Source organism: Caretta caretta, chromosome 24 (genome assembly GCF_965140235.1).
Source record: "Caretta caretta isolate rCarCar2 chromosome 24, rCarCar1.hap1, whole genome shotgun sequence".
In the NCBI taxonomy this organism is placed as follows: Eukaryota; Metazoa; Chordata; order Testudines; family Cheloniidae; genus Caretta; species Caretta caretta.
The window spans coordinates 16136145-16197092 of record NC_134229.1 but is presented as its reverse complement, the minus strand read 5'-3'; the positions used below and the strand labels follow the sequence as shown (position 1 = coordinate 16197092).

The window sequence follows — 60948 nt, the reverse complement described above, 5'->3', positions numbered from 1 at the left end:
GTGGCCAATACCAGATGCTTGAGAGGGAATGAACAGAACAGGGCAATTATCATTTGATCCATCCCTTGTCATCCTGTCCCAGCTTCTGGCACACAGAGGATTAGGGACACCCACCACATGGGGTTACATCCCTGACCATCTTGGCTAATAACCATTGATGGACCTAACCTCCAGGAACTTTAGTTTTTTTGAATCTCGTTACACTTTTGGCCTTCACAACATCCCCTGGCAATTTTGTACCTGAAAACTTTGCCACTTTGCTGTTCACCCCCTTTTTGAGATCATTTATGACTATGTTCAACAGCACAGAGCCAGGGGGTCCCTGCTATTTACCTCTCTCCACTGTGAAAACTCACCATTTATTCCTAATCTTTGCTTCCTGTCTTCTGACCAGTTAATGACCCACAAAAGGACCTTCCCCATCACCCCACGGCTTCTCGGTTTCCTTACCAATTGCTTGCAGCTCCCACAGCCACCACCAGGCAGAGCCAGTAAGTCACAAACTCCTGCCACTGCTGCCTTTCAGCCTCTGCTTTTCTATTTTTGCTGCCCAATTTTTCCCCTTTAATACTTTTTAAACAGGCACAGTCCTGCCCTCATTTGCCCCGCCGCAGAGCACTTGTTTTTCCAACAAGGAAAACAAGGTTGGGCCCAGGTGACCAGTCTCTGCTGCTCAGCCCACTTCAGAGCAGCTCCTGGATCTCTCTATTCCCAACCGGATCAGGGGCCTGAGAGGATGGGAAGAGGAGGGGAGCACTCCCTGTGGCACCTGCCCAGTGTCCTCCAGGATGTAAAAATTAACCCCTAGAGCCTTCAGGCATCCAGCTGAGGGCACAAATAGAGCCCAGCCACTGCCCCCAGGGCCATAGTGTGGAGGGCTCAATCCAGGGACGAATGGCCAGGACTTCACAGCAAGAGGCTCAGGCTCTTGCAGGCAGTGTTGCTGCATTGGTCACACTTGGGGCAGCTCCCCCTTCTCCCAGCGATGGGCTCAGGGTCGCTGCAGACTCAAGCAGCATCGCTCACATTGAGGGCAGCTCCCCCCTCTCAGGGCAATTGGCCCAGGCTTTGTAGACTCAGGCAGTGTCCTGCACCAGTTGCACCCAGGGAAGCTCCCCCCTCAGCGTGCAGTTCTGATTCCATCCCGTAGAGGGAAGAATTGCACATGCCCCCTTCAATCCACCCAGTCGCCTCAGCCTCACCCTGGAGCAACCGAGGTGGGGTAGGCTGGGCTCGGTGTCTGGAGCCAATCCAACTCTCTGCCCCTGAGCTGTGGGTGCCAATAGCTGATGCGATTTGTTCCCGCCCACTGGATCATGGTAGCTACAGTCACAATGTTGGGGTCTGTAGCCCCTCACTGTGGCTGGCTCTGTTGCCCCCTAGAGGGGAAAGGCCCCGTGTCCCATTCCCCTAATCTCCTCCCACACACATTTTTAGCTGAATTTTTTATTTTCTACAACAATCAGAAAAATCTCAAAAGCCTACCGATAAAAAAAACGGTCCAGCTTTTTGCAAAAGTATGTACAGCACCTGGGATTCCACAACTCTGCTAAAAAACATATGTAATTTTAAGACAGCTTTGAAAAAAGTTAGTCTTAAAAAAGCTTCAAAATATTTAAAAACATCCAGGGAAAAAATTTACAGTTCTGTGGACCAGCTGGGAATTGGAGCCAAAATAATAGGCCAGGTCTCCAGCTGGTGTCAAGCAGACGTCGCTCAACTGAGATCAATTTATACCAGTTGAGGAGCTGGCCCAAATATTTCAACCAAATGCTATGTTAAAATTAAGGCTAAAATTTAGAGACACCCTCTTCCCCGACAAGGGCTCCAGATTTCCCCAGTAATGCCCTGCTTTTCCGTGGCAATCAGGAGCCCCTGTCCCTTGCCTGACTTGAGAAATCTCAGGCTGCACGTTGATCCAATTCATAATAAAAGCACCAGGTAGACAAGGCCCCAACTGCTTTGCTGAGCCTCGTGGCAATGGGCCAGCCAGTGTCCTGTGTGCCCTCCGAGGAAAGACGTGACCTTCTCAGATCCATGGCCTCCATCTCCTGCACTGGTGGTGCTCTAGGAAAGCGATCGGGAAGGAAAGTGGATTGCGTTTAAACCACCAAGCTCTCTCTGCTGAGGTCGGGGTTCTGGAAGGAAACAGATGTGGCAGGATCAGCAAAAAGAGGGCCCATCTCCTGGCCACAGGCCCCCCCAGAGTTGAAATGCCTTCCAGTGAGACTCAGAGCACACCACCTGTTGAGCTGATCATAAAGATCAAGAGGTGGTTTCCTCGGGGGTTGGGGAGGGGGGGTGGTCTAAAGGCCCGTAAGTGGGAGAAAATCCAAGGCATTAGCATTACAGCTGTGAGAGTCCCAGGATATTAGCGAGACAAGGGGAGTGACGGAATACATTGGAAGCCTGCCTCCTTCATCAACACGTGCACAGACAACATGGGCCAGGAACTCAAAAAACCCCAGGGGATTGGCTTTAAAAAAAACAAAAACAAACAAAAAACCCCACATCATCTTGGGTGCTTATTTTGCAGTCTAGTTCCAGTCTCAAAAGAGGGGGGGGGGAAAGGAGGGAAGAGAGAGAGAAAAAAATCAGCACATGCCCCAAGATGTGAGGGGAAATGCCTCCCCAGCCCTCTTTCCCGAGCTATGAGTACAAGAAAACTGCTTTAAAAAAAAAAAAATCCCCGCACCAAACAATAGGAGACTTGTGATGAAACCCTAACAGGCAGCCACAACACCTGTTCAGTAGCCAATTCAGCAACCAGCCAGCCACCAGGGCTTTCTGGGGAAGGCAGAGTCCAAGAGGGACAGGACAGCAGAGCCCTGAGCCGCCCGTTGGCTTGGAGGAGTTTTGGAGTCTAGTGCTCTCAGTTATGTGGGCCCGTGTACATCCGCCTGCCCCTCTTCTATCCCCTGAAGAGAGATTTATCCTCCGGCAGTTAAAGGCTTCCTGCCCCACACATCCTGTCAAAGACCCTTACGTGGAGGAACAATGAACCTAGATCACAGCTAGATCTGTGAGCCACAGCTGCCGTTCCTGACATGGATTTGCAACTTGGCACCCCCTAGAGGAGAAACGCCACGTCCCATTTGCTGCCATGCCCCACTCCTCCTCCCGAGCCAGCGCCACACTGTGGAGTGGGATGGCAGCTGGTGCCCCCTAGAGGGGCAGGGCCCTGCATCCCATCCGCTTACCCGTCGGAGCTTGCGGTCATTCTTGCCCCGGGAGGAGACCGACTCTGTTTCTGTGTAGGGTGGTGGCGGTGGGGGGAAGCCATCTTCATCCCGGTCCCTCCTGTTCCCTGATCGCGCGCTGGACCCGCTGCCCCCATCCAGGTCCTCGCGGCTGCCGGCCCTCCCCTTCTTGCGCAGCACCTCCTGCAGGAGCCGCCCGTCGTAGTGGCCCCTATCAAGCTCCCGTAGGTCGTCCCTGCTGCGGCTGCGCCGCTGGCCGTAGTACTCCTCCTCCCGCCAGTCGGGGGAGCTGTCCCGACGCTGCCTGCCCCGCCCCCTGCCCCGTCCCTCCGGCTGTGGGGACCAGTCACGGTCCAGGTCATCCACAGAGTGGGAGCGGGGCCGCCGGGCGTAATGCTCCTCCTCATAGCGCTCGCCCCGCCGGGGAGGGGGGAGGAGGTGGTGCCGGGCCTCACTACCCCGCCCGCTCTCCCCCTCCCCCACGTCACTGATGGGTGACATGGGCCGGGTCCGCAGCCGCCCCAGCCCCTGGCGCAGCTCCTGGCGCCGGTCGTCTTCGTGGAGGGAGCTGATCTCACTCATCACTGAGACTGGGAGGGGAAAGAAAGGGTTAAATAGGCCTCCGTGCTCTCCCCAGCAGCCAGGGCTGGCCCCGATGCCCCAGGGCAGCATTAGGGGGCACTGTGCTGCAGGGAGCAGCATGGGGGCACTCTCCCCTAACAGGGCTGGTCCCGATGCCCAAGCATGGCTCTAGGGGGTGTTGTGCTGCAGGGAGCTCTTAGCATCCCCTGGGTTTCTTGCTGGGTGGAAGGAGAAGAGGAATCTACAGCCAGGAGGCTACTCACCTTTCTCCAGCTTGCCATTGGCCTGGCCCGGCCGTGTAGGGTCGAAATTGGCCAGCTCCTTCTCCATGTAATAAAGGACCCGCATGGAGTCGTCCTGCTGGTTAGCCTGGATCCGGTATCCGCTCCGCACTGCTGGGGAGAGGGGAGTGAGTTAGAGACTCCCTTAGTGCCAATCCTGTCTGGAAGGGGCAGGCACTACCAGTGAGATGCAGCTACCTCTGAGGCAAGGCAGCTAGGTACAGCTTAATAGCAATGCCTGAGATGCAGCCACCTCTGGGAAGGGGCAGCTGGGAAACAGCTGCACATAACACCGCACAACAGCAAAAGAAGGAGAATCTCAGATCCAAGTGAATGGGGGTGGATTGGAATTGCCCAGTGTGGGATTTGGCCATTGGGTGTATGGGGCACTTACAGACCTTTAAGAATCAACATGCTAAGCAGTCTTTATGTTGATTGGTGAGCACCTCTCTCCGCACAGCGCCCCCTACCACCAGGCTGGGGCACTGGGGCCAGCACTGACTGCAAGGGGAGAGCACTCCTCCCCCCAGCAGAGCACTCCCCAGCGCTGCCTCCGACTCCAAAAGACAAGGGTGCCCTTCTAACAACTCCCTATACCATAGGTCTCCCATCCTAGCACTGTCCAGGCCTGACTCTGCTTAGCAGCATGGCTCAGGCTGCCTGAGCTGAAGGGGACACGATGAGACACAGAGGAGCAGTGCCGACTCCATCCAACAGGGGGCAGCAGTATCACATCACCAACTCCTGCTGCTGTACTGTCATCTGCCAGGTCTCTGCTTCACAGCCTGGCTTCTCCTTACCTGAGTTCCCACCACTATCGGTATCCCGGAGCAGGGGCACCTGGGAGCTGTTCCCACCAACTACAAGGAAATCAAGAGAGATTAAGGACATCAATAGTTTCAGCCTTGCGGCTCGGTGCCATGATTTCCCCTCTATGCGCCCTAGTCCTGCAAGTCCCAGCGCTGCAGGTTTGCAGGATCAGGGCCCATAGTTCTACCATGTGACCAGGAAACCTATTATTTATTTATAATCTGGTAGAACCCATTGTGCCAGGTGCTGCCCAGACGCAGTGAGACACAGTCCCTGCCCCACAAAAGGAGTCAGCTGAGCACCGTAACTATGTAACTAGGACTGGGCATGCTGCTATCCAGCTTACATCCTACCCTCAGGATAGCCACAGGTGATGTAAATCAGCATCGACTCCAGTGGAGCTGCAGCCAGTTGGCAGACCCCCAGCTGGGGTCACTGACTCCAGCACAGTCCCTATGGTGGGAACACATAATTGACACAGAATGCAAAGTTACCGGAGCTGGCTCTGTCGTACTCTGCCCCATAACCGTTGTACATGGGGCCCATGGGGATCATGGGGGCAGGAGGACCTAGCTTCCCGGGGTTTGGGTGGGAGTAGATACTGGGGGCACCGACACTCTGAGCGTAAACACTGGGGACGCCGGCAGTGGCAGCTTTTCCAGCTGTGTAGACTGAAAAGAGAAAGCAGGGGAAGTCTGAGGGATCGGAACATGCAGATCAGCAGAAATAGCCCCATTGCAGGACCTCCCCAAACTGCCCTCCCAGCATCAGGGAGAGAACCCAGGAGTTTGGCTCCCAGCCCTCCCCCCCCCCCCCCCCCCCAGACACCACTCCCCCCGCAGAGCTGCAGACAGAACCCAGGAGTGCCCCCCGCCCACTCCTTTTGTCAGTTTGTCGTGCAGCAGGAGACAGAGGAGAGAACTCACGAGCTTCTGGGCAGCAGCACCTCTCAGGGCAGCAGGGGCACCGGACATAGCAGCAGCAGGTGTGGGGACAGCACTGGCACCAGCAGATGCCGAAGAGGAGGAAGAGGAGGAGGAATCCCAGCACCACCAGGACCACGAAGAGCCAGTCTGCGAAGAGGGAGAGGTTTCTCATTATGGACTCAGTCGCCAACTGAACCCACCCAGCGGATTGGCATCAGGGCCTCCCTGCCCTGGGGACACCGAGGCATACACCAAGGCCAAAGTTTGACCTGGGGCTTTGGGTTCGAGACACCCTAAGAGGGGCTGATTTACAGGAGGCCCCATGGGAAACAAACCAGACCAACTGGGAGACAGCAGGGCCTGGTGGAAAATACCCAGTTCTATTCCTAGCTCTGCCAGTGGCCTGCTGGGTGACTTGGACACATCAAGGCTCTGTGCCTCAGTTTCCCCTTCTCTAAAGTGGGGATTATGATCTTGATCACCTTTGTAAAGATGTGCGAACGGAGCGTGCTCTGAAGGAGCTAGGCATTACTATTATTAGGCATCTGGAGTTAGATACACAAAAATCACCATGGGAACTTGCATAGATTTCAAGGCCCAGACAGGACCATTCGGCCCTGCTGCATAGTCCAGGCTGAGAACCTCCGCCAGCAATTTCTGCCTGCAGCCCAGATCTGGGGTTGAGCAAGAGCACCCTTAACTTCACCCTTTTTGTAGATTTCAAGCCCTGATCTGGTAGCTGAGCTAGGGAGGAGCTTAGAGAGATGCCTGATTTCAGTGGAAAGACTCCGAGGGCTGGAGAATCTGCCCCGTCCTGGGCGCAGTTGTCCCCAGGGTTAATTCTGCCCCCTGGGGAAAAATCTGCCCTTATTTCCACTCTGGATTTGTCTTACTTCATCCCCCAGCCATCAGATCTTGGTCGCCTTTGTATGCTAGGTTAAAGAAGTGGTGTATACAAAACAGAGCCAGTCAGTGGGTGATTAGCCTGCGGAACTCATTGCCACAAGATACTGTTGAGGCTAAGAATTTAGTAAGATCCAAAGAGGGAGTGGATGTTTGGACAACCTTGGCAAAGCCCTTGATGGCATTTGTTTAACACAGAAAAGTGTGAACGCTGCATGCAATCCACTCCAAAACTCCAGGGAATGTTTTTGGGTGAAACCCTATTGATTTTGGGGAGAAATCAGAAGTCCAGAAGGGGGAAAATGGAGGCCACAGGGGCCCCAGCATCTGATTAGCAAAGATACAGTTTCAAGCAACTCTGCAATGGTCTATAAATGAAGGAACAAGTTTCTGGTGCCATTAACACCTTCAGGCATAACTCTCCTGCCCACAGCTCAGTGTCCAGATGCAGTTTAACATATAGATGCCCTGCACGACTAGTTTCCCAGACAGCATGGTTGGAAACACACTAGCTCCTGGCATTGCGGGGGTGGGGAGGGGGGGAAGAGAAATCATGGCGGGCCCAGAGTCCTTGGCATGGCGAGGTGGAGGGAATCCCTGAAATAGCATGCGGATAAATACATTGAAGAGTGTGAGATGCTTAGATAGGACAGTGATGGAGGCCAGGCAAGCAGATCACCACCATGGTCTGTCTGACCCCCTCCATCAGGCCTATATCTTGTAGTCTGAAAGGAAGGTGGGGTCAAGTGGGTTAGAGTAGAGGGGGGTGGGAAGGGGCTAGGAGCCAGGACTCCTGGGTTCTATCCCTGGCTCTGGAAGGGGAGTAGGGTCTGGGCTGGGAGGCAGGGTACATACTCAACTCTGCTCTGTGCCCTACCACAAGTAGGGCGTAATCTAAACAAACACCAGGAGATGTAGAGTTCAGGCTCTGGAGCAGGGGTGGGCAAACTTTTTGGGCTGACGGCCACATCTGGTAGGGAAATTGTATGCAGGGTTGGGGTGTGGGAGGGAGTGCGGGGTGTGTGGGGGGGTGCGGTGTGCAAGAATGGGCTCAGGGCAAGGGGTTGGGTGCAGGAGGGATGTGAGGTGCGACGGGGGTTCAGGGCAGGGGGCTGGGGTGCAGGAGGGGTGTGAGGTGCAGGCAGGGAGTTGGGGGACAGGGTGCAGGAGGGGGTCGGGCTCTGGGGTGGCAGTGGCGCGGACCGGGGCCAGAGTAGGCTCCCTGCATGTGTGCCCTGGCCAGCGGCCGGAACCACGTCCCTGCGCGGCCTCGGGGGAGGGGAGGTGTGTGTCTGCACGCACTGCCCTTGCCACACCTCCAGGTACCTCCCCTGAAGCTCTCATTGGCCACGGTTCCCCATTCATGGCCAATGGGAGCTGCGGGGGGCAGTGTCTGGAGGCCAGGGCAACGCACAGAGCCCTCTGCCCTCCTGGGCCCAAGGGACGTGGTGGCAGCCACTTCTGAGAGCGGCGTGGGGCCTGCGGCACCACAGGAGGCGGTCCCGCGGGCCAGATCCAAAGCCCTGACGGGCTGTAGTTTGCCCACCCTTGCTCCGGGGGGACTGTCACCTTGAGTCTGGCCCCTTTGAGGCTTGCACTAAGGAGTAAAGCCAGGTCAAAAATATTCCATCAGGACAGTTTTCTGTCAGAAAATGCCACGTTGATGAAATCAAAGCGTTTTGCAGGAAGATACCAATTTCGTGTAAAGTACTGCTGTTCAGACTTGTAGTGTGTTATATAAGCCTCTGGCCCCCAACCAAATGAAATATAAACACTGAAACAAAGTGCTTTGATACGGTATTTTTGGCATTCCGCCCCCAACTTGGGGAGACCGGAGCCTGTCAAGATCCCGCCCCGAATTTGGAATATCGCCATTTCCGTTCTGCAGGAAATGCGTTTCCACCAGCACTATCAAAGAATTCCATGGGGCACCCACAGCACTGTCACCCGCTGCGGCACAAAACCAGAACTGGATGATATTACCTAGAAATGGATAATTATTATGAGGTAATTACTTAAGTATTACAATAGCGCCCAGCACCCCATGCTGAGCACTGTACATTTTTATCGCTATTAGGTTTATTATGGTAGTAGTTAGGAGCCCCGCTCTCGGACCAGGACCCCATTGTGCCAGGCGCTGTACAGACATGGAACAAAAACTCTCCGAAAGAGCGAATTAAAGCCCCTTTAGCTACTTCTCTCCTCCCACTGGCTCACATCCTCCTAGCTCTGCCTCAGTCATGATCCAAGAGTAATGTTCACTGCATAAAAGTTAAGTGGTGGCATAATTTCCCCACCCTGCCAGCCCCAAATCTAGCAAGGCAAGTACCTTCCATGTGCCCTATCTGAAAGCCTGGTAAAAGCTCCGAGACTTCAGATGATTTGCCTATGGGACAGAGAGACAGACAGTTACTAGAGATATAGGTGAACGCCGTAATGGCAAGCGATTTGAAGCCAACTGTGCTATAAAGGGTGGAGGTGGGGATAGCAAGCAGCGCACTGGCCCAGGTGGGCATTCAAACTGGCACCCGAGTGGTTGGTGCTTTAGAGAGCTCACTCACAAAGGGAAGAAGTTAAAAAAAAAAAAAAAAGATTTCGACTGTAGCTACAGCCGGGTAACCCTGCCAGTCAGGTAGATCATCAATGATTGGGCCCTGCCATGTGGGCATTTGGTGCCCGGAATGGAGGAGAGACTGAACTCCTCTTTTTCCACTTATCTAGCAACAAATCCTCAAGCCAGGCTTTCAAACTTCACGGCTGCAGTGTCTGACTCTTGCCGCAGCAAGATTTGACGCGGCCATCCGGGCAGTCTCTCGTATCCTACAGGGGTGAAGTGGAGCCAGATGCTACATACTCCAGCAGAGAACCAAAGCCAGGGTGGGTTTGGCCACAGATCCACATGGTCCTGTTCTCCAGAACCCGCAAGCTGAATCTAAGATGGATTTGGCTGTAGATCCACTATGTTCTCCAGGGCCTCCATAACAGGATCCATAACAGTTTGGACCAACGGCACATTATCCAGAGCACCAGAGACAACTCCATCCTCCTCCTCCAAATGCCTCTCTCTGACCTCAGCCTCCGGGCTCCCATCAGCGCCAATCCCTTTGCCCAACTAGTCTTGCTCCCCTCTCCCTGTGGCCCCTAGGGTCTCTGTCTCCAATCTAGCCAGCACCCCCTCTCCCTTCCAAGCAGTCCACCCCCTCCTGTTGTGCCATGGTGGCTCTGGGTGGGGTGCTGGGCGAAGGCCTCGCCTTCTGGGTGGGATGATGGTACCTGTGCCTGAACAGCCATCCAGCCAAGACACCTCTTATCCCCACAATGGCCGAACCTATGAGCACAAGAGTGCTAGGGGCAGGTGGGCTCTAGGATAAGGACGTTTGGGGCAGTCAGGCCACTGCAGAGGGATATCTAAGTGGGGTGATGGGAGGTTACAGAAGACAACTCCTTTCAGATCAGGGCTCCCCAGGCACAGCTGTCCTGAGGGAGACCCCCAGGATGGAGGCTACTCAGTAAGGGTGCCGGAAAAGCATCTCCAGACCCGGCAATATTTTGCCCACCACTGAGCTCCTTTGCATCACTGCATTTCCATTCTACAGAGAGAGGGGGATGGATGTGCCTGCTGAGATACAAGCCGGGAGTCCTGACTCCCAGCCCTCGCCCGGCAGATCTCCACGGATGAGCTGTTCAGCACTGCTACACCCACACAACTGAGTGCCAGCCTCCTTTGCTGTCCCCTATGGCAGGGAACCGTGGCACTGCTCACGGGAGTGACACACTGGGATCAGTGACATAACCCTGGAAAAACGCAACAGGATCAGAGTAATTCCAGGGCTAATTACTATTAGGTCGTGGAGTTCCAGTGCCCAGAGGGCTGCTCTCTGAATGTTGAAACAGGCAGGACATTTGGGGAGAAGAGCACGATCAGCACAAAAAGCTCCTGATTCCCAACAAACTAGAACAGCCAGGCATAGAACCCAGGAGTCCTGTTTCCCAGGCACCCCCTTTAACCCATTAGACCCCAATCCCCTCACAAAGCAGGGATAGAACCCAGGAGTCCTGGCTCTCAATTCCACACACCCTCCTACCCCCCCCTTCCCCCCAAAAAATCCATTAGACCTGGGTTCTATGCCTGGTTTGGGGAGGGAAATGAGGAGTCCTGGCTCCCAATCCCCTGCTCTAACCCACTAGGTCCCACTCCCCCAGGGATGGAACCCTGGAGTCCTGGCTCCCAGCCCCCTGCTTTAATGCACTAGAGTCCGTATCCCTTTCAGAACCCGGGATAAAACCCACTGCAGAATACAGAATCCCTTTTAGCTCCAGCAGGTAAGCTAGCTTCTAACTCCCATACCTCCTGTTAGCAACCAGGTCAGGAGAAAGACAGTAAATTTATGAGACGGGCGGCAGGGAAGAAGAGATGCTTCAGGAGATTTGGTGGGAGGGGCGTGTGGAAAGTCACATCTTACACCAGCTGCGAGTGCTACTAGGTAGTGCTGCATGATGGTTGGCATTGTGACTGGGAGTCAGGACAACTAGGTACTATTCCCACCTCTGCCAATGACCTACTGCGTGAAATGGGCAAGTCACTTGGCCTGCAAGCATCAGCTCCCCCTTCCACTCTTTGTCTCGTTGCAAATTCTTTGGGGCAGGGACTGTCTCTCGCTGTGTGGGTAGCGCCTGGCACAACGGGGCCCCAATCTCAGCTGGGGCAGGGACTATTTCTAGATGTGTGTCCGTGCAGTGCCCATCGCAATGGGGCCCCAATCTCAGCTGGCACTATTGTAATGTTAATAATGAAGTGATTGCTCTTTAGGAAGCTAGGCCAGCTGTGCTGGACAGACACGCCAGCTCACAGATGACACTGAATGGGAAGGAGTTAATTGAAAATAGCAGAGAAGACAGAAGTTAATACAAAGGGACTGTTGGAAAAACCTTCTTAGTTTCTGCTCCCTAAGTCTCTTTGTATTAACTCCTGTCCTCTCTGCTATTTACCTGACTGGGAGGTTGAAATTCCTGTTTGCGGAGCAGTGCAAGCAGCACAGAGAGGAAAGGGTCCATGAGGAAGATGCCGTGGGGCAGAATCGGAAAGGCCCCGGGGATGAGGAAGGGAGGCAGGAGCTGTGTGAGAGCAGGACAGCACTGCCCTGGGTGGGCTGCAGGAGTCACCGCTTCCCCTTTCTGGTTACCCTCTTCCTAGCCCAAAATGCTACTAATGCCTCTGATTGGTGCTGCTGTTACTCTGCTCCAAAAGCCACAGTCGGGGAAGTTGGGCACTGGGCAGAGAATGGCACACACCAATTTACCAGCAACGTGTGGAAAGGGAAGTAGCTGCCTAATCTGGCCCAATATCTGCCCCTGCCCAGCCCCATGCGCCAATCTCCGATCCCTGCTGCCTTGGAGCAGAGCGGTGAGCCCATCTAGCCTGGTATCCCACCTCCTCCCCAGATCAGACCCATGGACCCATCTAGCCTGGCATCGCATCTCCGACAGCACCCCCCAAACCCCAATAGAACATCCCGCTCCCCACCTGTTTGTGTCCCAGTCCTGGCCACTTACCCAGCACGACGAGCTCGGCGTAGGCCTCGTTGTTGCCCTGCAGGTCTTGTGAAGAGGTAACGGTGCAGTAGTACACGCCGCTGTCGCCCCAGGCTGTCTGGTCAATGCTGAGGTCGGCATCTGCAGGGCAGACAGATGAAGGCAAAGCTGGAGACACCAGAACCAGGGCAGGAGAATCGGAGTCACAGGCTAACATGCAGGAGGGGTCTCCAAGCAGGAGAGCCAGAGCACCAACAAGGCCTTTCAGCATAGTCTATGCAAAGGTAGTAGTGTCCAGGGTTTACAGCACAGAGCCAGGACTCCTGGGTTCTATCCTCAGCTCTGGGAGAGGAGTGGGGTCTACTGGGTTAGAACTGGGGAGGCTGGGAGTCAGGGCTTCACATTATTGATAAGATACCAGCCAACTGGACAGTATTTAGAGAAACAGCCACAAAAATGGAGGGGGTCCCTGGGGGAGGCTCTCTGGCCTGCGCTGTGCAGGAAGGCAGACTGGATGGGCATGATAGTCCCTGCTGGCCTCTGATGTGGGGGGCGGGAGGGGAAATCTATGAATTATCCAGGGCTCATGGGACCAAGTTATGCAGAGAAATTAAAAGCGGAATACTCCCTGCAGGGCTAAACGGCTGCAGCTCCCACCTGCTGATCTCGAACAATGGCACTTCCACCAATTGAGGGCTTTGAAAACCGAAATGAACACTAAACCCTCAAGTATGCACGCAAGCCACCATGCCCTGCTGTCAGGAACAGGCTGGAGTAGCAGGAAGCCAGAGAACAAGCCCTTTTGATCTCAGCAACCCAGTGGCAGAGCTGAGACTGGAATCCAGGTATCCAGAGTCCCGGCCTGGGCAGCTTTGGGACAAGATTTTTCAGAAGTGGGTAATGATTCTGGGCCTGGATTTTCAGAACGTGCCGACTTCCCAAAAAAGAAAAGAAGAAGTCAGGTCTCTGTAAGGAGTCCCACGCAAATCACTAGTTACGTCTGAAAAATTTCAGCCCAATGTACAATGTTCCCTCTAATTTTTTACATGCGGAATGAATTTTATGTGCACCAGTATGGAGGTGACGTGCGGCGTGGGTGGGACTGAGGGGTTCGGAGTGTGGGAGGGGGCTCAGGGCTGGGGCAGAGGGCTGGCATACAAGGGTGTGAGGGTTCCAGCTGGGGGTGCAGGCTCTGGGGTGTGGCCAGGGATGAGGGGTTTGGGGTCCTGGCTGCCCCAGGGCTGCAGCGAAGAGAGAGAGAGGAGTTCTCGCAGCCCTCTCTCACCACGCTGGGGCAGAGGCACCTCTTGTCTGCCGCAGGAGTCCCGGGGCCGGGGGAGAGGCACCTCTTGCCCCTGCGCAGTCTTTGATAGCCTGCTGTGTGGCCACATGGCTTAGAGGAAACTTAGCCTGGCTGTGTGGTGTAGTGGATAGTGCGCCAGACCGGGGGTCAGGACACCGGGGTTCTATCCCCAGCTCTTGCCTTGACCTCAGACATGCCACTTCACCTATGCCCAAGATCTTGTATATTGTTGGTTTTAGGACCTGAACCATGAGTCAGTTTTGACAAACTTGGTCTAGGATTTTGCTGCATGCCCATTAGATCATCTTGTATTTTGGCCGGACGTCTCCTCTCATCTGGCCTCCTGTATAACACAGGCCAGGGACTTTCACCCTGTTACCCACAGATTGTGTTGGACAAAACCATCTTCCAGAAAAGCCTCCAGGCTGGATTGAATGACCCCAAGAGATGGACAATCCACCACTTCCCTGGGGAAGTCATAAGGGTTAATCACCCTGGCTGTTAAATTTGCCCTTCCTTTCTACTTGAAGCGTGTCTGGCTTTAACTTCCATATGTTGGTTCTTGTTCTACCATTCTCCACTAGACTGAAGAGCTCATTAGTACCTGGGATTTTCTCCCCATGAAAAAAATCAAATCACCCACTGATCTTCTTTTGGACAAACTGAAGAGATCAAACTTTTTCATTCTCTCACTCTCAGGCCTTTACTCCAGCCCTTGGATTATTTTTGCAGCTCTTCTATACACCCTCTGCAGTTTTTCCAACATCCTTCATAAAAAGCGCACCCCAGAGCTGGACGCAGCCTTCCAGTATCACTCTCCCTGATGCCAGCAAGCTTTTTACACTTTATAAACAAGCAGTGTCCCCAGCTGCTCCAATTCACTGAGTGATGCTGAAATCTGGGATCTGTGACATCAAACGATCATCATAAAATCCAGCCACGACACCTAGCAGCCTAACTAGGACATAACTAGAGTCCTGAGCTAATTGGTTCAATTCTGCTGACCTGCATCTTCAGCCATAGTTTCAATTAGATTGACACTTCCTGTCCCAAATGGTAATTAAACCTTTGCAAAGCACTGCAAGGATGGAAAGTGTTATGTAAGGGAATCATTAGAATTGTGATCAGCTGTAATTAGGGTTATGACTTAACTGTTGGGTACTGCTGTTAGCCAGTTGCAGTGTTCCACCCCTGAGCTGGCTGTACTCTGGTAGGGGGAAGTGATCCAGAGTTTATAAGCACAAGACTCTAGATGAGTGTTAGAAACTGAAGATTTTTGCTGCATGAATCACGCACCAGTTTAGCCAGGTTACAACAAAGCTGCTGTTATCACAGAAACGCCTCCGGGTAAGACAACACAAAAAGAAAAGGCATGATAATTTAACAGAGTTTGGCTGGAGACAGTTGAAGCACAGCTCCAGTTGGTTTTAGACACATGATCACAGGGAAAAGAGTTTTGCTGTGGACTTTTGACCCACCATAATACAATGCGGTTGATTTACATTGTGAAACTACAGCAAAAGCAGTAGAACCTGAAAATATTTGTATTGGAGTAGAGCCAACCGATATCCAGGGCCCATCATGCCTGGCACTGCTGAGATGCAGTCCCTGCCCCAGCTGAGATCCAGGCCCCATCATGACAGGCGCTGCCCAGACACACAGCAAGAGACCGTCCCTGTCCCAAAAAGCTTCCAATAAAACTACACAATGGCAGGTTTTTTATCCTCAGATGGGGAAACTGAGGCAGAGGGAAAGGACTTTTTTTCCCAAGGTCACAAGGAGTCCATGGCAGAGATGGGAATTGAACCCAGGAGGCCTGAGTCCTAGTCTGTGCCTTAATCACAGGACAGCATCCCTCTCCCCTTCCTGATGGAGCTCAGAGCATCTGACACCAGAGCACTCAGCTTAACCTTAACCAGATACTGCTGTTCTGATACCCAGGTGTGGGTCACTGCAGGGCTATGAGTGGTTAGAGCTGGAACAGGACCCAGGAGTTCTAGTCACAGATGGGGGACTCAGCACCCTCACCCTAACCCAATGCCCCAGCAATGCTATGCTGCAAAGAGCTGGGTGGGGGTGCTCTCCCAGCAGAGTCAGCGCTGGCCTGAATGCCCCAGCATGGTGAAATGTGTAACAGAGACTGTGACAGTTTGCACAATGGTTAAAGATCCCCCACTACTGTTGGAGTTTGGCCACAATGCTCCTGCTATTATAGGGAGCTCAATTCTGCCCCTCTCAACTTCTCCACCTGCTTCCGGTCATACGCAGCATTCTTTGCTACCTGCCCTAAACTCTCTCCTGTTACTGTCCACTGTTAAATATTTGTTTTGCCAAATCCCAGAGGTGGCTGCATTTCAGCACTGGGTGAGTGACACAAAAGGGCTATTAAGGAGTTGTTGCATTCCACCCCAGAGGTGGCTGCATTTCTGTGGTGGTGAACTCTCTTCCAATAGCTTAATGGCAGCACTTTCTTTTCAGAGCTCCCACTTCAGTTTCAAAGCCACTGCTGTATTAGCTCCCTCCTTCTGGAAACCAACACGCCACCGGCATAAACAGGAATTATCCGGGCCTGGAGTTAAGACACTCAACTGGGACTCAGGAGATCTGGGTTCAGTTCGTGCCCTGCCACAGGCACCCTGAGTGAGCTTGGGCATATTACATCGCTCTGTGCCTTAGTTTTCCCAAATATAAAATGGGGATAATAATCCCCGCTCTGTATCTTTAGATGAGCTCTGTGGGGCAGGGACTGTCTCTCACTGTGTGTGTCTGTGCAGCACCTGGCACTATAGCCCCAATCTCAGCTGGGGCGGGGACTGCCCCCATTTCTCTGGCTGCTACCATAAAACACCTAATAAGCAAGCAGTACAAACGCTCTGCCCCCCGCCTCCTGCTATCCCCATCTCAGTTGGGGGATCCCTAGGCCCCACCAGAATGCACCTAATAAGCAAACACACAGCAGTCCCTCTGCCCCATATATACTGAGGGTGATGGTGATGGGACACCACTCATAAAAGTCCCGAGCGCTACCGTAATACACCTAATAAGTGAGTTGGGGGTTACCATGGAATACCTAATAAGTGACCAGCACAAGCCCTCCACCTGGCACAGTTACTCCTGAGGGCCTTTTGCACCAAAAAATTCTGCTAATTTTTTGGTCAAATAAATGTGGAGGCTCCAGCATGGCATTGGGGAGCAGAGGCCACTGGCTGCACAGAGGTGGGAGAGATCACTGTGCAGCTCCCACTCTGGGACACAGACTCAACGATGAGGCTGCACCCAACCCTGACACAGCACAAGGACTCTGTCTGCCCTAGAATCATAGAATATCAGGGTTGGAAGGGACCTCAGGAGGTCATCTAGTCCAACCCCCTGCTCAGAGCAGGACCAATCCCCAATTAAATCATCCCAGCCAGGGCTTTGTCAAGCCTGACCTTAAAAACTTCTAAGGAAGGAGATTCTACCACCTCCCTAGGTAACGCATTCCAGTGTTTCACCACCCTCTTTGTGAAAAAGTTTTTCCTAATATCCAACCTAAACCTCCCCCACTGCAACTTGAGACCATTACTCCTCGTTCTGTCCTCTTCCACCACTGAGAATAGTCTAGAACCATCCTCTCTGGAAATACCTCTCAGGTAGTTGAAAGTAGCTATCAAATCCCCCCTCATTCTTCTCTTCTGCAGGCTAAACAATCCCAGTTCCCTCAGCCTCTCCTCATAACTCATGTGTTCCAGACCCCTAATCATTTTTGTTGCCCTTCGCTGGACTCTCTCCAATTTATCCACATCCTTCTTGTAGTGTGGGGCCCAAAACTGGACACAGTACTCCAGATGAGGCCTCACCAATGTCGAATAGAGGGGAACGATCACATCCCTCGATCTGCTCGCTATGCCCCTACTTATACATCCCAAAATGCCATTGGCCTTCTTGGCAACAAGGGCACACTGCTGACTCATATCCAGCTTCTCGTCCACTGTCACCCCTAGGTCCTTTTCCGTAGAAGTGCTGCCTAGCCATTCGGTCCCTAGTCTGTAGCTGTGCATTGGGTTCTTCCGTCCTAAGTGCAGGACCCTGCACTTATCCTTATTGAACCTCATCAGATTTCTTTTGGCCCAATCCTCCAATTTGTCTAGGTCCCTCTGTATCCTATCCCTGCCCTCCAGCGTATCTACCACTCCTCCTAGTTTAGTATCATCCGCAAATTTGCTGAGAGTGCAATCCACACCATCCTCCAGATCATTTATGAAGATATTGAACAAAACCGGCCCCAGGACCAACCCCTGGGGCACTCCACTTGACACCGGCTGCCAACTAGACATGGAGCCATTGATCACTACCCATTGAGCCCGACAATCTAGCCAACTTTCTACCCACCTTATAGTGCATTCATCCAGCCCATACTTCTTTAACTTGCTGACAAGAATACTGTGGGAGACCGTGTCAAAAGCTTTGCTAAAGTCAAGATACAATACATCCACTGCTTTCCCTTCATCCACAGAGCCAGTTATCTCATCATAGAAGGCAATTAGATTAGTCAGGCATGACCTTCCCTTGGTGAATCCATGCTGACTGTTCCTGATCACTTTCCTCTCGTGTAAGTGCTTCAGGATTGATTCTTTGAGGACCTGCTCCATGATTTTTCCGGGGACTGAGGTGAGGCTGACTGGCCTGTAGTTCCCAGGATCCTCCTCCTTCCCTTTTTTAAAGATTGGCACTACATTAGCCTTTTTCCAGTCATCTGGGACTTCCCCTGTTCGCCACGAGTTTTCAAAGATAATGGCCAATGGCTCTGCAATCACAGCCGCCAATTCCTTTAGCGCTCTCGGATGCAACTCGTCCGGCCCCATGGACTTGTGCACGTCCAGCTTTTCTAAATAGTCCCTAACCACCTCTTTCTCCACAGAGGGCTGGCCATCTATTCCCCATGTTGTGATGCCCAGCGCAGCAGTCTGGGAGCTGACCTTGTTCGTGAAGACAGAGGCAAACAAAGCATTGAGTACATTAGCTTTTTCCACATCCTCTGTCACTAGGTTGCCTCCCTCATTCAGTAAGGGGCCCACACTTTCCTTGGCTTTCTTCTTGTTGCCAACATACCTGAAGAAACCCTTCTTGTTACTCTTGACATCTCTGGCTAGCTGCAGCTCCAGGTGCGATTTGGCCCTCCTGATTTCATTCCTACATGCCTGAGCAATATTTTTATACTCTTCCCCGGTCATATGTCCAACCTTCCACTTCTTGTAAGCTTCTTTTTTATGTTTAAGATCCGCTAGGATTTCACCATTAAGCCAAGCTGGTCGTCTGCCATATTTACTATTCTTTCGACCCCAGGGCCCTGCCCCTGCATGCCAGATGCACCAGGGGTGGGCAGGCAGGCTCAGCAAGGCAGGATCCATGTGTGGAGGGACTTAATGAGGGGGGATCCAGGTGTGGGTTGAGAGGATACTGCGTTGGGCAATCTGGGTGTGGGCAGCTCAGTGGGGTATCTGGGTGCAGGGGGATCTGGATACAGAGGTGCTTGTTGGGGGGGGGGGGGGGGTCTGGGTGCAATGGTAATGGAACTCCGCAGGGGAGGTCCAGGTGAAAGAGGTTGGGGCTTAGCAGGGAGGGTCTGGGTGTGTGTGGCGGGGGGGGGGGGGGGGGGGGACGACAAGCCGAACAGAGCTCAGCAGGGGGTCCAGGTGTCAGAGTGATACAGCGCAGGAGGGTCTGGATGTGGGGAGCTCAGTGGTGGGGACGTCCAGATGCTGGGGGAGTGGGATGGGGATCCAGATGCAGCTGGTTCGGACTCAGTAGGGTGGGGATCCAGGTGTAGGTGGCTCTCTGGGGTGGTTCAGGTTAAGGGGGAGTGAGGCTTGTCAGGGGTGAGGGAGGCTCAGCGGGAGGGTCTGGAGATGAGATAGTCTGGATGCACAGGGGTTGGGCAGATGGTGGAGCAGCTCCCTGTAAAGCGATCGCTCCCCAGCTGCAGGGGGAGGGATGCGTGCCAGAAGCACGGGGGGGGGGGGGGGGGGGGGGGGGGGGCAGGGGGGGAAGAGAGAGAGAAGGGAGGCTGTTTGCAGAGCTTCCTACAGCCAGAGGAGAAATCTGGGGGTGGGTTGACAGCCCCAGATGCTGTGCAAGGAAAGAGGAAGTCCTGTCCTCCACAGGACTAGCAGCTGAGTCCAGCGCAGGGTAGGAGCCACCAGCCGAGTCTTCCCCAGTCCCGCCCCCTGCACCACAGTGATTTACCTCTCTGCCAGCTGCCCTGGGCACCCAAAACATACTGCTGGGGAGGGTCATATGACCGCTCTTGTGGCTTCCCTTTCCTTCACCATCAGAAGGCCATTTTTCTGCGGGGAAGCAAAGAAATCTGAAGGGGACACAAATTGTGTGCATGCACAGTGGCGCAGAATTCCTCCAGGAGTACACAGTGTTGTAATTCCCTGCACCCAGTGTATTACCATAATATACCTAATAAGCCCTCCACCTAGTACAATGCCCATCACACACCTAATAAGCGAGTTGCGGGGGCTACCACAACAAGCCCTCCACCTGGCACAACGCCCCCCTGGAATGCTACTTTAATCTATCTAATAAGTGATCAGTAAAAAAAAACCCCTCCACCTTCCCTGGAACCTACTGTTGGTGATGGTGATCCGACGCCCCTGATAGAAGTCCCCCAGTGTCACGGCGTTGCCCTGCTTTGTAGCCACCACACGCACTGTGCGAGTGTTGTCCTGGCACTCCACATAGGGGTTGTATCCGGGGTTGTTCTGCTGCAGCTGGTTGTTGATCTGGTTCTCCTGACTGCTGGGGTTGAAGGCATCGGCCAGGCGGCTCCGGCAGTAGGACTTATACTTCCAGGTGACTATGGGCAGCTGGGTGGCTGAGGTCTGATAGTTGCACTGCAGGGTAACAGGCTGGAAGAGGATCACCACGTTGAAAGGGTTCGGCACCGTGACTTGCATCCCGTGGGCAGGGCCTGGAACAGGGAAAGGGCAGGGTCAGCTGGGAGATCAGGTCAGCTGGGCCAAGGAGGGTCAGATGGGGAAGGGGGTACGCCCCAGGCAAGTGAATGACAGAGCCAGAAAAGAACCCAGGAGTCCTGCCTTCCAGCCATTCTAACCACTAGACACGACTCCCCTCCCAGAACTGGGAACAGAACCCAGGAATCCTGACTCCCAGCCCCCCTGCTCTAACTACTAAGCCACATTCCTTTCACTCTAGAAGTCAGATTTCCATTACAGTGGTTGACTCAGACATGACCAGACTAACTTCTCTGTCCGCCCCCTTTTGAGGGTAAACAGCCATTGAAGAGTCAAGCGTAAGAGGTCTCAAGTGAATTGCCAAGCTTTTGGACCACACTGCAGCCCCTAAAGAGTTAACATCTGATTGTTTCCTTATTACAGAGCAAATCAGGAACTCGTCATCACTTGGATCACCATCACTTCCACTGGCCCATGAGCCATTCTGTGACACACCCAGCCCCTTTCTAGCCCAACAATCCCTGACCTCACTGCATTCAAAACAGGAAAGCCTGGTGCTTTTCAAAGTCATCAGTTACTAACCCACACAGCTTCAAGTCTAAAAACAGCTTAGATATCATAAAGGTGAGTGGCAGAACCGGGAATAGAACTCGGGAGTCCTGGCCCCCAACTCCTCCTCCTCCTCCAACCCACCAGACCCCCACACCCCTCCCTTCCCCGAGCTAGGAAAAAACACCAGGAGTCCTGACTCCCAGCTCTAACCACTACACCCCACTCCCCACCCAAACCCAGGGCTAACACACAGGAGACAGAGAGTTGGGACTCTTCAGATTTATCAGGTCTCAAGCCCTCAGTGAGGAAATACAGCCTCCTCTACTGTGACCCCACAGCAGCCATTTTAAAACACCCACAACACCACTGACCCCAACGCTTTCCAGGTCACGACGCCAACAACGTTCTCTGTGCACAGTATGGCATGCATTCCACTTAAAGGGCAGGAGGAAAGCCAGGGCACCAATTACACCGGAAACATGGTCATGACACCGGGGTCCACACCCCAGGGGAAGGGGGGAAATCCTGACCAGAGATATCAGCTATATCTATCTTTTGCTGAGGGATCAGGGTGCTTTTCCAGTACCCTGCATTCACACCACCCCGCAGGGCCATGGGTAACAGAAAGCCCCTCCCTCGAGGCACATTACCCAGCAGGGAGTTTCGACAGATGTGAGCTCACCAAGACAGGGCGGCTGCCCTTCCGGGAAGGAGGCCACACCTGTGTCTTTGGATTGGGGTGCACCCAGCGCCAGGGAGAGCTGTATGTATGTGACACAGGACACCCCGCAGTTACCTCACTTGGCGTGGGAAGCAGAACAGGTCAGCGGGCATGAAACCCAGGGTTGTGGGAAAGGTGAGGGCTGAGGAGGGAGCTATATTTGGCAGCTTCTTCTGCTACCTGTTTACCTTGGAGGGAAAAGTTAAACACACACATACAGCGCAGAGAGAGACAGGCTGGTTAGACAGAACTGGGGGAGGTGAAAGGACATATGAAGTCTCTGATCCCACTCCCCCACCCCGCTACCTGGGACCCCCGAGCTGCCCCCACCCCGCTACCTGGGACCCCCGAGCTGCCCCCACCCTGCTACCTGGGACCCCCGAGCTGGGCCCTGAACCGCCCCAGTAGCTCAAGGGGACCCCTATGCCAACCCCCCATGCCCACTAGTGGGGGCCCCAGGCAAGGGGCAGCCCAGGGACCCACACTAACCCTGCCCACATCCACTAGGGGGGTCGCCTAGAGTCTCCCCCACTCCAACTAGTAGGGCTAAGAGCACACCCAGACTGGGGGGAGGGGGGGGGGGACGACCAGCTCAAGGACCCACACCAACCCCCTCCCCCACGGGGGCACAGCAACCCCCACCCTGAGGGAGCCACAGCTGGGCGGCGCTAATCCCCCTCACACCTCTCCCCTCCAATCAGCCGTCGAGTTTCTCCCTTCCCGCCCCCTGTAGCTCGGGGCAGGAGACCCCGCAGAGCACAACTCCCCCTCAGAGGAGGGCGGCGGGGCGAGGAGTATGGCGGTGCCGTCGCTCGCTCTCCGGGCAGGGACGTTACCTGAGACCCATGCGCCGACCAGGAGCCACAGCAGAGTCCGCAGAGCCAGCTGGGGTCCCCGGGTCTCCATTCCCGCCTCCCACAAGCAACACAGGCCGGGTTGATTCGCCCGCATCAGGCTCCCCCTTCCCGCCAGAGGGGGAGGGGCGCTGCCCGCTTGATTCGGCCGCGTCCTACTCCCGCTGGATTCGCCCGTCCGCTCCGCGCGTCTGTCTCCAGCGCAGGTGCTGCAGCCTCGCCCAAGAGGCGGGACGTACCACTTCCTCGCGGGAGTTGGGGGGGGGGAGAAGAGAAATACCTCCCTCCTGCGCAGCAGCCCCTCAGGCGTGGGCTGTCAACTCTGATGCCATCGTGTCTTTGAATCAGGGGCTGCCCCCCCTTCCCCTTTAAAGCTGGGTTTTAAAATACACAAACCCCTCACCTGTCTCCCTGTCCCCCCTCCCGGGTTTGAAAATGGTCCGGCCCAGGTACCCATAGGAGGGTACTTGGGGCAAACCAATTTGTAGTTTGGAAATTGGGAGTGAACTTCGGTTGGTTTACCCTCCCCCCTATGCCAATGAATTGGCCCAGGGACACAGCCTAGACCAAGTTGTGGGAGAAACCAAAGTAACCTTAAAAAGAGGGAAAGGTGAATGTAACGTTCCCCCCTTTATGAAAATGGACTGGCCCAGGGGCACACCCTTGAGAAAGGGGTGGGAAAAACCAAAGTAACTTTTTAAAGGAGTTGGAAGGAGCGAAATAAATATAGCACCCCTCACATAATTGGGAAATGGGCTGTCCCAGGTGCAGCCAGGCAAAGTGTGTGTGTGGCTCTGTGTGTGTTGATGTTTCTCTTTCTTACAGGGCCAGTAGCATTGGGATCAAAGTGGAGTTTTTCCACTGGCCTCAGGCCCAAAGCCCTCTTGATCTAACAGACTCTGTCCAAAAAGTTTTAAAGACTTTAGAAAGAAGGAAACAACATTGGGTGTGAAAAGTTTTAGAAACCTGTTTTTGGAGGGGGAAGGGGAAACTTTCAAAACTTTTTCCCCTTCCAAAAAAGTTTCTGAAACTTTTTCCACTGCCAACAAATGGTTTGGAAACTTTTTTGCAAACAGTGTTTAAAACTTTTCTCCATGTTCAACAAATGTTTTGAAAACTTTTTCCATCTCCAAAAGAAAGCTTCAAATGGTTTTTGCCTCCAAAAAGAGTTTCAAAAACTTTTCCTATTAAAAAAAAGTTTCTGAAACTTTACTACGAGTTTTGAAATCCCTTTATCCTTCCAAGAAGAGTCTCCAAAACTTTTTCTTCTTCCACAAAAATTTCAAAAACGTTTCCCTCTGCAAAAAATCAGTTTCAAATTTTTTCCCCATCTCCCCAAAAGAGTTTAAACTCCTTTTCCTGTGGAAAAAAAAGTTTTTAAAACTTTACTCTCGGCACAATAAAAGTTTCCAAAACGTTTTCCCCTTCCAATTTTTTTAAAAAGGTTTATTATTAATTATTTTTTATTTTATTTAGATTGGTGTAACATCTAGGTGCCCTAGTCACGGACCAAGATCCCAATGTGCTAGGTACCATACAAACACAGGACTGAAAGACAGTCCCTGTTGCCAAAGAGCTTTCAATGTAAGTGTAAGAGAAGAGACCATATGGATTCAGACAGACCGAAGGGGGACTGTGAGGAAACAGTGAGAAAATATCCAGCTCCCACCAAATATTTATCTCCCCCAGAACTTTTTTACCTGAGAGGCAGAAAAGTTATAGAAACTTTTTTTGAGGGGTGGGAACTTTCAGAAACTCCTTTTTAATGGAGGAAAAGTCTTCAAAAGTTCTTTGTTTGAGGAAGGAAAACGTTTTGAAAGGAGACATGGTTCAGTTATGAAAATCTGGGGCAAAAAGGTATTCAAACTTTGTGGAGGAGATGTTTTCCAAAACTTTTGTTGAGGGCTGAAAAAGTATTCGAATCTTTTCTAAGAGAGGGGAAAGATTTTGAATGTAAGGACGAAAACGTTCAGGAAAGTTATTTTTGGGGGGCAGAAAAAGGTTTTGAGAATCCTTGGGAAACTTTTTGGGAACCCATTGTATTGAAGGGAGTAAAGTTTTCAAAACCTTTTCATAGAGAAAACTAAGGTCCCAATCCTACAAACACGTATGCATGTGATTGCAGCGGAATTACTTCACTCCCACTGGGAACTCACTTGGCTATGTCTGCACTGCCCTTTTGTCAGTAAAACTTTTGTCAGTCAGGGGTGTGAAAAAAACATCCCCCTGGTGGACAAAAGTTGTACTGATGTAAAGTGCGGGTGTATACAGCACTTTGTCGGCGGGAGACGCTCTCCCGCCAACAAAGCTACCGCCCCTCGTTGGGGGTGGTTTTATTTTGTTGGGAGGTGCGCAGTGTTGACATAGCCTTAAAGTTAGGCATATGCTTAATAGGAGCAGGACTGAAACCCCGAGCCCTGGCAGGTGCACCCTGCGGGGCTAAAACCCCAAGACCCTCCTCCCTGCTGGGCAGAAGCCCTTGTCCCCCCACCCTGCTGCAAGGGATGGCCGGGCGAGGGCTGCCCCAGCGGGGGCTGGAGCTGCAGGTGGAGAGCTGTGAGGTGCCATGTGACAGGACCCCCGCTGCAGTCACCAGTTGGGGGTTGACTCAGGATTGACCCTGAGGAAACTGAGATCAGAACCCAGCCCTGCCCCCGCTGCAGTCAGGGGTGACTCTGGATCGATCAGAACCCAGCCCTGCCCCTGCTGCTGTTGTGGGGTGACCCTGGATCGACCCGGAAAGCTGAGATCAGAACCCAGCCCTGCCCCCATTGCAGTCAGGGGTGACTCCAGATCGACCCCAGGGAGCTGAGAATCCAGCGTGCTCTCCCTGGGGCTCCCCAGCTGGCCCCTTCTGAGCTAGGGCAATTATGACCTCACTCTCTGACAGATGACATCACAATGAGGTCAGAAAGCCGTTGCCTCCTGCTCCAACCACTGGGCACACCCCAGCCAGCCATGTGCCCCCGAGCAGTGGCCCTCAGCTTCCTCTTTGTCTTGATCTCTGCCGTGGCCAATGGCGACCCATCCCAAGGCGTCTCCCTGCCAGAGCCCTGCCTCCCGGGCCGCCCATGCACCCTGGCCTTGATCTCAGACAACCCTGTGACCCTGAGGTGCCCAGGCCCCCCCCACCAGGGCCCAGTCTCTTGGCAGTATGCGGATCCCTCCCGGCCCGGGGAGCGGCCGGCCACCTTCATCCGCACTGGGCACCCCTTGGCGCTCATCCCCACTCGCGCCAAGCTGTGGCGGCTGCGCTTGAAAACCCGGCTGCTCCAGGGCGACCTGCGGATTCTGGATCCTGGCGTGGGGGACTCGGGCATCTACAGCTGTCACCGCGGTGATGCCATGCTGGCCTACTACGATTTGGATTTCCAGGACGCTGGGCGCCTCCACATCAGCCACGCCAGCCTGGGAGAGGCCACCCTGGCTAACACCACCGTGGATCTGGCTGGCGGGGCCCGGGGCCAGCTGTTCACCGCCTGGGCACGCTGGCAGCCCTGCGACCGCTGCGGAGGCCCCGGCGAGAGGAAGCGGGTGGGGTTCTGCTACGCCCGGTTGGCATCACGCCCCGAGGGGCCCCTGCCATGCGGGGTGGCCGGGCGAGGGCTGCCCCAGAGGGGGCCGGAGCTGCGGGTGGAGAGCTGTGAGGTGCCATGTGACAGGGCCTACGGCCCCAGCCGGGATGAACTGGGCAGGGCCCCTCTCCTTGTCGTCACCCGCTACCGAGCCCTACCTCACGCCCGCGCCAGGCTGAGGTGCCCAACAGCCTCTATATACAGGTACAGGGAGCCGTTCCATGCTGGGGAGACCCAGGGGCCCATGCAGCCAGGTATCCCAACCCTCCACCCCTGGATCAGACCCATGGGCCCATCTACCCTGGTATCAGGCCCCCTCCCTGCTAGCCCAGATCATAGCTATGGGCCCACCTAAGCTGGTATCCCCACCCCAGATCAGATGCATGGGCAGCCCATCTAAAGCAATATTCCCCCCATCTCTAAAAATCTATCCCCTAGCCAGGAGCTCAGGTCTGTGGCAGAATCCAGCCGGAATGTATGGGGATAAATCTGGGCTCCTTGGTGGGGTGAAGCTGGAGGATCCCCCCGGGAGCATTCGGGGGTAGGTTGGAAAGAGTCAGAAGGAACTTGAGCCCAGCCTGTTTGCACTGAGCTGGTTCCTGTGTGGGTGTTGGGAAGGGGAGCCAGGTTAATAAATTACCACCGCACTGAACTTTCACCGTGGTCGAAACTGAGCTGTGGGATCAGGAGACAGTGCCTGGAACAAAGGGGTCCCAGCCCAGCATTAGAGGGCAATGTGCCACAGGGGGCAGGGGAGGGGCACTCTCCCCTGGCAGTCAGGGCTGGCCCCAATGCCCCAGCATAGCCCTAGGGGGCGCTGTGCTGCAGGGAGTGGGGTGGGGCGCTCTCCCCTCTTAATCAATGCTGGTGTCAATGCCATCCTTAGCAAAGTGTAACACCAAGTCCCTGCCCGGGTATGGTCTTTTAAAACCCCATCACACTTTAATACAAGAGATGCTGGCTATGAACCCAGGCGGCCTGGCTCCAAATGAGTCTAGCTCCTGCTCAGGGGATACAAATTCCACCTCTGGGGGCTTCTGACCCGTAGCTTTCACCATCCCCTAACTTCATCTCAGATCCCGACAGAAAATCACATCTTCTCGTTAATTCCTTCCCCGGGCGCTATTTTCTGGTAGCATCCAGTGGTGCCAGCTCTCGTGAGTTTATTGTGACTCACGATTTTCCTAAAGCCCTCAACCGCTGGAATCATGTTAGTTCTCGAGCCTCTCAGCTTTCACGGAAGAAGCATGACTAGTCCTCATGGCTCCACAGAAACCCTTGGAAATGTGACTCCTCCCACCTCCAACATCAGAAGGCCAATTAAAACCAACCGGACACTGATCATTTCTTTACCCGTATGAGTTTTGGAAGCTGCTCTCGCAGGTTTTTAGCCAGCCTCAGACATTTTTTAAAGCCAATCTCACCATTTTTTAAACCAAACAGAGTTTTTGGAGCTGATCTCACGATTTTTAAGGCAGTCTCGCAATTTTTCGATGGAACGCCTCATTAAAAGTGAATGCCAGGTTGCCCTCTTGTGGCTGACGCATTGGAGAATAACCTACTACCGCTTCCAGCTAGCCATGCTTCTCCTGTAGCTCAAGCACTAGTGTCTAGGTTTCAAACCATGCACAAAATCCTGCATGAGGCCTGTTTTGGTGGCATCCCCCCTCCAGCCCTGCCCGGCTGTGTATGTTCATAACACATTGGTGCAGATGAGTTTAGCTCCTGGCTGCAGACGTCTACCACTGGCAAATCTGATCCCACTCTAGCCCCAGCCTGTGCTTAAGGCTCTGGTGGGGTTGGCATCAGCTGTTGTGGGGATTGTGGTAATTTCATCTTGTGGGCCAGGCACATCTCAGGTAGTTTCACTGGGAGACGCTGAAGGCCATTTTTGCTGCCTGTTAATTCCATAGATAAGTGCAGGGAGGAGGGAGAGATTCCCACCATCCTTGTCCCAGCCACCCTGGACCAATTTAGCCTCCCTAGCCCAGCACCCCAGACACCCCCACCCCCCCAGGGTCTCCCTCTAAGGGAGATCAGGCTCCATGGATAGCCAGCCTTTGGCCTCTGGTGATGAGAGCAAGGGGGCTGGTTAGTGCCAGTTGAAATGGACAGAGACTGGCTGAACTCATTCCAGCCAGCACCCCTTAGAGGGGTCCCATTCTCCACCCCCTTGAGCCAGCCAGTTCCCTGCCCTGGGGCTGGATCGGAGCTGGTGCCCCCCAGCAGGGTAATGCTTTACTCTCAGCCCCCTGGCTCTAACCTCTGGACCCCATTCCCCTCCCAGAGCTGGGGAGAGAACCCAGGAGTCCTGGCACCCCGTGAGCATGTGCAAGGCCCACACCAGGCTCTCCTAACCTCTCTCTTTCTGCTCCCAGCCCCGTGTACTGGCAGGAAGGCCCCACCGCCCTGACCTGGCTGGACCTTCATCAGCGCAACGGCTCCATTGGCCTGGACAAGGCGACCGGTGGCGGGACCCTGCTGCTTTCCTCCTGGAATGGCACCGATGCCGGCTATTACCAGTGCTACGTGGGCGGGCAGCTGGTGGGCCAGTTCCTGGTCACCCCGCCTAGGGTGCTGGCCTCCGCCCCAGAGCTGACCCGTGCCTACTCGGCCATCGAGTCTCTGGTGGTGGGGCTGTCCATCTTCCTCCTCTTCCTCCTCTTCCTCAGCATCCTGCAGTCCTGCCGCAGGAAGCCAGGAGCCGTCATGGCCTGAGGGGGCTGCAGCCGACTGGGGAATAAACATATTGACCAGCAGCTTGGCTAGGTGTGCGCTAGGCAGCTAGGGGGAGCGGGGTGGGCGCTCTCCCCCAGCAGTCAGGGCTGTCTCCGATGCCTCAGAGTGATGCTAGGGGGCGCTGTGCTGCAGGGTGGGAGCTCTCCCCTGGCAATCAGGGCTGGTGGCCCCAATGCTCCAGCATAGCACTAGGGGGCGCGGTGCTGCAGGGAGCAGGGTTGGGGGCTCCCCCCTGGAAGTCAGGACTGGCCCCGATGCCCCAGCGTGACGCTAGGGGGCCCTGTGCTGCAGGGGTTTGCCGCCCTGATTTTACTTGCATGCTAAAGCTAGGTGCCTACCCCAGTCAGCAGAGGGAGCTAAAAAGCCAGTGCTCAGATACAGATGCCCCAGCCACCTTTAAAGTGCCATCACGAGGTAGGCACCCCACCTGGCCAGTAGGGGTCACTGTTCCCATAGACTTACCAGCCTCTCCTTGCTCAGCATGATGGTGTGGGGTTGTTTGGAGTCAGCTCCCTGCCTCAGTTCCTCTCCATAGGCCAGTTATCAGCTGCGTAGCCCACTCTGCGCTGGATCAAAGCAATGGGCCCATCTACCCCGGTATCCCTCCTCGCCATGCTACCCCAGGGCAAGAGGTCCAGTTAGCCCAGGCCTTGGGTAAGGAGCAGAACTAGGGATAGAACCCAGGAGTCCTGGCTCCCAGCTGCCCTCCCCATGGCTCTATCCACTCAACCCCACTCTTCTCACAGATCTGGGGCTAAAGTCCAGGAGTCCTGACTCACTGCCTTCCCTGCTCCCACCACTAGACCCTACTCCCTTCCCAGAGCTTCGGACAGAACCCAGGAGTCCTGACTCCTCCCCTCCCCCCACTCTCTCCCATGTCCTGCTGCCTTGTGTTTACAAGGGGAGAAGGAGGAGAACGGCTGCAGGTATCCAGATGGGTCCGGCCAGCACACTCTGGGGTGAGTTAATTACCCGCCCCGCTGCCCGGAACAATTAGCCAATTCTCTGCTCCTAACTGCGAGGGGTCGGTGGCCGGTGATCCTGTTCCTTGCTGCCTTTGTCTGCGCGATGAATCAGTCACACTGCTCCGCAGGATCGCCGTGACTCATGGGCGCTCACAAGCACGGCCTTTGTGTGCCTGTCCAGCGGGATGGGACGCTCCGTGACTGCCACCAGCTTTCTCACCCCGCGCCAGGGGCCAGCCAACCGAGGGGTCTTCAGATACGGCCACTTCTCTGACTGCCTGAATCCAGCCCTGGGCAAGCCCCGGGAACGTGCGTGCGTGAATCAAGAGCGGAGCTTTGCACTGGGCACCTGCAGGGCGTGGCACCTTAAACGTTTGGGAGACGTGTGCCAGGACGCAGCGGGGATGGGCTCTCCGGGGCCGCAGTTGGCTTAACCACGCTAGAGGTCAAACAAACCACGAAGGAAGGTTTCTGGGCCTCTGGCCTGGTGGCTGCCACACAAGAAATGGATGAAGTTCATCTCGAAATCCTTGGCTTCACGCTGGACCAGGCGTGGAGGTGGGTGGCTCTGAGGCTCAGGGGAATGCAGAGCAGATCTTAGGAGAGGGGACTGACTGAAAGAGGTTGGCTGGCTTAGCCCACCAACTGTTTCGAGGGTAAACAGCAGAAAGGGGGAAGAGCTATTGAATTGACATCTAGAAATCAGATCGACCCGGGGCGAGTTAGTGAGGTCAACCCCCAGTGTGGGCGCAGCTAGGTCAGTGGTGAAATTCTTCTGTCCATCTAGCTACCACCTCTCCGAAAGGGGGGTTAATGACAGGGACTAGTACGCACACTGTCCTGCTGGCTGCCACATAGCACTTGCCCTGGTCTCTGGCGCACACAGGCGGATTTAAACCGCAGGCAAGCAGAGGGTTAGCAGCTGGCATATGCTGCGCTAGGGCACGCTGGGTCGGGCACGTGTTGCATCGGTGCAGGCAGGCTGGGTTCAGCTTGCTGCCTGCCCAATCTGGCAGCAGGCGATTCGTGCCTCTGTTTCCACTTCAGCTCCGGGGCCAGCCGCAGATGTGTGTCAGCAAACTGCAATGTGATGAGACCGGCCCCCTCCCTGACTGTCTTTTTTTTTGTTCTGTGTTTGTACAGCGCCTGGTGCAACTGGCCCCTGGGCCATGAATGGAGGGCCTAGGCACTACCGTAATATACCTAATAAATTGCACTATTAATGTACAGCAGGGAGTTTTGGTCCCTGACTGGGGTGCCTACATGCTACCATAATACACCTAATAAATAGCACCAGTAATATACGATGCTGAGCTCCATGGGGTTTTGGTCCCTGACTGGGGTGCCTACATGCTACTGTAATGCACTAATAATGTACACCACCTAGCACAATGGAGCTGTGGGCCACGCCTAAGGCTGCTTACTGCTCCTGTAATGCACCTAATAAATGATAACGTACAGCTCCTAGCACAGTGGGGTTGTGGTGCTCTCAGGCATGATGACAGTACAAATAATCACAACAACAGTGACATAATGGTCCTGCAGTGATCTCCTTCTGATGGGGCAGCTCCATCTCTGGAGTTCTCTGTATGATCCTCGGTGAACCTCTTCAGGGATGACTATTCCTTTTGATCCATCCAGGACACCACCTCGTCCTTCCACGAGCGTCTTCTGCCACCGACGGCCCCTTCTGGACGTGGAGATTCAAAACAACAAAGCTCTTGAGCCATTGAACTCAAGTTGTCAACATCACAGCTCCAGATATACAAAGTAAACCCCCCGAAATCAAACGGTGATAATCTCGCAAGCTCCCGTTTTCTTACTTTGCCTGTCGGTAAGTTTGGACTTTTGTCGGTGGGAATCATTTTTCGTCAGTCTGTGTGTAGCATCACCAACCCTCCAGGATTGCCCTGGAGCCTCCAGGAACAAAAGAGTAACCTTTAATGAAAGAGTATGTGGCGTGATGAAACTCCAGGAATACGTCCAACCAAAACTGGCAACCCCATTGCGTCTGTATGGTGAAATCGACATCTACCGATAAAAAGCTAATCCTCCCAAGCCTATATATATACATAGTGTAGCAACAGTGGCGAGTAAAATTGCCAAGGACACTGTTCCTTCATGGAAATCTTCCTTCCAAAGGATGCTTGTCCTTGGCCAGCTGGGCACCTGGTTCAAACACCCTGCATGGGAGATCTCGGTTTTAGATCCGGCTATGCTGCCCCATTGGGTATAATCTAACACAACGATTCCTCGAAGGCTTCTTATGCCACGGCAGGTCTGTCTGATTCTTTCAGGTCCCTTTTCCTGGGCGTTGCTTTATTCACTCAAACAACACGGGCAAAGTAGAACATAATGCGCAGGCTACAGGGGCTCTTCACTCAGCTCTACAGCTAGCCCAATCAATCAATCAATCAATCAATCAATCAGTCACCTACCCACCTTCCTGCATCCCCCCCAACCACCCCTGGCTCAGTCCTTCCTAGAAAACACCTGATGCATCTCAGCTGGGTCTAATCAATTGCACGCGGCGCTGGCTGGCCCTGGGACCTGTGGCTCCTAAAGGACCAGGCTCTACACCGGGCCCACGTTTTGTGAAGTTTTGCCCGTCTTTATGGAGCCCACCAGTGGCGTCGTGGGCCCAGCTGTGCCTGCAGCATCTGAGTCCCCCCGGCAGCGTGGCAGGGTTGGCCTTTGAGCATCGAGGAGCCGCGCCGGGGGCTGCCTGGGCGCGGATTGCTCGCTGGCCTTTCGCCACCGATCCCTGGGGCGAATCCAGCCCCTGCTGAGAGCCCCCCCCCCCCCCCCCCCCCGTAACTCGCTGGCCGAGGCCTCAGCCCCAGATCCCAGCCAGACACATCTGCCCCGGGGAAAGGGCTGATGGTTGTGGACGCAGAGCTCCCTATTCCCAGCCCCGTCCCAGACAGGAAAGGCCCCGTGCCCCATTTCCTGCCCCCCTGAGCCAGCCAGTCCCCGCCCTGGGGCCAAATTGGAGCTGGTGCCCCCTAGAGGGAAAAGCCCCTGTGCCCCATTCCCCCCAAGCCATGCCCTGGAGCTGGATGGGAGCTGAGGAACATTGGCTTGGGGGCTGTTTTGGGGGGGGCTGGGGGCTGTATTTTAGTGTGTGTGTATCTATTGGGGCTCTGGAGGGTGTGGGGATGCTCTATGTGTGTGGAGGGGGGAGCTCCTCTTGCCTATCTTCCTCCCCCCACCCCAGATTCTGGCCCCAGCCCCCTTGACTCCCAGATCCCACCCCAACTCCCTTTTCCTTCCTCCCCCCGTCCCCGCTGCTCCTCCCATCAGTACAGAAGCCCTGCCCCACATCTGGCCCCGAACTCCCCTACAAAGGGAGCCATTGTGCTGGGTGCCTGCTCTGTCACTTCCTCATCGTGCCCATCTGGCTCTGGAGAGCCGGCCATCGAGGCTGGCAGACGCTGGTACCCATCCCAAGGACATAAACCCTTCCCAGGTCTCGGCTGGACCCCGGAGATCGGATGCTTGGAGACACCCTGTGGATTCCGGGTAGGTGTCTCCAGGAGACAAGGGGGCTTCGGGGCAGCATTAGAGGCTGGTGACAGGAGAACCGGGGGGTGGCTACACTTATGCTTCTGGGCATGGGTGGGAGCTCGGCTGGCAGGGTCAGGAACCAATGCAGCACAATTAAGGATCTTAAAGGGAGGGGCTAATGCTTCTCTTTTATGAGGCTGATGGATAGTTGCTGCACTGGGTTCTATCCCCTGCTCTGGGAGGGGAGTTGGGTCTAGTGGTTAGAGCTGGGGGAGGGCTGGGAGCCAGGAGTCCTGGGTTCTGTTAGCCTCAGTTTCCCTTTCAGTGTAACAGCAGTGACTTCTCAGCCAGGAACTCTGGAGTTTCACCCCACCTGCCTTTAACCAAGAGATGCCAAGTTCTGGCCCCATGTTACCCCAAAGCCTTGGCTTCTCTCCCAAGCAAATCAGACTCGCGGATCTTAGGCGACAGACTCAGGAACAGGGAGGAAGGATGGGCCAGTGGTCAGGGCTCCAGCCTAGTACTTCGGTGACCCCCTGTTCAGTTCCTAGTGCTGCCCCCAGACTCCCCACTGGAAGTTAGGCATCTGGTTGCGCTGTGCCTCAATTCCCCAGGTGCCGTGGCCCAAAGGTGACTGCATCTTAGTGCTGGGTGAGCCATCCCTTTGCAGTGTTATGTGCGGCTGTTCCCCAGCTGCCCCAACCCAGAGGTGGCTGTATCTCAGAGCCAGGCAAGGGGTCACTTTGATTCTAACAACTCCGTTGGGTGCTGACTCTGCCTTAGTTAAGGTTGCACCAGAATCTGCATTTTAAACAGTGTGGGCTGTGCGTTAGCTCTGGGGCTGCAAAGACTTGTGAGTTTGAGGGCTGTGTGGTTGGTTTGTTATTGTAGGGTCTCTCCTGAGCGCTGGGGCTGTGCAATCGGGTTTGTTATTGTAGGGTCTCCATGCACGGGGTTGATGCAGTTTGGTTTGTTGTTGTAGGGTCTCTCCTGAGCGCTGGGGCTGTGCAATCCGGTTTGTTATTGTAGGGTCTCCATGCACGGGGTTGGTGTGGTTGGTTTGTTATTGTAGGGTCTCTCCTGAGCGCTGGGGCTGTGCAATCCGGTTTGTTATTGTAGGGTCTCCATGCACGGGGTTGGTGCGGTTTGGTTTGTTGTTGTAGGGTCTCTCCTGAGCGCTGGGGCTGTGCAATCCGGTTTGTTATTGTAGGGTCTCCATGCACGGGGTTGGTGTGGTTGGTTTGTTATTGTAGGGTCTCTCCTGAGCGCTGGGGCTGTGCAATCCGGTTTGTTATTGTAGGGTCTCCATGCACGGGGTTGGTGCAGTTTGGTTTGTTATTGTAGGGTCTCTCCTGAGAGCAGAACCTGGTTTGTTATTGTCGAATGGTTCCCTGGTGCTTTAGTAACAGGGAGAGCCAGGGCTCCTGGCACAGGTATGTCTGAGACCCCTGTGAGGACAGGACAACGGGACGCGTGAGAGCGCGTCCCCTTAACACATCACAGAGAATCACAACACGACACCAGGCTGGGTACCTGCCTGACCTGGAGGGGACAGATCTCATCCAGCAGGGGGCAGTGCTCAGACACCCCCAGCTCTGCTGGTGCCCCTCACTCCTGAACCGCAGCCCCTGCTAGCCCAACCCTGGGCTCCACCCTGCCCCCCAGCTCTGCCGGTGCCCCTCGCTCCCGACCCGCAGCCCCCTTGCCCCGGCCATGTGACACCAGCAGATTGCACAGCCCAGCCCCAGACAAACAGCTCTGTTATTGGAGGGGCGCCGCGTGGCGCTGCCAGGCTGTGCCATTCGGGGGCTGCCACCATCTGCTGTGACGAGCCGCATGGAGCCGGGTGCTCGAGAACCAACCCTCGAGGGGCAAAGGGAATGGGGCCCCAGAGAGAAATGTGCTCTGCCCGCTGCTCCTAACACGAGACCCTGCTCCCCTCCCTGAGCCGGGGACAGAACCCAGGAGTCCTGGCTCCCAGTCCCCTTCCCCCCAACTCTAACCACTAGACCCCACTTGCCTTCCAGAGCCGGGGACAGAACCCAGGAGTCCTGGCGCCCAGCCCCTCCTGCTCTAACCACGAGACCCCGCTCCTCTCCCAGAGCTGGGGATAGAACCCAGGACTCCTGGGTCCGAGCCCCCCCTGCTGTAACCACTAGACCCCGCTCCTCTCCCAGAGACGGGGATAGGACCCAGGAGTCCTGGAGCCCAGCCCCCCCGCTCTAACCACTAGACCTCGCTCCCCTCCCGGTGGTCTCAGTCCCAGTGCTACGGCTGTGATTTTTCCAAAGTTACCTGCCATGCAGTCTGGGCCTTTACCTACCAGTGGGAGCCAGGACTCCTGGGTCCAGTCCCAGGCTCCAGGAGGGGAGTGGAGGGCTAGAGAGACAGATGCCGCAGTGGAGGGGTAGACAGAGGAATGATTCACATGTATCATTGTCTCCCCTGAGCAGGGGGGTCTCCTCACACTCACCGTCCTGGCTGTATCGGCCCCTGCCAGCAGGGGGCACTGCCAAGGCCTTGAGAGCCAGGCCCCCGAATCCTTTCCCCCACCCATGAGCGAGCAGCCCCGAAGCTGTGGGGCAGGAGCACAGCTGCTGCTGGGAGGGGGGATCGTTCACACACACACACCCCCCCGGTGCAGAGCAGCTGGGAGAACACGTGAGGGGCTGGGGAACCCTGGAGGCAGACACACGCTGGAGGCAGGGATCTGAGACACACGTACACACACTGCGCAGACAGGCTGTTGATTGAAAGCAGCATCCCAGGGCGAGTGCCCACAACGACTCCCCCAGATTCACCCCTGGCCTTGATGCAGCACCCCGGGCTGGGGGTGAAGTTGCCCCATGCACTTGTGAGGCCGAGCTGGCTTTGAACCAGGAACCTGCCTGTGGAACGCACGAACACCTACTAACGAAGCAGCAGCCAGGCTGTGATCCACTAGAGATGGTGCTAAAGGGACTCGCTCCATTAGCTGGCAGCAGTAGCAGGGTTGTTATCCTCTAGGTGGCATAAAGGAGTCACTCCATTAGCTGGCAGCAGCAGTAGGCTTTTATCCTCAGTGTGGGCCAGGTCACCAGAGGGGGCTTGGACTTGCACTTAGCTGATGTGTTGCATTTTAACGGCCCTGCCCTGTCTCGTGTCAGTACATCCCCCACCCCGAGGGGGACCCAGGCACTCAGTCCATCAGCAGCTCCCTCGGCCTGGGGGAGGTCGGCAGTTTGACGGATCAGCCGATGCCTGTCGGTGTCACCATCCGGGGTCATAGCCCAGCTGCCACAGATACCAGGGTCATCCCTCTATCCCTCCATATACATGCCCTCCCTCCCTCCATATGCACATACATACCCTCCCTCCCTCCCTCCACCCATATACACATACACACCCTCCATTCATCCCTCCCTCCCTCCATCCATCCCCTCCTTTGCTTCCCTATCCATCCATCCATCCCTCTATCCATCCAGCTACATGCCCTCCCTCCCTCCATCTCCTCCTTTGCTTCCCCATTCATTCATCCATCCATCCATCCATTCATCCATCCACACATGCCATCCCTTCATCCATCCCTCCCTCCCTCCATCCCCTCCTTTGCTTCCCCATCCATCCATCCATCCATCCATCCATCCATCCATCCATCCATATACACGCCCTCCCTCCATCCCCTCCTTTGCTTCCCCATCCCTCCCTACCTCCTTTTATTTTCCCATCCATCCATCCTATCTCTCTATCTGTCTAATCTCCTCCCACTTGGGCCTGGAGTGGGATTACTCCACACACCCCCCCCCCGGCTATTCCCCTGGCCCTAGGGGCTGTCAGGTTTCCTGTGGAAGCTGGCCCAGGGCTGGGTCCATCAGGCTGGCTCTGAGCCGGAGCTGGGAACTGGCCCTGGCAATGCCCGTCACATGGGCACAGGCAGACAGAGTTTGTTCCTTAGCTGAAGTCAGCTGAGCTGGCTGCCATCTGCTCTGTGGAGCGAAGCGTCATCATCCTTATAATTATTAGGGGCTGTATCCTGCGGGCCCTGGCTCCCCGTGGCACCAGTTCAGTCAGGCAGAGCCCAGGGGGTGTAACTGAGAGCAGAATCAGCCTCGATGACTCAGAGATCAGGAGCGATTTTTGCAAAGAGCCTTGAAAATTCAATCCACCCACGCGGGAGATGCAGCAGCCTCTGGGGCTGGGCAGCTGGGGAGCAGCCGCATAGGCAGGGGGATGACTCGCCCAGTGCTGAGATGCAGCCATTTCTGGGGTGGGGCTGGGGCAGCGGGGGAACATCTGCACAGCAACACTGTGCGGGGATGGCTTGCCCGGCGCTGAGATGCAGGACAGCTGGGGAACAGCCACACATAACACTGCATGGGGCAGGCCTCTCCCAGTGCTGGTTTGCAGCCACCTCTGGGGTGGGGCAGCTGGGGAACAGCCACACATAACACTGCATGGGGCAGGCCTCCCCCACAGCTGGGATGCAGCCACCTCTGGGCTGGGGCAGCTGGGGAACAGCCGCACAGTGACGCCACATGGGGTTCTCACTGCCAGGCAAGCTGAACCCGTGCGGCATTGCTGTGCGGCTGTTTCCCAGATTTACCCCTCCCCAGAAGTGGCTGCATCTCAGCACCGGGCAAACCCTCCCTGTCCTTACATTTCCAAGTGTTTGCGCTTTTTGCGAAGAGAAATGCTGTGAATTAGAGCCCAGGACTGGCGCGGGTCCCATCAGCTGGAGAGATTCTGGGTGTGCCCAGCGTGTGCCCAGTGTGGGGGCATTACACAGGGCTCCTTTGTGCCCAGCTGTGTCTCCCCTGGGCGGGGAGGGAGGGAGCTGGGGAAGCGTAGGGGGGGAAATGTGTTGGCAGCACACGACAGGCATGCCAGGAATTCCTGCCCCTGGAATGAATCCACGGGGTGAGGGTGTCACGTGACCCTGGCCAGGGAAATTCGGGTCCTCAGTACAAATTGCCATGGGCTTGTATCTGCCAGGGATCGAACCCAGGAGTCCTGGCTCCCAGCCCCCCTGCTCTAGGGTGACCAGAGTAAATGGACAAAATGTCAGGACACATGGGGGAGGCAAAAACAAAAAACAAACAAAAAAACCACCGGAGCGGCCAAAGCAGCACTATCGGGACAAATGGCATCTCAACTGTGCATCGGTCGGGATGTGGGACAAAGAACTAAAAATCGGGACAGTCCCGATTTTATCGGGATGTCTGGTCACCCTACTCTGCTCTAACCACTAGAGCCCACTCCCCCTCCCAGGGGCAGGGATAGAACCCAGAAGTCCTGGCTCCCAGCGCCACCCTCCATTCACGCATGAGACTCCTCTTCTCCCAGAGCTGGGAGAGAACCCAGGAGTCCTGAGGTCTCTGATCTCCTCTCAGGGGAAGATGCATGAATAAACTCAGAGCCGAACTATCCTTCCTCCGGCCCAGTGTGACCTGAGGGCTAGACCCGCTTGGGCCCTGTGGGACCACCTCCCCACAGCCCCGGGAGGCAGAGAGCTGTGCCGGGAGTAGCAGCCAGCACGTGAAGCCAGCTCCCCCTCCCCCCCCCCCGGTGGCAGGTCCCCCCCACGCACACGCTGAGCCGGAGGAATTTGTGTGTGGGCTCCGCTCACTCGCAGAAACGCAGAGCGACCGGCACCCCGGCTCGCCGGCTGCAGGAGGGGACGCCAGGCCAGCGTCTGGCCCAGGATGGGACACTGCCCCGCTGAGAGCCAGCGGTGGGATCCATGAGGGGGAGGCTGGTGCCACATCGTGGGAGCTCTCTGCACTGGTATCCCCTGCTGCCCCAGCTCAGTCACCAGCTAGCCTGGGGTTCCCCTTTTCCCTGCCACCCCGGATCAATCCCTGGGCCTGCTAGCCCAGTGTCCTCCTTCCCCATTGCCAGGGATCAGATTTGGAGCCTCCCTAAGTTGGTATCCCCCCCCGGGCCTGGTAGCCCAGCGTCCCCCTTCCCCACTGCCAGGAATCAGATCTGAGGTCCCCCTAACCTGGTATCCCCCACTTCCTGCTGACTCAGATTAGAGCGTTTCTCTGGAAAAGCCAGTCCCAGCTGTGCAGAGGGGGGCGTTGTTCCGGCCGCTGCCTCGGACCTGGGACTCTCTGATCACTCCGGGGTCCATCTGTGGCTCTGACCCCACCGGTCCCTTCGGTTACAGGTGCCGGGATTTTGCCAACTTCATGTTGGAGTCGCCGAGGGGTTAGACAGCCTGGAGGACACTGAAAGGTATGAGAATGCGGAGCGTCGCCGTGTGCCAGAGTGGGCTCGGGTGGCTTAGAGCAGGCAGGGCTGGGAGCCAGGATGCCTGGGTTCTATCCCCAGCTTTGGCAAGGGAGTGGGGTCTAGTGGTTAAAACAGGGGGGCTGGGAACCAGGACTCCTGGGTTCTGTCCCTGGCTTTGGGAGGGGAGTGGTGTCTAGCGGTTAGAGCAGGGGGGCTGGGAGTCCAGATTCTGGGTGATTAATGAGCCTCGTAGCTCTGCTGACATTTTCCCTCAGGAGGCACAAAGGCCTTTGTCTCTCATGTGGGGAGAAGTCGCCTGTTTATCGCCCTGGGACCTGTGTGGGCAAGCGGGGTGGGGTTGTCCTAGTCACTACTGATCAAAAGAACCAGGAGTCCTGGTGCCTACCCCCATCCCTGCTCTAACCACTAGACCCCGCTCCCCTCCTGGAGCTGGAACCCAGGCGTCCTGACCCCCCTCCCTCCCGCACGGTCTTCTGATAAGCTCTCTCAGTATGTGTAACCCAAGCTGGTGCCAATCACCAGCCATGGATGGCAGCCGTGCCCACGACCGGGAGGCCGAGCCCCACGTTGCCTGGCTACCCCCTGGCCTAGGCCTGCTGCCCCTGGCTTTTCTCCCCAGCTGAGTGTGGGCAGCAGGGGTGTGTGTGTCACGGCTTGGATGGGAGACCCTCGCCTCCCAGGGGACGGGACTGGTGGGAGGAGTGTTGGGAGGGCACAGAGCCCGGCGAGGGCTTGTGGGGAGCTAGAGCTGGGGCTGGTCTGGGGCTTGGGGGGGTCAGAGGTTGAGGACTGGAGGGGTTCAGGGAATTTAGGGGGGCAGATGGAGGGCCAGTGGATTTGGGGGGGCAGAGGGCAGGATTTGGAGATGGGGCCACAGGGGGCATGAGGGGTTGAGGCGATTCAGGGGGAAAAAAGCGGGGTAGCTCATGGTTTCAGGGGAAATGGGGGTCAGGATTTTTTGGGGGGTGAGCAGCTAGAGGTGTTGGGGGCCAGATCAGGAGAGCTGTTCTGGGGAGGATCAGGAATGAATGGGGTGGGGCGGAGCCGTGGGGGAAGGATCAGGAGGGCGGAGGCCTCCCCCGAAGGGTTACGGGGCCGCCCTACATCAGGACGGGGCTGGCTCCATGGCCCGTGGGGCTCACACCAGGGCTGGGCCATGGCAACCAGCCTGTGCCAGGGAGCTGGGGGTTGGAGAGCGGCGGAAGCATGGAAATGGGGCCTGATGCGGGCAAGGGGCTGGAGCCATCTTTCCCGGCAGCCATCTTGCCTCTGACCTGCAAAGGCCTGGGTAGAGTTTGCCCCATAGGCCTCTCATTAAGGTTGCCAACTTTCTAATCACATAAAACCAAACACCCCTGCCCCGCCCCTTCTCTGAGGCCCCGCCCCCTGCTCCGCCCCTTCTAAGAGGCCCCACCCCCCACTCACTCCATCCCCCCTCCTGCTGTCGCGAGCTCTCCCCCACCCTCTCTGGGCTGGGGCAGGGGGTTGGGATGCGGGAGGGGGTGAGGGCTCAGGCTTGGGGTGCGGGCTCCGGGGTGGGGCCAGAAATGAGGGGTTCAGGGTGCAGGAGGGAGCTTCAGGCTGGGGCAGGGAGTTGGGGTGCAGGAGAGGGCTCCGGGCTGGGGCAGGGGGTTGGGGTGTGGAGGGGGGTGCAGAGTGCAGGCTCTGGGAGCTCAGGGCTGGGGCAGAGGTACGGGGCTAAGGCAGGCTCCAGGCCTGAGTGGGGTTGGCCTCTCCGCACAGGTCTCTCATCCCCTTCTCCCCATGTCGTGGGGCTACTCAAGGCCTAGGCCTGAGTTGGGTTGGCCCCACAGACCTCTCTACCCCGTCCCCTAGGATCTGGTTGCTACTCAGAGACTAGGGTTGGCTCCATAGACCCCTTTCCTCCTTCCCCCCCATGCCATGGGGCTACTCAAGGTCTAAGCCTAGGGAGCCCTGGGTAGAGTCGGCCCTAGCCACCCCTTCTGGGCCCCGTGTCATGGTGACCATTCAAGGCCTGGGCCCTCAAGGCCCACCAGGGTCGGGGGGCCCAACCCATGGCCGTTGTGTCTATCAGGGCTGCTCCATGGCTAGCTCCCCACGGTGCCCCCCGCCCCGCAGCTCTGCTGGCCCATCGGAGTCACCTCCTCGGAACCGGCCAGCCTGGGAATTGTGCTGGCTCATAAGGGAGCGTCTGTGTCCTCGGGGGGACTGTCTTTGAGGTTAAGGCGGGACGGCTGGGAGCCAGGACTCCTGGGTTCTCCCTCCAGGTCTGAGAAGGGAGTGGGGGCTAAGGCGGGACGGGCTGGGAGCCAGGACTCCTGGGTTCTCTCCCTGGCTCTGCTACTCGTGTGCCGGGTGTGAATGTGGCGAGGCCCCACTGCCATCTTGTGGCCATTGTGAGAACAGCAGCGACTGCTCGGTTCCCATGTTTCCTTGGGTGGGGTTGAGGTTGCGTTTCTCTCCCCCCACACTCCCCCCCACCCCCTCCACGCCCTGGGCCAGGGATCTCCCTGCCCTGCTGGAGTCACAGCTGAGAGCCTGCGGGGCAACATGTCCCTGGGCCTAGTGTTAAATCTCCTGAGTGTCAGGGAATGATCCCAGGAGCCCTGGCTCCCAACACCCCCCCCCCACTCTAACCACTAGACCCCACTTCCTTCCCCTTGTTGGGAAGTGATTCCCCAACCTCAGAGACTCCCTCCCCCGCTCCTGCATTGGGGGAACTGTCCCCCGAGATCCACCCTGAAAGTGTCTCTCCAGTTAATCTAATCCTTACTTCTGTAGGGGAAGGGTCTGATTGCAGAGGGTGGGGCACGGGAGTGGAAGCCAGGACTCCTGGGTTCTGTCCCCAGCATGACCCTTAGGGGGCATCACAGCAGTTGCTGCTTGCAATGAATGACCTCTAGTTTTGGTGCCCGCGTGCCCTGGTCTCTCCCCAAGAAACTCGCCGGCTGTTTCTTTGGAGGCCCCCAGCGCCTCCTGCTGGGAGGGGTGAATCTGCTCTGTTGGGGTGCATGCTGCCCCCTGCTGGATGGGATCAGACCTGCCGTGTGCACATAGTGGGCTCTCCGGGGTCGGGTCCCATTTGCCCTGGGGGTGAGATGGGGAAACACCAACCACACCTCATCTAAACCCCTCTTCTCTCTCCCCAGTTGGCACAACGCCGCTGCCCCCTGAGAAGATGAAGGCTGCTGGCACTCTGCTCACCTTCGGGATCCTATTTGGAGGTACCGAGGGGACCCCAAGGGAGCAATCCACAGCCCCATTTCCTGTCTTTTACAGCCCTGTCTCCAGAGAGTGGGTTTGAACCTGGGGCTCTCGGGAGCGAACAGCCAGAGCTGTTGCTCACTGAGCCAAAGGGGAGTAGGTGGCGTGTACACCTCAGTGCATGAACTGTCCACTCGCCCTGTGTCATCACACAGACCTAGCCAAGCGGCGGGATGGTGCATCTGATTGGTTTTCCAGCCCCGCCAATCAGCTCACCGTCGGCGGTTCAAATTTTCCTGGCGCGTGAGCTGACTTTGTTGGACCTTGGTCTAGCTCTGTTGTACCCCTGGACTGAGGGCTGGGTGGTCCCAGGAGAACAAGCCACCCAGTCCCTGCTGGGGGGGTGTCCTCCAAGGTGGGGGGCTGCGGGTGTGTGTTTTGGGGAGCTCTCCACATTGTGGGGAAAAAGAGGGATGCTCTCCATGAGATATTCCCTCCCCTACCCCAGCAGCCAGGCTCCCACAATGAGAGCTTGGGGAGTAGGATCCAGGTTCGAACTGGACACTGAAAGCGGGTGGTTGAGTCAGCAGGGAAACTGAGGCATGGGAGGAGTTCCAAGGTCAGGTGCGTGTTCATTCAGGTCTAACATTCGCAGCATGGGAAAAGCCCTGAACTAGCTCCACCGGAACTAGCTCTGACGGAAGAGAGTTCCCAAAGGCCTCGGGTTCGGGCTGTGCTCACAGGATAGCTCGGGGGGGATAGCTCAGTGGTTTTAGCGTTGGCCTGCTAAACTCAGGGTTGTGAGCTCAATCCTTGAGGGGGCCATTTAGGGATCTGGGGCAAAAATTGGGGATTGGTCCTGCTTTGAGCAGGGGGTTGGACTAGATGACCTCCTGAGGTCCCTTCCAATCCTGCTATTCTATGATTCTATGATCGGGGACCCTGCTGGGGGGAACATACAGGCAGCCCTGCTTGGTGTCCTCGCTGGAACAGGATCCGTTGGGGTGACTCAAAGAGGAGGCCGTGAGGGTCAGAACTGTAATTTTATGTCAGTTGAATTGTACCTGTTGCTGGGGTGGCGTTTAGATACGGTGCCACCCAGGTGTCTGAGAAATAACTGGAGAGAGATGAAAGCAGGGATGGCTGGATGGTGGGTTGGACGAATGGATGATTGGATGGGTGGGTAGGAGGATGGATGGATAGAAGGTAGGTTGGTTGAGTGGATGATTAAATGAACAAACGGTTGGTTCAGATGGTTGGGTGGGTAGGTGGATGGATAAATGGTGGATTGTTTGGATGGATGGACAGAAGGACGGATGGATGGATGGTTAAATGGTTGGATGGATGGACCGTTGGCTGGCTGGGTGGGTAGATGGATAAATGGTTCATTGGATGGATGTGTGGATAAATGTTTTTGTGGGAGGGAGGGAGGGAGGGAGGGAGGGAGGGATGGTTAGAGTGGGATGAATGGATGGATGGATAGGTGGAGAGATGGATGGATGGATAGAGAGGGATGGATGGATGGATAGCTGGAGAGAGGGATGGATGGATGGAAATGGATGGATGGATGGATGGATAGGTGGAGAGAGGGATGGATGGAAACGGATGGAGGGATGGATGGATAGAGAGGGATGGAGAGATGGATGGATGGACAGAGAGGGATGGAAAGATGGATGGATGGAAATGGATGGATGGATAGGTGGAGAGAGGGATGGATGGATAGGTGGAGGGAGGGATGGATGGATGGAAACAGATGGAGGGATGGATGGGTAGAGTGGGATGGACAGACGGGTAACAAACCAGGGCCCAGCAGGGTTTGGCAGCTGGGCAGAGAAGAGGGCAGTGGGAAAATCGACAGGAAGGAGACTGGACCATGGCAGGAGAGGTTGGGGGCAAAGGGGACGGGCGTGTGGGTTCCTGGCTCCACTGCCCAGTGCCTGTTGCTCCCATCTGCCCGCCAGGCACCCTGGGTGGGCCATGGAGCGCGTGGATGCCCCAGACCATTGTGGCCTTCGAGGGCACGTGTGTGGCCATCCCGTGCCGCTTCGACTACCCGGACGAGCTGCGCCCCTCGGCCGTGCACGGCATCTGGTACTTCAACAGCCCCTACCCCCGGAACTACCCGCCCGTGGTGTACAAGTCGCGCACCAGCATCGTTCACGAGAGCTTCCAGGGCCGCACCCGCCTGCTGGGTGACCTCCAGGCCCGCAACTGCACCCTGCAGCTCGGCCGCCTCAGCCCCGAGCTGGCGGGGAAGTACTTCTTCCGCGGGGACCTGGGCGGCTACAACCAGTACACCTACTCGGAGCACAGCAACCTGGAGATCATCAGTGAGTGGGGGGCGCTGGGGCCAGGCCCCTTGGACGGCTAAATCGGGGAATGAGACACAGGGCCTTTCCCCTCTAGGGGGCGCCGGCTGCCATCCAGCTTCAGGGCACGGGACTGGCTGGCTCGGGGGGGGAGGTGGGGGGTGGAAATGGGGCACGGGGCCCTTGACCCTCTAGGGGCTCAATTAATAGTGATGAGAGAGCCCCCTCCGCAGTGAATCCTGCACCCTGTGCCATGGAGCTCAGCACCCCCCTACTGTTGCATCAGGGCGCATTTGGGTCTCTTCTCGTCTCTGGGAGGGGAGTGCGGTCTTGTGGTTAGAGCCGGGGAGGTGGGGACTGGGAGCAGGACTCCTGGGTTCTCTCTATGGCTCTGGGAGGGGAGTGGGGTCTAGTGGTTAGAGCCGGGGAGGTGGGGACTGGGAGCAGGACTCCTGGGTTCTCTCTATGGCTCTGGGAGGGGACTGGGGTCCAGTGGGTTGGAGCCCGAGTCTTTGGCTTTACCCAGCCTCTTCCCTCGCCAGACAAACCCACCATTGTGCCCCCGGCTGCGGTGGTGGTGGGGACGGAGGCGGAGCTGCGGTGCGTGGTGCCGGATAACTGCCCCACCATGAAGCCCGTGGTGAGCTGGCTACACCACGAGGTGCTGGAGGAGCAGGCTGTCTTCGGCCAGCTGGAGGAGGAGAGCGGCACCTGGAGCCAGGTGTCCCTGCTCAAGTTCCGGCCCTCGCGGGAGAACGATGGGCACGAGCTGGGCTGCCAGGTCACCTACCCCAACACCACCTTCCTCTTCGAGGCCTTCGCCACCCTGGACGTCAAGTGTGAGTCCCCAGAACTGCCCCCCGGCCAGCCTGCTGGGTTCTGGCCCTGGTGCCGGGAGGGGAGTGGGGGCTAGTGCTTAGAGCAGGAGGAGTTAACCTGCGGGTTAACCCTGCTGCCACCCAGTGGCAGGGAGTCCCATGGGTTAACCCCACTAATACCTGGTAGCGTGGCCTTAACACCCAGTGGCAGGGAGTCCCACAAGTTATCCCCGCTGACCTCCAGTGGCAGGGAGTCCCATGGGTTAACCCCACTAATACCTGGTAGAGTGGCCTTAACACCCAGTGGCAGGGAGTCCCGCAAGTTATCCCCGCTGACCTCCAGTGGCAGGGAGTCCCCCAGGCTAAGGACACTCTGCCTCCCCCACCGCAGACGTGCCCCGGATCCTGCAGGTGAACTCGTCCCTGGAGATCACGGAGGGCTCGCACGTGGTGCTGGCGTGCGTGGTGGACAGCAACCCCCTGGCCTTGCTGGCGTGGTTCAAGGAGGAGGCCGTGCTGCGGGAGGAGCCATCCACCAACCTGACGCTGGAGCTGGAGAACGTCACTCACACGCACGACGGGATCTACACCTGTGTGGCCGAGAACGTGTATGGGCGGGTGAACCGCTCCCTGGCCCTCACCATCATGTGTGAGTGCCTGGAGGGGAGGGAAGTGGGGTCTAGTGGTCAGAGCGGAGCGGGGGAAGGGCTGGGAGCCTGGGCTCCTGGGTTCTATCCTGGCTCTGGGAGGGGAAGGGGGATTGAGATCTAGTGGTTAGAGTGGGGATGGTGCGGGGGCTGCTCCTGGGTTCTGTTCCCCAGCGGTGGGAGAAGTGGGTCCTAGTGGTTAGAGTGGGGGTGGGGGGTTGGGAGCCAGGACTCCTGGTTTTCCATCCTAGCTCTGGGAGGGGAGTGGGCCTAGTGGTTAGAGTGTAGGGATGGGGGGGGGGGCTAGGAGCCAGGACTCCTGGGTTCTGTCCTGGCTCTGAAAGGGGAGTGGGGCACTTTGCTTATAGTTCTGGCTCTGTGGGTCAGTGAACGCGTGCCCTCCCCTCGCAGACGCCCCGCGGAAGCCGTCAGTGAACTCCTCGGTGGTGGCAGTGGAGGGGGAGCCGGTGACTATCCTGTGCACCACCGAGAGCAACCCGGAGCCCATCATCACTATCTTCAAGGAGAAGCAGATCGTGGCCACGGTGGTCTACGAGAGCGAGCTGCTGCTGGAGATCCCCGCCGTGACCCACGAGGACGACGGGGAGTACTGGTGTGTGGCGGAGAACCAGTACGGCCAGCGCGGCTCCGCCTTCAACCTCACCGTGGAGTGTGAGTCACCCATACCCGGTGGCAGAGGGTGTCAGGGCTTTCCCCCCTCTATCCTACCCCCCCCCAGAGGTGGCTGTCCCTGAGCACCAGACGAGCTGCCCCTGGGCAGCGTTATGTGTGACTGTTCCCCAGCTTCCCCACCCCAGATAAGGCTGCATCTCAGCCAGCTCTGGCACAGGCCATCCTTGCACAGTGTTATATGTGGCTGTTCCCCAGCTGCCCTGCCCCAGAGCTGGCTGCATTTCAGCGCCAGCCTAGCTGTTTCCGTGCAATGTTATGTGCTGCTGTTCCCCAGATATCCCGCCCCAGACGAGGCTGCATCTCAGGTAGCTCTCGTGCAGGCCATCCCCATGCAGTGTTGTGTGGCCGTTCCCAAGGTGCCCCTCCCCACAGCTGGCTGCATCTCAGTGCCGGGCGAGCTGTCCCCATGTAGCGTCGCTGTGCGGCTGTTCCCCAGTTGCCCCACCCCAGATGAGGCTGCATCTCAGGCAGCTCTGGGCCAGGCCATCCTTCTGCAGCGTTATGTGTGGCTGTTCCCCAGCCGCCCCACCCCAGAGCTGGCTGCATCTCGTCGATGCTGATGCTGTGTCTCTCCTCCGCAGTCGCTCCCATAATCCTCGTGGAGTCGAAGTGCACGGCGGCCCGGGACACGGTGCAGTGTGTCTGCGCCGTGCTGGCCAATCCAGAGCCCGTGATATCCTTCGAGCTGCCCACCCGGAACGTGACGGTCAATGAGACTGACCAGGAGTTCGTCTATTCCCAGAAGACGGGCTACACGGTCACCAGCATCCTGACGCTGCGCGGGGAGCCGGACTCGCAGCTCTTCATTGTCTGCTCCGCCCGCAACCTGTACGGCACCAAGAACCAGCAGCTCCAGTTCCACCACTCCAGTGAGTGTCCGCCTGTACAGCGCCCCCTGCTGGGAGAGGCCGGGGCTGGGGTAGCTGGGTGCTCCCCCCACGGCCAGTGCTCCTGCCCCGCTCCCCACAGCGCCCCCTGCTGGGAGAGGCCGGGGCTAGGGTAGCCAGGAACTCCCCCCACGGCCAGTGCTCCTGCCCCACTCCCCACAGTGCCCCCTGATGGGAGTAGCCAGGGCTGGGGTAGCCGCGAGCTCCCTCCATGGCCAGCACTCCCCTGCCCCCCACTCCCCACAGCGCCCCCACTGGGCAAGGCCGGGACTAACCCCAGCCTGCATGCTGCTTTCAGACAATCTGATGTGGGCGAAGGTGGGGCCGGTGGGTGCCGTGGTGGCCTTTGCGATTCTCATCGCCGCCGTGTGTTACGTGAGTCAGACACGGAAAAAGTAAGTCCGGAGCCCCCCGGGGCTCAGCTGCACTAACAAATGGGAGCGGGGGGACGCCGGGGCCCGAATCCAGGCTGGAGCCAGACGGGATCGCAGACCGTCCTCTTGCCAGTATGAGGCAGAACTGCTCTTAAAGGGAGAGCAGCTGTTCTGGGCGTCAGTCGATTGAAATCCTTCCTGGACCAACCCTCGGCCTAACTGCCATCACCAGGTGGACCTTCCAATCCAGTTGGGTTTTCAAACGAGGGGCGCTCTGACCGGGGCGGGCGGCGAACGGCCTCGCACCGAAATAAGTGTCGTTCCCCGCAATCCGACGGAAAGGGCGATTTTGGCAGGGGAAGGCCACCATTTTTTGTCTCTCCAAATAAAGGCAGAATAACAATTAACACACATGACGGCTCTTCGCTTAAAACTAAGGAGCATTTTTGTAGGAGAAGGATACACATTTGTATCCAGATCAGTAACCGACAATCGCTGGTTAAATGGCATTTCTAATGACTCACGAACAGCATAATTCACGCAGCACCAATGTTAATCCGTGTTCGGTAATTAGCAGTCACCTATTGATCAGTCTGGGGCATTAGCCACGAATTGATCCTAATCAAAGATGGTTGGTGGGTAATTAATGATTGATAATTCATTAGCAACTATCAGTCACTGATACCTCAGGAGCAAACTGCTACCTTTGGATTATTAAGATCATTATTAAATTATGTCATTAATGCAGATGCAGTTATGTCATGCAGATTGTTAATTGAGTAATGAGATACGGGGGAGCTCTGGGGGGTCGCCCAGTCACAGGGCATTGCCCCTCGCTGTGTTGGTCGCCCAGCGACAGAGAATCCCCCCTCCCACTGTGGGGGTCGCCCAGCGACAGAGAATCCCCCCTCCCACTGTGGGGGTCGCCCAGTGACAGAGAATTCCCCCCCCACTGTGGGGGTTGCCCAGTCACAGAAAATCTCCCCCCCCCCCCACACACTGTGGGGGTCACCCAGTGACAGAGAATCCCCCCCCCCCGCCCCACTGTGGGGGTCGCCCAGTGACAGAGGTGTCTGTGTCGTCTCTCTCTCCCCAGGAAAAACGTGAACGAAAACTCCAGCTTCGTGCAGCTGGAGCACCCGCCCGTGGCGTACAGCGGCGAGTACCGGCCCCCGGGGGCCCTGGACAAATCTGAGGTGGGACGATGGGATTGGCATGGCAAGGAGAACATGGAGGTGGACAGAATGCTGTGTGTGTGGGTAGGGAGGGGTGCCTGGGGGGCATTAATGGATGGATGGAGGGGTGTCTATAGGGGTGGATAGGTGGAGGGATGTGTATGCGGATGAATGGGTGGATGGAGGGATGGATGGATGGAGGGGTGTGTATAGGGGTGGATGGATGGAGGGAGGGGTGTGGAGAGATTTTGGTGGGGATGAATGGGTGGATGGAGGGAGGGAGGGAGGGAGGGAGTGTGTATAGGGGTGGATAAGTGGAGAGGTGTGGATGGGGATGGAGGGAGGGAGGGTTGTGTATAGGGGTGGATGGATGGAGGGAGGGAGGGGGGTGTATGGGCTGGCTGGCTGGAGGGTGTGGATGGGGATGGATGGATGGATGGAGGGAATGTGGATAAGGGAAGAGGTGTGGATGGGGATGGAGGGAGGGAGGGGTGTGTATGGGGTGGATGGATGGAGGGAGGGGTGTATATAGGAGTGGATGCAGGGGGTGTGTGTATGGGGGTGGGTGGATGGATGGATGGATATGGGGTGGAGGGATGGATGGAGGGGTGTGTATGGGGTGGATGGATGGAGGAAGGGGTGTATATAGGGGTGGATAAGTGGAGTCGGGTGGATGGGGATGTATAGTTTAGATAAAGTTGATCCCTCTATGTTGTCAGTCACTATTTAGTTTCCATAACCGGAGAGGAAACCTAGCCCAGACTGGCTGGCTCAGGGGGGTGGGGAATGGGACACGGGGGCCTTTCCCCTCTCGGGGAACTAGATCAGTTCCTGGATGACGGGTCCATCAATGGCTATTAGCCAGGATGGGCAGGGATGGTGTCCCTGGCCTCTGTTTGCCAGAAGCTGGGAATGGGCGATGGGCTGGATCACTGGATGGTGACCTGTTCTGTTCACTCCCTCTGGGGCGCCTGGCACTGGCCACGGCCGGACGACCGGACACTGGGCTAGATGGACCTTTGGTCTGACCCAGCCTGGCCATTCTTATGTTCCTATGATCCAGCCCCAGGCTGGTGCATGGGGGTGGGGGAAGGGATTCTTCCATCCCTTTGCGTCCCAGACCCAGTCCCTAAAGCTGCAGCTTTGGAGGTGCTCCCCAGAGGCATCTTCCATATGGGGCAGCAACAAGGGGTCGTCCCCCCAGGTACACAGTGACTGCTCTTCCTTCTCCGCTAGTCTAAGGAGATCTGCTCCCTGGAGAGCCACTGACCCCCGGGTAAGTCTGGATTCCCCAGTCTGTGTCACCCCCCACCAGTGTGCGTCACACCTCGGCTCGGACACGGGGACCTCCTCTGCGCCCCACAGTCATGCAGCGGAGTGGCTGGGCAGGGAATGGGACACAGGGCCTCTCCTGTAGGGGGTGCTGGCTCCGATGTGGCCAGAGAGTCGGGGACTGTTGGGCTCATGGTGGTGGGGAATAGGGCATGGGGCCTTTTCCCTCTAGGGGGCACTGGTTCTGGTTTCTATCCTGTTGCTTGGGTGGCTCTCACAGGTCAGCTGTGGGGCAGGGCATGGGGGTCTTCCTGGAATACTGGCAGCCCCTTGTCCTGGCAGCAAGGTCCCTTGCAGCGTTGTGGTGTTTTCCTTTCCCCCTCTGCTTGTTTCGTGGTCTCGTCTCTTTGTGGCGTAAAATCTTAACAGACAGCCCCCCACCCCCACATGGGACAGTCCTCGCACCCCTGGCACACCCTGCCCAGGAGAGCTCTGATTAGGAATGCATCCTTTGGAAAGGATCCTGCAGCTATTAGTTCCCCAGGTTAATACCAATAAAGTCCCACGGGCTAATCCCAGTAAGATCAAGTGGCAGTGAGTTTTCTAGGTAAACTATGGTATTATTGGACCAGCTAACCCCAATGGTATCCTCCTGAAGCAAATCCAATATGATGAGCCCCTAGTATCCAGTGGCAGGGAGTCCCAATGGTTAACCCCACTAAAACCCAGTGGCAGGGTGTCCTGTGAGTTAATCCTATAATATCCAGTGGCAGGGAGCCCCCCAATTGTTAATTCCATAATACCCAGTAGGTGGGACTCCTGTGGGTTAATATCCAGTGTCAGGGAGTCCCACAGCTAATCCTATCATATCCAGGCTCTGGGAGTCTCACAGATAAGCCTATAATTTTCACCAGCAGGGCGTCCCACAGGTTTATCCTATAATATACATTGGCAAGGAATCCCACAGGTTAACCCTGTAATATCCAGTGGCAAGGAGTCCCGCAGGCTAACACTGTACTCTCCAGTGTCAGGGAGTCCCACAGGTGAACATGCCAATCGTACCCAGACTGATGCTGCTCTGCTTCCCCCGTAGTATGAGCGGCGCCTGGCCTCCGACAAACACCTCCTGAACAAGCCCGAGGGCTCCCTGGACCTGAACGTGGACTATGCCAACATCGACTTCACCAAACTGGCCACCAAGGACAGCTACACCCTGACGGAGGAGCTGGCGGAGTATGCGGAGATCCGCGTCAAGTGAGCGCCCCCCGCCTCCCCCCAGTGACACGCCTTCTGCCATGGAAACCTTGCCCGCCGGAAACAGGACCTGTCTGTGCCCCCAAATCACCAGGCATGCCGCCGCCCCGGAAACCCCGCCTACCGGGATCAACCCCCTGCAGAGTGCAGGTCCTGCCACGCCCACTCATGGCAGGACACGCCCCCTGCCATGGAAACCCCACCCACTGCCATCAGGACCTCGGACTGAACGCAGCTGGGACTGGGACTGTCTCTCGCTGTGTGTCTGCACAGTACCTGGCACAATGCGGCTCCAATCTCAGCTGGGGCAGGGACTATCTCTTGCTGTGTGTCTGGCCAGCGCCTCCTACCCTGATGGGGGCCCCTTCTTTGACAGCCCTATGGCTGGTTATGTGGGTCTGGGCCTGCACTGGGACCCAGGAGACCTGGGGTTTCAATCCCACCTGTGCTACAGACTTTGTGCTACCTTGAGGTATGTCCTAACCTCTCTGCGTGCCTCAGTTTCCCCACAATCTCTTAATTTCCCCTGTGCACAATGTGGCTCATAATTCCCTCCCACCCCAGGGCTTTTGTGAGGCTAAATTTGGAACCGTTTGGGAGGCTCAACCAAAGCCCTGTTGAATCATTAATTACCCCGTTGAGCTATCTCTCTAGGAGCCATGCAAGTACCTGCCTAGATAGCCCAGGTGGACCCTGTACAAAACGGGCCCGGCTCCTCCCTAAACCCATCCAGTCCTTGTTCTAATTCCCCCAATCTGTCTTTCCATGTGCGGAAGGAACAACTTGGTTTTTCTTCTGCGTAAAGATTTGTCTGTGGTATAAATCTGCTGAGACCAGCACAGCCATCCCCAGCCAGGAAGGGGAAGACACTATACTGGGATAAAGCCCTGTCCTACAGGGCTAACTGCCTCCACAGCTGTACTGGTATAGACAGGGCTTGTGCTGGTGGTCTACCTAGATCAGTAGAAAATCACACGTCTAATTGACATAGTTATTCCGGGGGGAAATCTCTGGGTGGCTCAGATGTAAATCAGGAGTCCAAAAAAACCCCGCAGCTGTAATCTTTGTTTCCCACTGGGATAAACAGGTGCTCACGTTCTGGGTCCGATCCCCTGGAATTCTATGATCCATCGGCACCAGCCATCCTGGGGGGAAATTTAAAACAAATCGTCATTTATTTTTGGTGTCATTTTTTAACCGATATTTGCCTGATGATAGACAACGAAATAAATAAAAAGCCCAGACTAACAACGTCGAAACTCTCTAACCAGCGCTTAATTCTGCCCAGAAACCTCCCCCTAACCTTGTTAACCCTTCCAGGCACCCGGATCGAGGCTCTATTTATTGATTAGCTGGATGTGACGTGATTAGATGTCAAATCAAACACAGCGCTTGAGGCACTGGTATAATAATAGCAAGGCCACTTCACAGAGCTCTGGCAGGTAGAGGAACCATGCAAATGGCGTTGACATGAGGGCAGGGTGGAAAGGATCCAGGGACCTCGCGAGGCAGCCAGCCGCCCGCACTGACGCAGAACCAAGTAGCCCCAGACCATCCCTGTCAGGCGTTTCTCGAACCTGGTCTTAAAACCCTCCACTGATGGGGATCCCACAACCTCCCTTGGAAGCAGAGTCCAGAGCTGAACGCCCCCGGAGAGTTAGGAAGTTTTTTCCTAATACCTGACCTCAATGTCCCCTGCCCAGAATGTGGTCTGAAGACTGTTCTCAGGTCTGCCCTCAGCCTCCTCTTCTCTAAACAGGCCCAGTTATTTTACTCTTTCCTCAATGGTCAAGTTTTTTCTAAACCTCTGATCCTTTCTGCTGCTCTCCCCAGGAGCAGCGGAAGCTGTCTAAAAGTGGGGGGCCACCAGTGCCTGAACCATGGCCCCGCCCCATCCACCTGAGGCCCCTCCCCTTCTCCCCGCCACCACCCTGCCCCTTCCCCCGGGGCCCTGCTCCCACCCCACCTGTTCCCCTCAAGACCCCCGCCCTCGCTCCCCTCTCCCCCCACTCATTGCTGACCCTCACGGCCGGTAGAAAGTGATGGGGCCATGACCCCGTGGCGCCCCCCCGTTCTGGAACTCCTGGCTCTCCCCCGGACTCTCCATTCGGGCCACCCCTTTCTGAACGGACAGCACCCCAAACCAAACATGGTTCTCCAGCTTTGGCCTCCCCAGAGCAGGCCAATTCCCGCCCGTGTTGTACGTCCGACACTCCTGTTTCTACCGCCCAGAACGACGTCAATTTGGAAATAAAAAAGCTGAAATGGAAACAAAAAGTTTCCATTGACCCCAAAAAGAAATCCCCCCCCACCCCCGCCATTTTTTTTTGCCATTTTCTTCTGATTCAGAGCCCTTCTTCTGTTTGAAAACACAGAATCGCTCCCCCGCCACCAAAGCCAAAATGTAAATTCTAATCGGCTTTCATTTTCCACCCCTCTCACTTGGCTTTCTGCTCCCAGCACTGGGAAAAGAGCCGCGGCCTAACCCAGAACACCGCCTCCGTCGATTTACACTAAGTCGTGTGGACAATTCCCGTTCTTGGCTTCTATGTAAATAGGGAAGACTATAAAAAATAATTGAAGCCGGGATTAGCGCAGTAACTTTGTAGTAGCGTGTGTGCGCGTGTGTACGTGTGTTACAGGACACAATTGTGCCACTGGCTTAGGCAGCCCTGCTCCCAGGTAGAATTAGGCTAGCGAACATATCAGGAGAGCTGGATTAATTCCACGACTATGTCCGTTTCGTTGTGTATCGTCGTTCCGTGAGGTGCCAACTGTTTAATGACTTTAACCCAGCAGACTTTGTATTCCGAAGGAAATAAAATGTATTTTACAAATCCACATGGTGTCTAGCATTGTGTTCCCTTTCGGGGGGTCTTCCCAATGCCACAGCATGGCGCTAGGGGGCGCTGTGCTGCCGGGGGCAGGGTGAGGGCGCTGTCCCCTGGCAGTCAGAGCTGGCCCCGATGCCCCAGCGCGGCACTAGGGGGCGCTGTGCTGCAGGGAGCGGGGTGGAGGTGCTCTCTCCTGGCAGGGCTGGCCCCGATGCCTCAGGGCAGCAATAGGGGGCGCTGTGCTGCAGAGGGGCAGGGTGGGGGCTCTCCCATGGCAGTAAGGGCTGGCCCCGATGCCCCAGTGTGAATCAAACCGAGCAAGGGCTTGAATCTGGGTCTCCCACAGCACCAGGGAGGGGGGGTGCCTTGGTCCAGGTCTAGCAGCACCTCTCTGGGGAGGGGATTTTGGGGAGCAGAGGCTGGTTAACCCACCCCACAAAGGCAAAGCGAGCTCCGATGGCTGGGGGATGAAGCCAAACAAATACAGACTGGACATAAGGGGCAGGTTCTTCCCAAGGAGAGGACTTGACCCTCACAACAACCACCCCAGGGAGGGGGCAGGTTCTCCAAACCTTTGAGTCCTTCCATTGCGATCGGGTGTCTCACTTAGCCGCACTGTACCTCAGCCCCCAGATCTGGGCTTGAAATCTGCAAAGGGGGCAGAGTTAAGGACACACATACAAAGGGGCGGAGTTAATGGCGCTTTAGCATGACCGAGATCTAGACCAGATCTGGGCTGGGTGCAGGGACCCCTGGGGGAGGTTCTCCGGCCCGAGCTAGGGACGAGGGCAAACTGGCCATGCAGAACAGTCCCTTGAGATGTGTGGATTGATAAACCAAACCCTCTAGCCCTGCAAAACACACGGCCTGGAGAGTACCCACTGCCCAGTATTACCCACACCAGAGCTCTCCTAGCATTGCGATCCCTCACTCGTCTTCAGGATCCACAGCTCAGCGTTTTAACCCGGAGCCAGGAGGAAACGCTTTGACCCCGATCCTGCCATCGGGCCCCTGTTACCGCCCAGTGGCTGGACCTAACACAGGAGCCAGGCCTCAGTCTAACGTCACGGCTCAGCGCGGGCTTAATCTGTGCAGGGCGGAGATGCTTGTGGGCCCCTTTCCAATTTCAGCAGGGCAGCTGGCTCAGGCTTCTGTAGCATCTTTGCACCGGTGGGAATGACCTTGCCAGAAACGGATGGTCAGGGTGGGGCAGCCCCCATCACAGCTGGGCAAATAACCGATTTGCCAGCAACGTCGAAAAATCGGAAACAAAATTCCTGTCAAGTCTGACTGATTTTCAATGGTTTTGATTTAAAAACAACACATGAAAGGAATTTTTGAAACCAAAAAAATCATTTTGGACTGAACCAATTCCAGGGTTGAGGGTTTTATCTTCTACTGAGACAATTTGGCAAAACCCTCCCAAAATTGCGTGATGATTTGGTGGCGCAGAACCTGTGTTTCCTGATCACAAAAAGTTTTGTGTGAACACGTTCACTTGTTTCTATTCCCCACCTCCTGCTCCTAGAGCCGGGTCATTTCTGGGCTCTGCCTTCTCTAACACCTGTGCAGGGCAACACATATGTGGCTATATGGATATACAGGTGCGGCCTATACAGATTTGATAGATATACAGTGCGCTCCAGTTATAAGAAACACTGTTATAAGAATCAATCAAAACCAGGGAGCAAAACCGCTGGGACAAAATCATACCTGTACTCCTCTTGCAAGAAGTGACCGCTTATAAGAATCAAATAATCAGGAGCAGATGTGATTGTTATAAAAGGAGTGCACAGTATATAGAGAGACCTCGTGATAGAGTGTGAGATTTTTACTGTTTTCTAATTTCAACTAGGGCTGTCAAGTGATTTTAAAAAAATTAATCGTGATTAATCGTGTGATTAATCACAATGTTAATAACAGAATACCATTTATTTAAATATTTTTGGATGTTTTCTACATTTTCAAAATATATTGATTTCAGTGACAACACAGAACACAAAGTGCACAGTGCTCACTGTATTTTTGATTACAAGTATTTGCACTGTGAAAAAACAAATAGTGTATTCCAATTCACCTAATACAAGTCCTGTTGTGCAGACTCTCTGTCATGAACGTTGAACTTACAAATGTAGAATTATGTACATAAAAAACTGCACTCAAAAATGAAACAATGTAAAATTTTAGAGCCTGCAAGTCCACTCAGTCCTACTTCTTGTTCAGCCAGTCGCTAAGAGACACAAGTTTGTTTACATTTACGGGAGATAATACTGCCCGCTTCTTGTTTACAAGGTTACCTGAAAGTGACAACAGGCGTTCGCATGGCACTGTTGTAGCCAGTGTCGAAAGATATTTACGTGCCAGATGCGCTAAAGATATTTACGTGCCCCTTCATGCTTTCAGGTGACATTGTAAAGAAGAAGAAGGCAGCAGTATCTCCTGCATGTAAATGTAAACAAACTTGTTTGTCTTAGCGATTGGCGAACAAGAAGTAGGACTGAGTGGACTTGTAGGCTCTAAAACTTTCAATTGTTTTATTTTTGAGTGCAGTTATGTAACCAAAAAAAACCCCCTACATTTGTAAGTTGCACTTTCACGACAAAGAGATCGCACTACGGTACTTGTATGAGGGGAACTGAAAAATACGATTTCTTTTGTTTATCATTTTTACTGTGCAAATATCTGTAATAAAAAATAATGTTCACTGTGATTTCAATTACAACACAGAACACAATATATGTATGAAAACGTAGAAAAACAGCCAAAATATTTAATACATTTCAATAGGCATTCTATCGTTTAACAGTGCGATTAAATTAATTGCAATTGATTTTTGAGTTAATCGTGTGAGTTAACTGCCATTAATCGACAGCCCTAATTTCAACAGATAATATTGATATTTATTTTTAAGTATGTTTCAGATTTTGATTGGTTTAAAATTTTTACAATTGTACAAAATTATGGCCTTTAAACTAATTTAATCAATTTAAATTGTCCTAATTGCAGGAAACTATGGGGAGGGGTGTCAGCCAATACTTATTTCATGACTGCATGTGTCGCGGTTGAAAGCGTGAACACTTTACAACTCTTAAAACATGAATTGTCAACACCCCCGGTCAAAATAGCCAACTAAATACCCTAAAATCAAACACTAAGTTCTCAAGCCACAGGTTTCTTACTTGGCCCATCTGCTGATGTCAATTATTACCAGTGGAAATATGTTTTGGCGGTTGGTGTGAGTACGGTGAAATTGACGTTTACCACTAAAAACCAAATCCTCCAAGCCTGTGGACATCCTAAGTGAACTACTAAGTGTTCAGTAAGAGGTGAGGCAACTGGGCCTAGAATCCGCCATAAGGAAATCGGTGCATTAGCTTAGAATAAGGGTGGATATTGGTTATTGGTTATAAGGCTGATCTCTCACTGATGCTTGGCATGGCATAAATACATGTAGGGTTGGAAGAATTCAATTTGTTTCATCGCTCAATGGTGGTAAATATCGATTTCACCGTATCCCACCCCCCGAACAAACCATTTCCATCAATAATCATGGAAAACTACAGCTACAGTTTGACTGAAGGCTATTTACTTTGTAGATTTCAGCACGTGATGTTGCTGGTTTGTGTTTAAGCGAGAGGAGGCCAGGGGAGGTCAGATCTTTTACTGGCCCCACGGGTGGAAGGGACGAGGTGTCGCGCTTCACCATGGCCTCAGAACTTTCGCATTGAAAATGGAAACTTCTCAACGTGGCAAAGAAAGGAGCCAAACAGAACAGCGACATCGACTTCCTGAGCAATGCGAGAAACAAGCTGAGAGAGTCTGTCCCACCCAGGCCTGGATTCCCCTGGTTTCCTTCTCCAGACCGAAGGAGACGCTCCAAAGTGGGGCCCTTCCACCAACACTGGTTGGTCCGAAAAAATAGATTCTGTCACCCACCTTGTCTCTCTTACGGCCCGGGGCCACGCGGCTACAAGAAGACAGTCGACATTTTGTGTTTTAGTGCTAAAGCTTTATAGGGTGAGTCCAGCAGAGGCCTGCTGTGTCTGCGTCGCGCTGAAGCCTGGGATGTCTATTGAGTCAATGGGAAGCGACAGAAACAGCCCTTCCGTGGGGCTGAAGCCCCAGGGGAGTCAGGCACCAAAACGCCTTCCAGAAGCTGTGCCTTAGTGCCTCCCTCCACCCTCCGATCCCTGTGCCACCCCCTTGAATGCCCCATTTACGGGGCCACCTCTAAGAATCCAGATCCAGCAAACCTCTGAATTTGGAGCCTAATTCCCAGATTCTGAGCTCAGACGGGGGTGGGGAGATCACCCAGCCTGGCCTCGTGTGTCGCCCAGGCCGTGGGGCTGCCCTGAATTCATCAGTGGCTGAACAAGGGCCGCCCTTGAAGCAAAACTCAGTGGTTTGAGCATTGGCCTGCTAAACCCAGGGTTGTGGGTTCAATCCTTGAGGGGGCCATTTAGGGATCTGGGGCAAAAATTGGGGATTGGTCCTGCTTCGAGCAGGGGTTTGGACTAGATGACCTCCTGAGGTCCCTTCCAACCCTGATATTCTATGATTCTATGATTCTATGATCTCGAGGGCAGAATTGCCACCAATGGAGAACAGGGTTTCCACCTTTCTAATGGCTGGTAACTGGACCCCCAAAGCCTCACCCCCTGCATTGCCTCTTCCCTCGAGGCCCCGCCTTGTGCTCCGCCTCTTCCCTGAGGGCCCCGCCCCCTTCTCAGCCTCTGCCCCCAGGCCTCATCCCTGCTCCACCTCTTCTCCCCAAGGCCCCGCTCCTGCCCTGTCTCTTCCCCCAAAGCCACGCCCCTGCTCCGCCTCTTCCCTCAAGGCCCCGCCCCTGCTTCACATCTTTCCCCCCCAGATCAAAGAAAATGGACATCAGGGTTGTCACATGGCGTCTGGACACACAAGCCGAAACCCAGACTGTCCGGGTGAAAACCGGATAAGTGGTATCCCTGACGGAGAACCCGCCTCAGCCCTGGGTAGATTGTTCCCAGGGTTAATTACCCTCCCTGTTATAAATTCCCTCCTTATTTCCAGTCTGAATTTGTCTAGCTTCAACTTCCCGCCCGCCGGATCTTGGCCTGCTAGATTGAAGGGCCCGCTCTCGCCAGATTTCTGTTCCCCGGGGGGGATATTTCTAGAGGGGACTGAGTCACCCCTCAACCTTCTCCGTGTGACGCTGGATAAACTGAGCGCCTGGAGTCTGACTCTGGCCTGTCTTCCAATCCTTGAGTCATTCTCCTGGCTTTTCTCTGACCCCTCCCCAAGTGATCTCTGTGCGTCGGGGACTGGGGGGCCGCGCAGCCAGATGCAGGATTCCACTGGAGGTCGCCTCTGAATGTGGGGGGTCACACAGCCGATGAAACTGGCCCCTTCTGGCCTTGGAAATCTCTTTGTCTTGTGCCTCCTCATTGCCCCTCCGCCGCCTTGCGGGATCCCTAGCTGAGAAGCCGGCGCAAGCAGCAAGCATGTGCAGCTGGCTGGCGGCCGTAGGGGGAAGTGTCAGGTGAGCCGCAGCTGGATCCTAGCGCTTAATAACAGCATATTCGCAGGTAGGCTCCGCTCTCCGGGTGGGAGGCTGCAGCTGGACGGCCGCGTAGTGGACCTCGTCTGGGTCACTCTAGGGTAAAGAATAATAATGACAACGCCCGACTCTGACGGGGAGCTTTACATCAGCAGAGTTGAAAGCACGGCTGGGGAAACTGAGGCACCGGATGGGGAAGTGACTTAGCCAAGGTCACCCAACAGGCAGGTGGAAGAGCCAGGAAGAGAACCCAGGCGTCCTGTGTTTCAGGCCAGTGCTCTATCCACTAGGCAACACTGTCTCCTAAAAAACAACTC

General features: G+C 55.6%; 3 protein-coding genes across 12 annotated transcripts in view; 1 reads left to right on the top strand and 2 right to left on the bottom strand.

Annotated features, from left to right (window-relative positions):
- Nucleotides 1-1430: 1430 nt before the first annotated feature.
- On the bottom strand, nt 1431-29540 carry LSR (lipolysis stimulated lipoprotein receptor). 6 transcript variants are annotated; one of them, XM_048828648.2, is made up of 11 exons: nt 29403-29540; nt 28616-28934; nt 20154-20495; nt 12256-12375; nt 9032-9088; nt 5800-5946; nt 5368-5544; nt 4864-4923; nt 4046-4177; nt 3201-3790; nt 1431-2138 (listed from the first exon to the last, which is right to left on the bottom strand). In XM_048828648.2, the coding sequence occupies exons 1-11, from the start codon at nt 29421-29423 to the stop codon at nt 2103-2105; spliced, it is 2001 nt and encodes a 666-aa protein (XP_048684605.1). In that variant the 5' UTR covers nt 29424-29540; the 3' UTR covers nt 1431-2102. The 6 variants fall into 6 exon arrangements, with proteins under 6 accessions (XP_048684605.1, XP_048684606.1, XP_048684607.1 ...); XM_048828649.2 differs by having other exon boundaries at nt 4046-4174; XM_048828650.2 differs by lacking the exon at nt 9032-9088.
- A 3723-nt stretch (nt 29541-33263) lies between these two features.
- On the top strand, nt 33264-53522 carry LOC125625784 (myelin-associated glycoprotein). 4 transcript variants are annotated; one of them, XM_048828279.2, is made up of 11 exons: nt 33264-33427; nt 42778-42852; nt 44794-45162; nt 45684-45980; nt 46351-46608; nt 47018-47278; nt 47881-48168; nt 48485-48581; nt 49657-49756; nt 50972-51011; nt 52101-52233. In XM_048828279.2, exons 1-10 carry the CDS (start codon nt 33400-33402, stop codon nt 51002-51004), a joined length of 1806 nt encoding a protein of 601 aa, XP_048684236.2. In that variant the 5' UTR covers nt 33264-33399; the 3' UTR covers nt 51005-51011; nt 52101-52233. The 4 variants fall into 4 exon arrangements, with proteins under 4 accessions (XP_048684236.2, XP_048684232.2, XP_048684233.2 ...); XM_048828276.2 differs by lacking the exon at nt 50972-51011 and adding an exon at nt 39561-39628 and having other exon boundaries at nt 33267-33427; nt 52101-53522; XM_048828277.2 differs by lacking the exons at nt 33264-33427; nt 50972-51011 and adding exons at nt 39009-39175; nt 39561-39628 and having other exon boundaries at nt 52101-53522.
- A 6831-nt stretch (nt 53523-60353) lies between these two features.
- The window catches only part of LOC125625785 (sialoadhesin), a 14339-nt gene continuing 13744 nt past the window's right edge, over nt 60354-60948 (bottom strand). For both annotated transcript variants that reach the window (XM_048828280.2, XM_048828284.2), the window contains exon 11: nt 60354-60727. In XM_048828280.2, coding sequence (XP_048684237.2) covers nt 60632-60727 — 96 coding nt within the window. In that variant the 3' untranslated portion in view covers nt 60354-60631. The remainder of the gene's footprint in view (nt 60728-60948) is intronic.

Excerpts from the sequence above, each read along its gene's own strand:
- LSR (XM_048828648.2), bottom strand. The coding sequence starts at position 29,423 with ATGCTGAGCAAGGAGAGGCTG. Across the intron at positions 12,376-20,153 it reads TCGGATCACCATCACCAACA|ATGCCGACCTCAGCATTGAC; the intron begins GTAGGTTCCAGG and ends TCTGCCCTGCAG. Across the intron at positions 4,178-4,863 it reads CGATAGTGGTGGGAACTCAG|CAGTGCGGAGCGGATACCGG; the intron begins GTAAGGAGAAGC and ends CCCTCTCCCCAG.
- LOC125625784 (XM_048828275.2), top strand. The coding sequence starts at position 33,400 with ATGCTTGGAGACACCCTGTGGATTCCGG. Across the intron at positions 33,428-42,777 it reads AGACACCCTGTGGATTCCGG|TTGGCACAACGCCGCTGCCC; the intron begins GTAGGTGTCTCC and ends CTCTCTCCCCAG. Across the intron at positions 42,853-44,793 it reads CTTCGGGATCCTATTTGGAG|GCACCCTGGGTGGGCCATGG; the intron begins GTACCGAGGGGA and ends TCTGCCCGCCAG.